Below are 72,089 nucleotides of genomic sequence, written 5' to 3'. Positions count from 1 at the left end.
ATTCAGCCTGAAAAGTTGTACTACACAATCAGGGTTGGGCCTCTCATCAGGTCATGCCCTACGGAAGTCAGTAAGATGTTTAGTTCTCTGTTCCCACCTTTATCTTTACAGAGTGCACATTCGGGCCAGCTGCCAATGCGTCCTTATCAAATTGGCTTCGAAGAGGGTAGAGAGGATAGAGAGTGTGGGTATCAGAGGCAATCTGCCCATGTCAGGTGACACTGTGTAACCCTGGACAAGTTGCTAACTTGCATTTCCTGCTTTATGATGGTCCATGAAAAATCAGCTCCACAGCCTGGCTGGCTTACTTATTTGAGGAGTTCAATAGGTTAGTTTGATTATTTTATATAAATATATGTTCATATATATTGTAAAGTATATGCATACCCGCACACATATAATTACTTGCAACAACTGAATACCACTCTCTCTTCAGGATAGCATAAGTAGCTGTTGTTGACAGCTCTTCCCATTAACCAAACTTATTTTGCTTATACATTAATTGCCACCAACACTAGATTTCCATTTTATATAAAGAGAAACTTGTAGTTTTTATTTCATAAAGGGATATGCATTTGTCATTTTCTGTGATAGGAACTTTTATTATTCCTTACTTGATCTTCCTAAAGTTCATTTGACTGTGTGGAATGTTTTTTTTTTTCAGTAGCATATCTGAATTCTTAGATGATTTAGTGCATTTGATCTTTTCTATTGGCTAAGTTGTTTCTCTCCACTCTGTACAATAGAAAAACAAGCCCAAAGTTTAAGATGACTAACTACAATGGAATATACTGCAACATATGTACTATAGAACCACACCCACCTGAAGTAGTTTGTCTTCTTGTAATAACCTAACTGCTATCTGAGCAAATGGTACTAACATGTATTTAACAAGTTCAAGCCAGAATTTTTCTCCTTGTCCTTCTCTCCTCGGTCCCTCCCTTCCTCTTCTTCTTTTCTTTCCTCTCTCCTCTTCTCTTTCCTCCCCTCCCTGTTCCCTCTGTTCTGTCCTCCCTCCTTCTTTTTTCTCTGTAGCCATCTGAAAATATGATTAATGGTTAACACTGTTTTCCATTTATTTTATAGCATCTATAGACTAGACCCTATTTCCTTCTCTGTAAAATGAGGATAAAACAAAACGATCAACTAGAGCAGTTGTGAGAATTAAATGAATTATCACCTAAAATAGTTACATGAGTCATATAAAATATTTAACTCATGGATGTTTTATTTTTATTTATTTAGTTAGTTTTTGGTCATGGGTCTTGAACTCTAAGCCTGGGCGCTGTCTCTCAGCTCTTCAGCTCAACGTGAGCGCTCTGCCACTTGAGCCACAGCGCCACTTCCAGTTTTCTGGTGGTTTATTGGAGATAAGAGTCTCATGGACTTTGTTGCCTGGGCTGGCTTTGAACAGCGATCTTCAGATCTCAGCCTCCTGAGTAGCTAGGATTACAGGCATGAGCCACCGGTGCCTGACTATATTTTGACTCTTAAATGTTTCCTAAATGAATGTGTTCAGTGGCTTGGTCCCTAGACCATAGCATTATTGGGAGTTGGTTCCATGGGGGGAAGTTAGATCCTGGGGAACATGCTGTGAAAAGGATACAGGACCTAAAGATCCTCCTTCCCTCCCTCTCTTTCTCTCTCCCTCCCCCTCTTTCTCTTTCCCTCCCTCTCCCTCTCCTCCTCCCCCTTCCTCTCACCTACTCCCTCCCTTCCCCTCCCTCCACTTCCCTCCCTCCCTCCCTCCCTCCCTCTCTCTCTCTCTCTCTCTCTCTCTCTCTCTCTCTCTCTCTCTCTCTCTCTCTCTCTCTTTCTCTCTCCCTCTCTCTCAGCTTCCTACTCTCATGGGTGGGGCAGCATGCTGTGACAAACTGGCAGTAGACTGAGGCCACTAAATCTGTGAGTCAAAATAAATTCTTTTCTCTAATCAAATTGACTTATCTTACACCTTTAATTACAGGATGGAAAAAGCGACTGAAATATACTCAGGGCTTGATAATACATCTATCTCTATTTTATTACTGCCATTCTGCTAACATTTTCAGGACTCAAAGTCCACAACATTGTAGACTTGACAGTGGAATGGACTCATATTTATATAACTGCATTGTGTACACATAGGATACATCATTAAATATATTAAAGTTCCTTTTATGTAGCTTTAGTACTGGCATGCAGTACTTACATTAACAGATTACTATTATTATATTATTCATTATATTATTTAGTTGATTTCCTGTGTCTTAAGCTTTTTATTATGTATAAGGATCTAAACTCAGGTCCCTGTGTTTGTTAGGCAGGTGCTCTACTACTTGAGTCATGTCTTCAGCCTGTTTTTTTTGCTCTAGTTAAATCTTAGATAGGAGCTATTGTTTTTGCCCGGGGCCGGCCTCAGATCAACATCATACATTAGTCACAGTACACTGTGTCATCTTGGTTGTTTATTCTCCTGACTGCTCAGTACTGCTCCATCTATTGCTAGCTTGGGAGAAAATTGAAATTTAAAATTTGCAGCCCAGTTACAACTGGATGCATATCAATTTCCCACCATTGTAAAGAAAAAAACAGTTGTAACTTAAATCATCCTAAATTGAAGACTCTCTGTACTTCAGAGTTTACAAAGTGTGTCACCATTCTGAATGCAAGTAAGTAGTACATGGGAGAAATCATGTTATAAAATTTTAAGATAGTGGTTTTATTTGACATTGTGCATATCTTTGCTGCCAAATATTGCAGAAATATACAAGCCTTAGATATTATATTGATCTTGCATTCTTCAACGAACCATAATCTTCAGGCTATGCATTCTTGAAGCATTTATCTCAAATATTCAATAAATATCCTTGGAAGAAATGAAGTGATTTGGTTTATAATTAATTGAATATCACAGGATGTATTTTTTCTTATACATTTATCTATATATTCATATATATATTCATCTATTCAGCCAGGCATAAAGGCATGTGTTGGGGTTTTTGCAAGGCTGGTAGTTATGTTTTCAACAAGCCTTTTCTGGACATCAGATATATGCAATTTTAGACCAGATGTGCCAAGGACCAACAAGGTTGGGTTCATGCAGTCATGGTTATTATCTAGTGGTAATTCTCTAGATATAAAATAAAGTATTAACAGACTGATATTTCCTAGGCATGTAGGTTTTCATGGTTGATAACTCTTATTCAACATAATTTGGAAGAACTTTGATATATGATTTGAGACAAGAATTTCTGCAAACTATTTTATATTTTTACATGGAAATTCTTTCTTGATTGAAATTTCAGAATTTGAGTTTCAGTACTACTATTTAACATTACTTAGGTTTTCAGTATTAAAGTATTTGTCTTGATATCCTTTTCATTCTCATTTTGATAAATATTTAACTATATATAGTTTCCCTATTATTAAATCATGTATGAGCTAACAACTCCTTCCTTTCACTAAAGTACAGTATTTACTTTACAGTTTGATTTATGTGTGTGTTTGTGTATGTGTTCTCTCAGTGTGTGTTGTGATTTGAATGTAAAATATCTTCTACAGGCTTAGGTCTTGAGAGGTTATTCCTAGATGGGTGTGTTATTTGAGAAAGTCTGAAAGCATTAGCAGGTGGGGTTTAGAACACAAAAGTATGTTATTGAAGATTGTCCTTAGAGGTTATACCTTTTCCCTAGTCTGTCTGTCTGTCTGTCTGTCTGTCTGTCTGTCTGTCTGTCTGTCTGTCTGTCTGTCTGTCCTTCCTTTCCCCATGAGGCAAGGCGCAACTTCATCCACCATGCATCTCATCATCTCAGGCTTAAGGCATTCACTTGATATTGAACTGAAATCAATAGATATATGAACCAAAATAAATCTCAGCTCATTTTGTTTCAGCAACCAAAAGTTGGCCACAATAGGCACACACACACACACACACCACACACACACACACACACACACACACACGCACACACGCAATACACACACACACCCCAACCTCATAGATAATACTGTATATACTTTAACATCAAACACAAAACTATCTTTGTACGTAAGATAAAGTGGGATACACAAAGATGACTAAGAGAGACAGAGATATTAGAATCTGGGGCTCTAAAATTGTAGCAAATTGCACAGCTTAGAAGCCATGAACTTGATTCCAACTTACACACCATTCCTTTCATTTATCAGAATCTTCATTCTGAATCTTCCTTAGTAATGCGATATTCAGCTGCTGAGATCCTAAATACATCCACTCAATAGGAAGAAATAGGAAAGAAAGGAAGACAAAGAATAAAAATTCAGTCATTAAAATTCTGAAAGTGCAGACATCTGGGATTGGTAAAAAAAAATCAAATGCTTTATAAGTCACCATGGCTTTATTTTATAATACAATGCAAGAATTCATATTCAAAATAGCCATGTCTATCATCAAAATGTTTTCTTACTTGATATGTTCCTTTGAATGACTGAGTATAATTAGGGTTATAAAATTGTCTTTCAAAAATAACTAATACTGCTTAAGAATTTGTTCACTCTAAGAAAAGTTCCATTAGTCTAGGCACCTTTCTGTGAAATGCTTTATTTCCTAATAACTTTGGGCAAATAAGGAAGCCATTTATTTTTGCTAGGATCTAATTACACACATTTGTTTCTTGGTGGATTGTCCATTAAATTTGCCTCCTCTTGGTAACAAAATTTCTCTTGAAGTGCAATTTTCAGTATCAATTAACAGAAAGATGACATAGTGGGGTACTAATTTAAGTTTGTCATATTTTGTCATCTGTAGTAACAAAGTTCTTAGACATTTTTCTTTTTACCAAAACATAGTATTTTCAATGTCACTCCACAGTTCATAAGTCGAATTCATCATAATTGTCTATTTTTAGTGTGTAATTGTATTTATTTACCTGCAGACTTTATTCTAAGGTACCTAGTTTCTCTGAATGACTAATATTTCTTGTGATTGGTCTCATCAGCTCTTTTGGAATCCTGAAATTTAAAAGTGTAAGTCTTCTTTTAAAAAAAATCTACCATCTGTTTTTCATCTATTTTAATTCTTTCAGTAAGCACCAAGTTTTATAATGATTGAGTTTTCAGTTTAGATTTGTTGGTTTATTGCTTACTATTTTAATTTTCACTTTTTTCTTTGTACTTATTTCTGGTTTTCTTTCCTATTATTCACATTCCTTTTTCCTTCTGTTAACCTAAATTTTCTTTCTTTGCAAAATGCTGTCGTGGGAAATCAGAGTTTTTTTTTTAAGGTTTTCTAAACTAGGAGGTTTCTAAAGCTCCAAATGGAGGTTAAATTAGAACACATGAGTCACACAGAAATACAAGGAAGTTCTAGACTTTATACTATCCAGCGGAGAAAGAAGTGCTTAAGGTAGGTTTTATTCCTTTATGTGCTAAATTAAAGTGATTACCTTTACTATGAGTTTTTCTTTTTTTTCTCCTACTGAAAATGGCTTCTATATTGTCAAAAGTATTATATCTGTGACAGTTTCATCAGCTTTATGGTATTTAATCCTGGATACACAATTACTCCCATCATTTATATACTATATTTTGAAAAAGAAATATGATTGGCCTTATACTTCTATTACATTCCCTTTTATGAACCAATCACATTGGTTAGGAAAAATAGCCTGGAGCATGTCTCTGCCCATGGAGGGAGAGTATCCAAACAACCTGTGTGTGTGTGTGTGTGTGTGTGTGTGTGTGTGTGTGTGTGTGTGTGTGTGTGTGTATAAACTTAATTGCAACCATAGGAAGCAACAACTAAAACAACAGAACTCTGTTCCTTGTGGGGAGGGCTATAGAATACTCCCCTTTTAGTGCTGATCTAGCACAAATTTGTGATATTAAGAAAATAAATTCTACTTTTAAAATGCTTTCTTGTGCTGAACGCCCACTGCACAGACATGTTTCTTTGTACTCTATTGTCTTCTCTAAATGGAACATGATAAATTGTCACCTTGAATATCGATTGCCTTTTGTTAAAAAAATTAAGTTGATAGTGCCTAACAATGACAAGTAACAGCACATAAACAAGGAACATGGAAATCGAGATTGCATAAGGGCAGAATCATGTTCACAGTAGTGAAATCTATTTTAAATCCATTAGAAAAGCTTCAATAGGTACCAGTAATGAGTTTTAAAGCACTCAGGTCACAAACACCACACAGGAGCCATTAATCATTTCTGGTACCTGCAAAACTGGTCTCTTGAAATGGACCAGAGGTACAATGAAGGAAATGCTGATGCCCCAATCTTTCAGACAGGAGGACTGCACAGATGTTAACTGCCACTGATAGCTTTGATACTGAAGGTTGTTGATAATGAGCAGAAGAAAAAAATTAGGAAAGATGACTTAGAATGTTCTGGCCCAGCACATGTTTCTCCATTTATGGTAATAAGCAAAATTGCCCACATGTTCAGTACAAAATTGCACTAGAAACTCCCTCTTGTGCCCTCTCAACCTGATGTGTGGAGTCACTCATATCTTCAGCACTTGGTTGGCTCAGTGGTGGTGTTCAATGGTGCGGTGTTCAATGGCTCTGACATCTATGTTCCACTTGTATGCTCCATCTATCATCCATTCATGTGTGTGCTAGTCACAGTGCTGGTACCCAAACTCCCTTCTGCCACTTGACTTATTACTGTAATAAAATAATTAAATATTAATAAACGAAGGTAACATTTATCATGAAAAAGTAGATGGTTTCTGAGAAATTTAAATTGAATCCATTATTTAAAAAATCTCAACTAATATAATTTCTATCAACAAGTTAAAGTATCGGGTGAATGCACATCTTTTAGAAGATTCTTAGTCTGGTGGTTCTTTTAGGTGTTATTTCAGAGACTTTTCTCTCCGTCTTAAGCGTTGAAGTTCTTCTAATCTGCCCTTCACACACAACATCTTCCATTCTCATGCTCTTTGCTCAAGGGGCTATATTAGAACGATGTATTCATCAAGTTTCCCTTGGTGATGTGGCTTCTGCTTGCTTTGGCTAATGAGATCAAGGAAAGGGAAGCTTTGAGTATTTATTACCCTAATCCTTTCCTTTGGAGTCACTTGGGCTGCTACAACCTGGAGCAAAGAGCACATTTTCTCAGGGGGACCCTTCTTTCTCTGGCTTTTGGGGACCACTCCTCTGTCTTTATCTTTTAGGCTTAATGGAGTAGTAATGGCAGTCCATTTTCACCAGACTCAGTGAACTCCAATATTTCCTTGTGCCCCATTCTTTGTCGTTGGTTTTGTTAACCATCTATTTTAAATATTTACCTTGACTTACATATTTGGAAAGTATTGACTGTTTTCTCCCAGTGTTTTGATCAAGATGGTGAAATGTAAAACTGTGTAAATTTTGCATGAGATAGTACTAGGTGCAGATTTTGACTCTATTGTGTCCTATGCTAAGTAATGAAAATAGAGTGCATAGGCACCTTTCAAACTCTTTTTATCCATAAGACTGTGGATAATAGTAATACATTCTTTCCCACCAGCACACAGTCTGCTCCTACTGCCATAAAAGAATCAATTATTTCTAGTTTTTCTATTCAGTTCTGCATCTGGCACAAACGAAGTGCTTGTTAAATTTTGGTAAAACAATGTATTAGCTTGTGAAGAAAAGACAATATGTTATCCAAATGTACTCTCTGATAAATTTGGTAGTCATTGGTCAGACAATTCCTTTATTGTATTTATTAAAATATTCTTAGATGAGAATCAGAGAGGCTCATATGATAAAGAACTTTCTTTAAGGTCACTTTCCATTGACTAAGCATCCAATGCAAAGTAAATTATGCAAAATTTAAATAAGCTAAGATAAAATGTGAAAAATTCATTCAGGAAAATTGGTATTATTTTGACTTAGAATTACATGGACATAGACATAGATAGAGATATAGATAAAGATATATAGCTATATCTGACTTTCTAGTTAAACAAATTTAATAGAAAATAGCACACTTTAAATTTTCTGGTGTTTTCTGTATTGGTATTTCAACACTTCTCTATGTGACATTCTTATAGCAAACTTCTTTTATTGTATGTGTATTTGTGTACACATACATACATAATACATATATATACATATATAGAAATGTGTACAGACACAGTAAGATATACATGTACATATATATGTATATGAATGCCATATAATGTACTAATATCTATTTTGTTGTTTTCATCTTTTTTTTGTCAGTCATGGGTTTTGAACTCTGGGCCTGGGCACTGTATCTTAGCTCTTCAGCCCAAGGCTAGTGCTCTACCACTTTGAGCTGCAGCACCACATCCAGTTTTCTGGTAGTTAATTGGAGATAAGAGTCTCACAGACTCTCCTGCCTGGGCTGGCTTTGAACCACAATCCTCAGATTTCAGCCTCCTGAGTAGCTAGGATTACAGGTGTGAGCCATCAGCACCTGCTGTTATTTCCTTTTTTTTTTTTTTAAAGAAAGGATGCCAAATCACAGTGGTTAAGTAAAGTAATCTGATTAAAGTTCCATCACGTGAGAAGGTTTACAAGCTTTAGAAGCTTACAACTGTCTGTAGCCAGTGAATGTTATATGTTCACTACATTTTCTCTTCCAGAGACCACAGGAGGCTGTGTTTCCTGGAAAAGGAACTACTTGTTTGCCATTTTATTTTAATTCATTTAAATTTTATTTTAGATTGTATGCCAAATCAACCAGAAGGGATCCTAATGAAAGTTTTCTATATGGGCTCAATTTGGTTCTCACCTAAGGAATACTTTGCCAGCTGAATTCTGGTCAGTGGATTGTAACAAGGGTAATGCCATTTATCTTCCAGGCCCAACCTTTATAATCATCCTGTGCAGCCTTTCAAATATCTGTTCCTAGGGCAATCTAGGAAACCAGGGGTTCTACATTGGATCCCTTAATAGATGGGGCGGGGGGAAAGCATATGACCTGTTTTCAACTCTAAAGTGAATCAGAAATTAACATTTATTTTGTCATTTATTTAGACATAACCCAGGGTGTATTTCTTTAGACCTATCCCAGCATACCCTCACTATAAAAAAGGTAATTTGAATCAGTAAAGCAATAATTTTCCATTGGCTTCCTCCATAGGCAACAGGGGGTCCAATATCAGAGCTAGGCTATATGAGAAGCTAGCTTTTCATTTTATTTTAAAAAGAGCATTTAGAAAACTTGCCAGCAGTAACCTGGGAGGCAGAACAGGTATCTTCTGCTTAAAATTTTCAGGGAAATGGCTGAATAGAACAAGAGCATTAGTGTGTATTGGCTATAATTGGCTGCCTTTTGTTAGGTTATTATAGATACGTATCTCAGAAAAGAATTGGACAGTATGGAAACATAATTGTGTGGAAATAGAGAGAGCATAGAATTAGGGGTTTTGCTATGTGAACAGATGTCAAATTGTTAAAAAACATAGAGGTCTAATAAAAATTCTCAAGTTGGTTAGTGTTTTGAGGCTGAGATATAATAAAAAAAATGTGGACTTTGCACCCATAGTTACAGAGAGCTATAAAGAAGTAGCTGTTGATTTGAGAGAGAGGAGAAAAGAATGGTGAGGAAGGCAGTAGGTGCTGAACAAGGAAGTAGAGAAATGCATGATGAACCTTCTGATCAAATAACTTGGCATGTGGTTGCTGATATAAAATGGAACCAAAATCAAGCAGATCAGAAGCCTATCAATTTTTGAATTGTTTATATTGGTAAACAAAACAAAATAACTCTGGTCTAAAAGAGCTTTTAATTTTATAAGATCTAGAATGAATCTGAGGTCCTCAAACTTCTGAAGGAAAGGAGCTAGGTTACAAAGAGTGTTGCAACCCCAGTGAGCATCATGGTGTCCAATAGGCACATCCAATGTGTCTATTTGAGAAGGATGGGCACCCATGCAGTAAGTGAGAGTGGCAGAGCACAGTGGTCAAAGCTATTCCTCCCAAAGATCAAAGCAGGGATGATGGATCAGCAGAATGAAAGACCACAGTGCATTTACTCTGGTACCCTGAACAATTTCATGTTCTCACATTATTTGATGGGCTGTCAAACCACCAGCTCTAACATGTCACTTTAACATCAATATGTGATATTGAATTATAGAAACAAATATTTTTCACCTCAGAAAAGTGTCAGCTTGGTAAAACCACAAATTGACAAGAAGATCACCATAGGTGTCACAACAGTTTGAACTTGTCTCTTGGAGGACTCCAATTGCTAGTTCCCCACTTAAGAAGACTGAAGGGGGAAGAGGAGAGAATGCAGGCAAGAATTAATTATTTATACCATAGAATTGAGAAATATAAGGGAAGGGAAGAGGATGAAGATGTTGGAGCAAAGACAGAGATCAAGATGCATTGTACACAAAACTACTTTGTTAAATGTCAAAAATTCAATACACAACCTAAAATTAAGAAAAGTGAGGGAAGGGGTAGGTTGGGAAGGGTGAGAAATTGACAGGGGTCACATTGATCAAGATGCACTTTATTCATAAAGTGCTTTGGTTAATGGCAACTCCTGGGTACAACTCATTAATGATAATCAAAATATTCAAAAAGAGAGAAACTTCCAATAACTGTCAAAACACTCAGGGTAATGTACATTTCAATGAATACAAAAGTAATTGTGATACAGTAAGATTTATTCCACTCTTGAGCATTTGTCCAGCATAACTCAAATAAGACCATACCAAAGCTACCAGTACAACCATGATCACTGAAGCATTGTTTACCATAGCCAATATATGGAGTAAGCCCAGATGCCCCTCAGTGGGCAAATGGATCAAGAAAATGTGGTATGTAAGAAACAATAGCAATAAAGAAAAACCATTTGAGTCCTTATCTTGGGGTTCATTTTGCCTAACATCATGTATGTCCCTCCCCCATGGTATAACTCCTGTTTTCACTGTATTTGATGTTGGTATAATTTGTGGAGAGGAAGGGAAAAATAAATTGTTTAAATAGGGATACAGGTGGACCCATTGCAACAATGAGATGTACAAGACTTTTTGTTGAAAAATGAACTTTATAACCTTGGCGGGGGATAGGGAGAGAAGGGAGAGGGCAGGGATGGTAAAGGGAAACAAATGAGGAGGCAACAATGCTTGATAAGAAATGTACTCATTACCTTGCTCATGTAATTGTAACCCTTCTGTCTGGTATTTTCACAATTAAAAATCTTATTACTTAAAAAAAAAGATCACTAATCACTAGGAAAGTGTAAGTCAATGTAGAAAATTACCACTTCATATGAAATAGGGTAACTACAAAAAATAAAGTAACAATATTGACAAAAAAGAAAATGTGGTATGTATACACAATGGAATTCTACTCATCCATCAGAAAGAATGATATTTTACTATTCATAAGGAAAAGGAAAGATGGAAAAATTTATATTAAGTGAAGTAAGCCAGACCCAGAGAAACATAGGTTGCCTGTTTTCCTTCATTTGTGGTACCTAGAGTGTGCCTATAAATCTACAAGTAAACACACTGGATGATTAAAATACAAGGGACATAATAAATTATGTATGTTTCTAGACATTCATACAGAGTGAGACCAGAGTAGGATTCTTAGGAGAACACAAAGGCATAACACCTATGTGCATGTGGTCATATATAAAATAATCTTTATCAAAATGAACTTCAGGAAATGGGAGCAAGAGTTTTTTCTTTGTTGCTGTTTTTCTTTTAATTTTGTCTTGTTTGTGTATTTATCTGTTTTTGGGAGGGCAACAGGAGCACAGAAATGGTGGGACAAAGGGTGAACTAATGTAGCAGTGATACTCACAGTGGGTGCTCACTGGTGGTACTAACTTGTGGGTGGGGTGGAGGGAAAAACTATAACCCCTCTGTCCATCATCTTTAAAATAACAATAAAAATACAGAAAATGTCAATGCTCGACTGCACTTATGTCCATGTTTGGTTTCTGTGTGACACAGAAAGCATAGTTTTGCTGTGTGGATTGAGCTTCAAAGTAGTGTTGCAAAGAAGGGCAAAGCAAAGGAAAATATAGCTCATCCCTCTTTACTACCAGCTTATTTTATTATTTTCTATGAAAACAAAGATGTGCTGTGCTGTGGAATAGACTGCAGCATTTGGAAGAATTTCTAAGATGAGATATAGAATTGCAAACAAATTAATTGTTGCTGCAGTCACATGCATCAGCTTCCTAGGGCTGAATCATTTGGCAGGAGCAAGTTTGCATGCCAAAGTTAACTGAGAAACTGGGAGGTGAGAGGAACAGAAGGGAAGGAGCAGCGTAGGAGGCAATTTACAATTTAACACGATGAGTAGTGATGCCTCATGGTACTTATATATAAAATCTCACTGATATTAAGACACCAAGTAGACCAACAATATTTTAAGCTAGAATTTTTAAGGTGAAGCACTCTAGGTAATCATGATGGTAGAATTATGGCATGCCTATTGCATATTAACCCTTTCTACTTATTTCAGTCCTTAAGTTCAATTCAAATCACTATAACTAAAAATAACATATTAGTACTTCATTGAAGACCTATCTACCTCTGAGTAGATATATGTCAGATGATAGATAGGTAGATAGATAGGTAGATAGATAGATAGGTAGATAGATAGATAGATAGATAGATAGATAGATAGATAGATAGATAGATAGATAGATAGATAGATAGATAGCAATTGTGTTAAAAGGCACACTGAATTTTCCCTGGAACTGATAAAGTGATAGAGTCTTGCCTTTCCTCTAGCTATAGTATGATGAAAAATCATTTTTATTATTTTTATCATCTTTAAGCACAGAGGAGTTGCCATTCAGCAAAGTAGTTTATGAGTACAACACATCTTCATCAATGTCACCTCTTTTAACATTCTCACCCATCCTTTCCAACCCACCCCTTCCTTCTCTTTTCTTAAATTTTTAGGATATACATTGAATGTTGATTGCATTTACTTCACTTCTTCTCTTCTCTTTGTCTTGATAAAAGAGATTGTGTCAAACTTAATGTTTCTGCCTGGCAAAGGATATAGCCAATAAACTAAAAAAGACATCCTAAAAAAATGGGAGAAAAATTTTGTCAGCTGCATATCCAGCTGGCCCATTATCCAGAATACAAAGAGAGCTTAAAAAGTTAAACCCTGAAAGAACCAACAACCAAATTAATGAATGGGTTAATAAGCTAAAGATAGACTTCTCAGAAGAAGTGGAAACAATGACCAACAGATGCAAGCAGAAATGCTCACTATCTCAGGTAAGATTCCATCTCACTCCAGTTAGCATGGCCATCATCAAGAATACATGTGGCAGGGATGTGGGAACTCTAATACACTGTTGGTGGGAATGCATTCTTGTTCAACAACTCTGGAATGCAGTATGGAGGTTCTGGAGGGGAAGGGGAAAAGCAAGTCGTTTAAATAAGGATACAGGTGGACCTGTTGCAACAATGAGAAGTACAAGTTGTCATGTCGAAAACGAACTTTACAACTTTGGTGGGTGGGGGGGAGGTTTAGGTGGGGGGTGGGGAGAGGCTGGGAAGGGATGGGAAGGGGAAACAAAGGAGGAGGCTACAATGCTTGACAAGAAATGTATTCATTATCTTGCCCATGTAATTGTAACCCCTTTGTACAGTATTTTCACAATAAAAAAATAAAAAAAACTAAATATAGAACTACCCTGTGATCCAGCAATTCCACTCCTGAGAATTTATCCAAAGTATTACAAACAAGTATACAGTAAAGCCACCAGCACAACCATACTCATAGCATCTCTATTCACCATAGCCAAGGCATGGAACCAGCCCAGATGCACCTCAATGGAGAATGGTTCAAGAAAACATGGTATGTATTCACAATGGAATTTTATTTATCCATTAGAAAGAATGGTATTGCATCATTTTGCAAAGAAATGACAGTACCTAAGAAGATTGTATTGTTAGTCAAACCCAGAGAAATGAAGGTTGCACATTTTTTTCTCATAAATAGAAGCTACAATTAGTTTATAAATATGTAAGCACTTTGAGTGGTATATGAATGTATACAAATGTGTTAACTAAAACAGTTGACTCGGGGGAAAATCAAACAGTTCAATTCCTTAGAAAGGCAAAGTCATAGCTCAATAAAATAAATACTAGGAAATGGGTACTTGAAAAATCTTCAGCAACTACTAAGAGAATCCACAAAAGGCAGAATAATTTTAGACCTTGATCCAGTTGTGCTACAATTCAGCTATATTGTGTTTTCCAGTTCCTTTCTCAGCTTTCTTTAGTTTGACTTTGGGTTCTGTCTATTGTCATTGACAGATTCTGAGTTGAAACAGTGTTATAGGATAGCTGGAAACTGAGAGCTGGTATTATACAAGGAAGAAAGAAAACTGTTTCCAAAGTAACCATTATTTATGGAAATAATTCTTTTTCTTTATTGAAGTGTTAGTGATCCAGATCAAAATTTTAGGTCATGCTCAATGTGTGGGTGATTAACACTTAAGTAAAACACACTATCCAGTTTGATAATTTTAAAAATTTTCATAAAAATGATTTGCACATATATATTTATGTATTCCTTTTGTAAGCATGGTGCCTATAGTATCAAAGACTATTAAGGGTTCTGTTATGTAATTAATGTTAAGGTCCTTATTAAAGAGACTACAGGCTGGCTCAGTGGTAGAGTGCTTGCCTTGCATGCATGAGGCCCTGGGTTCAATTCCTCAACACCACATAAGCAGAAAAAGCTGAAAGCGGTGCTGTGGCTCAAGTGGTAGAGCACTAGCCTTGAGCTGAAGAGCTGAGGGACAGGGCCCAGGCCCAGAGTTCAGACCCCACAAGCAGAAAAAAAATAATAAAGAGACTAGAAAAATCTCCCCCTATCTTACTGCTTGCACCACATGGAAGCATAATGAAAAGTCAACAATCTAAGAACCAAGAAGGCATCTCTCATCGGACATGGAGTCTGTGGACACCTTGACCTTGGATTTTCAAGCCTCCAGAACTTCAGGAATTCAATTTCTGTTGTTTACAATAACCTGCACAAATAAAGACAGCAGACAATGATGATACACAAACTAAAGAAATGAACTGATGGTGAAAAATGCTAGTATATAGATATACAAGTTTAGAAGTGTGCACCTAGGAGATAATAGGAACTGACAGGAAAGGAAATTTTGGCTGATTACATATTACAAAGAATGTGTATTCATTAAACAAACAGTAAGCTACAAATTTGTGGCTTTATTCTGTGGGGTTATAACAGTAAAAGACTTAAGACTCTTAAGGTAAGACTTCTGGGCTTATGCAACTGGCTGTAAAATTGAGAAAATTATTACCATCATGGATAGATGAATTGCCTTTTCATTTGAAAAATCATAACCATATGCTGCTACATACATCATAGCAAGAAGAGAGGAAGATAGAAGAGTCATTTAGTCTCATTAGTTTCTTTGTGTAAAATATTTCCACAGCACAGGGTCCTAGATGCTTCTAGAATCCCCCCACAAGGACCTAATGTTCTCACAACTATATACCCACAAGACCATTTCCCTTCACTCTTTAAGAAGACCCTGTACCCTTTGCCTTTCCATCACACTTCATCTTGGGGTTTCATTGCTTCAGGACAGAGTACCCCAATATTTATCATTTTTCCTGCTGTCTGTCAGAGTAGTTGCTTCTCAAGTTCTTTTCCGGAACTTTATCATGTCTGACTTTAAGTGTTTTCAACTAGATCCCCGTGGAACACTCTATCTCTATTAGAATCATTTCTTTGATGTAAGGCTGTATATTTTCCTTGCCTTCTGAGGGACAGAATTCTGGAAATATCTATTTGTTTCTTTTGAGGAATGGATGAAATGTTCCAAGGTTTCAAGCTTATTCATGGTGGATGGAAATGTAATGAAATAGCAATATCTTTATACAGTTTTTTTTCTTCCCCATAAATTTATGAATAGATGAGTTGTACATGCAAATAACAAACTGAGAAAAGTTAGGTTGAGCTGGGCATGGTGATTCATCTTAGTCAGACCAGCTAATTGAGAGGTAGAAATTGGCTAATGGGCCAATTAAAGCAGAAGATCCCTATTGGAAAATAGCCATATCAAGTTGTAGGTACCTGCTTAGATTACATAAACGCTGAGATTAAACCCTGGTAGCCCCAAGAAAAGGAAAAGGAAAAGTTGAGTTACAGAAGCCACATAAATGTAAGTAGCAAAACCATTAGCACACATTCTAAACTTTCCAAATAAGCCATTATCACATGGTATGGAGGAACTATGGCATGATCAAACTTACAAGCTGGGTTGAGCTTCTGCATTGAAATCTCACCAAGAGGACCTTAAGGATATGACTTAGTCTCTGTGACTCAATTTCCTCCCCAATTAAATAGAGATGATCATAGTATGTGTCACAGGGAGTTGATTTGGGGCTTAAATTAAAAATCATTCAAAAGTAGTTAGCATGACGTTCAAGTTATAAAAAGTTATCACCCCAGTTCCCTCTTCATCTGTACCTTCCCTTTCTGTCATTTCAGCCATCTGGGACTGATTGTGTTTCAACAACTGTAAATGAAAAAAAATCCTAGAAATAAATAATTCTAAATAAATAAATGAATCCTAGAAATAATAAATAAATAAATAAATAAACTTGAAGTCTCCTGCCATTCAGATTAGTATGATGAAATCTTGTGTATTCTCATTTGATACCACCCAGGGCATGGATAATTCCTTCATCTTTTGTGTTCACCCTGTATGCACTGCCTATCTAGTAGTTATTGGGCAGCCCTGTTGGTTAGCAGGTCAACTGTTAATGGCATTCCACTGCTTGTGTTCACATCACCCTTACATTACTGATAATGATTCTAAAGCCCAAGCTTAGTGATAGTGGCCCTTCATATATGACAAAGAGAAGCAATAAGAAACTTCCTTTAAGTAAAAAAAGGGGACATTCTACACATAATAACAAAAAAAATACACTGCATTCTAAGATTACTAAGATCTGTGATTTAAATGAATCTTCCATCTGTAAAATTGTGGAAAAAGAAACAGCAATCTGGGGCATTTTCTGTCACACAGCAAAGTGTAAAAGTTATGGTGACTGTGTGTGATAAGTGCATGGAGAAGGCATTGCGTTTGGGAAAGTGAGTGAAGATTTAGAATACAGAAGATTTGGAGCTTTAGGTCGGGGAATGTAACCTTCTTCACAGCTAAGAGGCCACTTCACTCCTTTCAGATTGACATGTCCAGCTATCATTCTTGATCTTGTTAATTGCTTCTTTATAGACATGCCTCCTGCCAACATTTCCCATACACACACTCTCTACTTAGTCACCATTATGCAATCAACTCGATTTGGTCTTCTGTTTTTATCATGTGGTAGCAAACTTGATATGTTCTAATCACTGCTTTTCTTATGTATTCGCTTCCTAACTCTTGCCAGAAACATAGGCTCCATTGTTTCCCTCATACTAATAATTAGTATGTGTCTACATAGTCCTAGCAGATGATCACAATAACTCAAAATGATGTTAATTGAAATGAACTCCAAGATAAGGAAACAAGAGGTCTTTCTTTGTATTTTTTAAAAATGTACTATGTGAAGTTATTTCTTTTTTCTGTCATTGTTTTCCTTTGGTTTATCCTCCTGTTGTCACTATTTTTGATTTTGGCGCCCTGTGTCTTTTATATACATTTATCTAATTTGGGGAAAGGAAGGGGAATAACAAAATGATGAGAAAAAGGATGAAGGGTGAATAATACAACAACGATACAAGACACTAAGTTGGAATTGAACTTTACAACTTGGGGGAGTCAGGAGGAAGGAAAGTGGGAGAAAATGAGGGAGGGGTAACACTGACAAGAAATGTACTCTATCTTACTTATGTAACCCCTTTGTACATTACTTTGACAATACAATAAAATAAATGCTGTCTTTTCAGCTTTTAAGTATTAGACTAACTTAGATCTTACAGATACCTACTTTCCTCATTCAACAACCTTACTTTAAGCAATCTAACTTATTTCTTGTCCAATTCCAGTCCTACGTTCATGGCTGCTATGGTACTCTCTAGCCAGAACTGCTGGCCATGGAAAGTGCCTGAAAGAATATAAATAGCAGACTCGTGTAACACAAGGCTGCCAACTTGTTGGCAAAGAAGAATGTTAAGGCCTGGAAATTAGTCTGTAGGTGTCTATGATAGGTTTTCTGAGTAAAGAATTATTATATGGTAGCCTAAGTTGTTTCTCATTAGGTCTTTTAAAGAAGAAAAAATTGATTGTGCAGGGATTCTCCAACATTACATGCTTTTCATCTCTTTGGGGCTTTGAAACAAGCACAACTGTCTTGAATCAACCCTAATGAGAAACAGAAGGATAATACCTCAGATGTATAACTTTGTTGATAAAACTTTTGATTAATCAACTATGAGTTTTATGTCTTTAGTCCTTGAAATAATTTCTGGTTTTCTTTGACTTAAGGGTAAGACATTTTCAGCATATGAGAGATTAAGGTTGAAAAAAATAATCGAACAGCCTATGCAAGAAGAAAGGAAACAAAGCTAATACAGTAGAGACACATGTCAGAGTGGGCAAAGCCTGAGGGTCTGTGATGCTAGAGAAATCAGACTCACTGGGCACATCTCAAGACAAGAGGACAGAGGGGAATTTATATTGAAGTGTATGAAAAAAAGTGGATTACTAACTGATACCTCTTCACTGACCTAGAATGGATCAATAAAGAGGCAGTACACTTAGAAAGGAAAATCCAAAGCCATGTTTTCCACAAGTGGATCCGTTAAATAAAAGGGAAGTATTATGAAATTGTTGCATACCCAGTGATAAGGTCATGATCCCAAAAAGCAACACCCATCAGTCATCTGCAAGATCTAGGTGACCCAAGATGAATTTGCTGAGCAAATCCCTAAAAGAGGTGGGATAGAAGAAATGATCAAATATGACAAAGACACAGGTTTAATCCCCTGAGATTTCTGAAGTTCCACAGTGCCCGAGTACCCCTGGTGTCAATCACTGACTGAATAGAGTATGTGCCGTGTTACAAATCACTGTAGTCTCAGCCTGGGTCATCCAGTAGGAGTTTGATGAGATATCTGAGAAGGAAGTTAAAAGGACTCACTCAAAGCATCAATTTATCCAGTCTGGGTGATTTGAGGAAGATTTTATTAAGCGTTAGGAGAACTTGAAGCACTTAGTTCAAAGGTTTGACTAATAATCCCTTTGAATAAGGAGTGATGGACCTTACTGGCTCATTCTTGTAACTCTAGCTACTTGAGAGGCTGAAACTAAGTGGAACATGGTTCTAGGACACATCAAGGAGAAAAGTTATTGAGAACAAAATGCATAGATATGCCACAGTGATGCACACCTGTCACCCCAAACTATGTAGGAGAATAAGATTGGGAGGACTGCAGTTCCAGGCCAGTCTGGAAAGAAAAAACTGTGAGATCCTCTTTCCCCTCCTCAGCAATAAGGAAGCTGTACATGGGAGGTAATCATGTGATTCTAGCTGTGATGGGCAGCCCACAGTAGGAGGATTGTAATGCAACTCCTGAGCAGGTGGGAAATGAGACACTAACCTAAATATAATCACTGAAAAACAAGGGCTGGAAACAGAGCTCAACTCCAGTGTTGCCCCACCCCAAACCAAACAAAACCAAGCCCACTAAAATAAAACAAACAAACAAAAGTGGAAGAAGGAATGGTATAATAAACCCAAAGAAGGAGGATTAACTTAGCACCCACTTATTATGGCGCATGTCTTTTACTCTTAGCCTCTGGGTCATGAGGTATCATAGAATTTACTGGACAAGAATTCTTTTTTTTTTTTTTTTTGTTCCAGTCGTGGGGCCTGAGCTCTGGGCCTGGGTGCTGTCCCTCAGCTCTTCAGCTCAAGGCTAGCGCTCTACCACTTGAACCACAGCACCACTTCCGGCTTTTTTCTTTTTGCTTATGTGGTGCTGAGGAATGGAACCCAGGGCCTCAGGCACGCAAGGCAAGCGCTCTACCACTGAGCCACCTTCCCAGCCCAAAGAATTCTTGTCCAGTAAAAGAATTAATGTTTTATAATCCCAAAACTATGTGTTAATTACTATAAAGGGTAAAGAAAACTATGTAGCCAGTAATATGCAAGAACTAATGCCCAAGAAATATGTTAAATGCAAGAATATTTCAGTATATATACACAATGGAATTCTATGCCTCCATCAGAAAGAATGACATTTCCCCATTTGTTAGGAAATGGAAAGGCTTGGAAAAATTATATTAAGTGAAGTAAGCCAAGCCCAAAGAAACATAGGTCCCATAGTTTCCCTTATTTGCAATATCTAGTATATGTATGAGTCAAGCAGGAAAGGTCAGATAATGTGATGTTAGGAAAATGAACCCTTAGATATGTATTTAAATGTTTTTTTCTTTCATGCATTTGTTTCTAACTCATTTATAAGATTATTTCTTTGTAGCTTTGTATGTCTCTCCCCCACAGTATAACCCCTGCTTTCACTATATTTGATGTCGGTATAATTTGTGGAGGAGATGGGGAAAAACAAGTCGTTTAAGGATACAGGTGGACCCGATGCAACTATGAGAAGTACAAGTTGTCATGTCAAAAACGAACTTTACAACTTTGGTGGGGGGGGGGCGGGGGGGATTGGGTGGAGGGGCGGGGGGGGGGGGAGGCTGGGAAGTGATGTGAAGGGTAAACAAAGGAGGAGGCTGCAATGCTTGATAAGAAATGTACTCATTATCCTGCCCATGTAATTGTAACCCCTCAGTACAGTATGTTTACAAAAAATAAAAATAATAAAAAAAATTAAAAAACAAAACAAAACCAGTTGGGGCAGATAAAAAAAGAATATTTCAGAATCCCAGATAAGTAAATTATTTATGAATACAAACCATTTGATGGTAGAGACTCCAGAAGGTTTGCATACATACCAGACCCCAAATCAGTTCTGTCCATTTGGAACTGAGGGCTGTTGATGGTTATCAAAGATATGCATCCTTTGAAATGCATGTGTAATTTCACCCTGCAAGGATCATCTTTATAATTCATAGCTCCTGAATCAGTGAAACCAAAACACTAGTGCATATCAAGTGAGTAGATTTTCTGAAATGTAAGGATGAGAAAAAAACTTACTACTACTTACTTACCTATTTCTCAAGAGAACAAAATTGGAAATGGCTTCTTGTGTTTGTTAATTCTGTTCTTTCTGTGTTTGTTATTTCTGTTCTTTAAGCTTTAGCCATCTGTAAGACAAGGACAATATCTCTTTGGTGATGGAAGGGTGAGTAGAATTATCCCTCACTGATGTTAGAGTCAGAATCCCTGAAAAGCCATAAGGTCAGTAAGATAAAAAGTAAGATTTGAAGAAAATATGTTTTAACATAAACATTTCCAGAAAGTATCAGCCCCACTTCCCAAAGCTATCAACAAGATTTCCAAAAGAATGATGATTATTGACTAAGATGTTTATGATTTCCCTTTATACTGAAGGGATATATATCTTTAAAGTTGCATGGACACCCATGAATATGTATTATCTCCTAAATTCAGTTGTTAAGATGAGGATGTATTTGGTATCGCAAAACACACAGTTGAATAAACTTTAACAGATTTGACACATTTCTACTTTCTCCTTCTCTAACCTCCCCTCCCTCTCCCTTTACTTCTTCATCAAAATAGCCTATAACAACCACAGTCTGAATATTAGCTATAGATCACCAGGGATACAATAAGGCACAGAAGGCACTTGTCACTCATCACTGTTCATTCAGGCACAACCAAAGTTGTGAGGAAACAGTGGGCGAATGCACGCATCTGTGTGGGATCTTGGTGTTCGCATCCTAACGAGTAAGCCCACATAGGCTTGTTAATGTACTCAAACAGATGTGCCAAGGTTGCTCTTCCAAGTGGGTGATGGAAGTACTCCTCCAAAAAATCATTTTGCCCAACTTATTTTCGTATGTCTTTGGAGTTACATTACCACATATCTTAGATATAAAAATAGCATACATTTATATAACCCTGAAATGCATTGACACTTGAGGCTCAATGTCATCATGGTGATATACGATGAAGCCAATGGAATGTGAAGTGCTCCCTATAAGCCATAGATCTGACCTGCCTTCTCCCCTTTGTCTTTTCCCTTTATCAGGCTGTCCACTCACACACATTAGATACTCTGTAACTATTTTTAATGAGTCAAGGAAATCAGACTTTCTAACTGGGCTCCATGCATAATTCCATGGCTCTGATTTAGAAATCATTCTCCCTATCTTGTGAAAACTCTCAGTGGGGCCTTACCAGCCATGCACATAATCACAGCCTCCTCTCCAGGAGTTTGAATCGTGGCCACCATGTTTTCTTTCCTAATACACAGCTCATGGTTGAGACATCTCATTTGACTTTATTACTATTACTACTCTACATCTGTACCTTCTCTATATCTTATCCTCACAATTCATTTCATCCAAAAAATTCAAATGCATCGAAGGTGTGCTGCACCTCAGTAAGGCTTTGAGTAAGGTGTAGTACTGGATATGCACCTGATGATGCATGCCTACCAAAGGTAGTTCTTCCTACTCCCATTTGTCCTTCCCTTCAGAGTTTCTCAGCACCAGACTTCTCAGAGGTATGAACAGGAAAAGGACAATGAGTGAAAATTACAGTGAAATATATTTTAGTTCGCTGTAAAGAAAAACGTTCCAATAGGCTTATCAATTTACCAAAAAACATTTAAATACAGACTGTATGACCATCTGTTAAGGAAACAGCAAAATAAAGTCCTATATTCACAAAAAAGATTCATGTGTACAATATCCATGGCAAATGGTTCCTTTCTTTCAATGCTTATTGGAAAGAACATAATAAATGTTTCCCTCCTCAACAATGAAAGAATTCAGCTATTATATAGAAGGTGTATAACTCTAAGGTAACACAAATCAATAGTTTCCCTTTTAAATTGAATATTTAGTTACCTTTATGTGGCAAACCTAGGTTCAGGTGAACTGCATCCTTGACAAAGCATAGCTGGCTTCAGAATAAGTCATGCCTAATTGTGAAGCTCAGCTCTAAATCAGTACACAGTGCAATTTCTGATAAATTTATTCACTGCCTTGAAGCCAAAAGTTCATCTACATGTAAGGATAAAATAGATTATCTTGCTGTTTATACACACAAAAATCTAGTATATGTATATATATATATGTTGTGCATATAGTATATATACTGTACAAATGGGATACATATATTCACTTAATTTTTACACAAATATATACTTCATTCCTTTTCAACAGGAAGCTTGTAGTATAAGCAGCTATCAGTAATGTTTAATTACAGCCATATAACAGGTCTAGATAGTCATTTCTATATATTTCATTACATTGTCTCTAATTGTCATAGTACTCTATGAAGTTTGGGCATTAAAAATACCTCCCTAATCCTCTGGGTGCTGGTGGCTCATGCCTGCAACCCTAGCTACTCAGTAGCCTGAGATCTAAAGATCGTGGTGTGAAGTCAGCAGGGGCAGAAAAGTCCATGGGACTATTTTTGCTAATTAACCAGCAAAAAGCTGGAGCTAGAGGTATGGCTCAAGTGGTAGAGCACCAGTCTTGAGTAGAAAAAAAAAACAAATGAGAATGTGAGGCTTTGAGTTCAAGTTCCAGTACCAGAACACACCCTTAGTAGCAAGGCTACTATGGGCCACAGTCACATTAGCATGAAGGTAGTTGTGTTTCTGTGCATGGAATTGCACTGCTACTTTCTTTTCAGTGATGACACCTACAAGAACTTAGTCTTAACCTATTGATGATGCTATGAGTGATAGCATCTATTTTTCTTTCCTGTTACACATATACCTTGTTGTCTCAAAGTATAAAATTCAGGGAGCTGAAAATTACAAATAACAGAACAATCCATATTTGTGTAACAGATCTAAGCAGGGCAAAATAACATTTTAAACTTGAGTGGTTTCTACAGATGAGTTGTACACCGTTCAATCAAGGTTTGTTGTACATCTCTCTACCCAAGCTATACACCTTTCTTCTGTGTTTGGACAATGCTGTAGATAGAAGGTATTTTTTCCTGGTTAAAAGATGTATTACTTTGAAGGCTGAGTTGTGAGGATTCCTCAGTTCTCTTCCCTTGTGACTTTAGGTAGTCTTTGAGAGTGACTCAAACATGTTGTTGAAAAAGTTTAGTGTAAATTAGCCTTTGAAGAGTAAAATTAATTTTAAATGCTAATTCTTTAAGGGATTTTTTTTCATTTCCTTTTTTTCCCTGTGCTGGTCTTGGATTAAATTCAGGGCCTGTCCCTGAGTTTCTTGCTCAAGGCTACCACTCTACCACTTGAGCCACAGCTCCACTTCGGAGTTTTTGGTTGGAGATGAGACTCTCAGAGAATTTCCTGCCTGGCCTAGCATTCGATTTTGCCATATGTGTATGTTTAAGATTGTATTGGGGTTATTCTAAGTCACCCCCACAATACCACTGCCATATATAGATATTAGTGAATCCAAAACTCAACAAGAAAATTTATAAGTTGAGTTTCTGAATCTTCCACAGCTCTGTTAGCTATCTCTCATCTTTCACTTTGGAATGTAGTAGAGATAGATTATTTGAACTTTTGCTATTACAAAGTACTAGGGATGAACTTCCATTGAATATAAGAGCAATGGAGAGGTTGGAAAGAACACTGGATGGGCAGTTTCCATCAGTGGGAGGAAGGGCTAACTTGGTTGTCAGTGAGTTGACCATGTTAACTCTTTGCTTATTTAGAAAATGGCAGGAAATGTCATTCTGATGGAGGCATAGAATTCCATATCACATTTTCTTGATCCATTCATTTACTGAAGGGCATCAGAATTGGTTCCATATCTTAGCTATGGTAAATAATGTTGGGATAAGTATGGTTGTCCTGGTAGCCTTGGTATGACCTTGTAATCGTTTGGGTAAATAAATGCCCCAAAGTGGGATTGCTGGGTCATTAGGGAGCTCTGTGTGGAGTCTTTTGAGGAACCTCCATACTGCTTTCCAGAGTGGTTGAACAAGTTTATACTCCCACCAACAATGCAGTAGGGTTTTTTTTTTGACCACATTCCCTCCAGTATCTGTTGTTACTAGATTTCTTGATTATATCCATTCTAACTGGGGTGAGGTGGAATCTCAATGTTGTCTTGATTTGCATTTCTTTTATGGCTGGAGAAGTTGAGCATTTCTTCATGTGTCTATTGGCCATTCTTATTTACTCTTCAGAGAAGTTTCTCTTTAAGTCTTTATTAAACAGGCAGTTGTTTCTTTGAGGATTTGTTATTGGGGGATTTAGTTTTTTGAGTTCTAAGTGTATTTTAGATATGACTCTTGTCTGTTGTATGGCTAGTGAAGATTTTCTCCCAATCTGTGGGCTTTCTATTGATCTTGCTAGCTATGTCCTTTGATTTGCAGAAGCTCTGCAGTTTCTTGTAATCCCATTTGTCCAACCTTTCTTTGATGTGTTGTGTTTCTGGGTCTCTATCAAGAAAATTTCAGCCTGTGCCAAGGAACCTTAGAGTTTTCTCCTATTCCTTCTTGTAATGTTTTCAGGGATTAGGAAATAGAAAGACTTGGAAAAAATTATATTAAGTGAAGTAAACCAGAAACATAGGTCCCATGGTTTCCCTTATTTGCAATGACTAGTATTTGTCTAAGACAAGCAGTGTAGGTTAAAGGCTATGTACATATGACCACATGAGACAATGTTAAGCAAAATGTACCTCAAGACAGGAACACAAGTGGTTTTTTTCTTTCTTGCTATTGTTTTTAATGTATTTATAATGCACGGTGTGATTTTTTTGTTTCTTTTGTATGTTCTTCCTCCATGGAATAACTCCTGTTTTCACTGTATTTGATTCCGGTGTTCTGCATCTTCTATATACATTTTGGCAATTTGGAGAGGGGAAAGGGTATAGCGGAATGCTTAAATGGGGATGCAGGTTGACCCATTGTGATGATGAGATGTAAAGGAGACTATGTTGAAAAAGAACTTTACAATCCCGGGGTCAGGGGGTGGTGGGCAGGAGTTGTTGGGGAGATGGGGAGGGGGAGGTGATGATTGAGGGAAAACAAAGGAGGAGGTAACAACGCTCACTATGGAATGTGCTCATTACCTTGCTCATATAACTGTAAACCCTCTGTACAGTATTTTTACAATAAAAATATACAAAAGATCACAAATAAAATTAAATTAAATTAAAAATAAAAAAAATAAAAATAAAAAAAATAATTAAAAAAATATACAAAAGAAAGTGTCTCTCATACTTCAAAGACTTTATCAGGATCAAATGAGAAATGACATGCAAAGGCATTTTATGAAACATAAATACTTCATTTTATGATAAGCAAATGTATTTTATAAAACAAAAACACTAAATTTGCACAGTAATTTTAATTAAATGTAGAGTGCCTTCAAAATTTCTCCCAAGCATTTTTTTAATCCAAAGACTCAACTTAAATAAAGTACTCCTTTTGTTGTCCTACGAAATTCACTGTAGTCAATTCTGATGTGGTAAATACATTGTGGTTTTGTAGTGTTGGATTTTTGTTAATGAAGAAATTTAGAGGGCTAGGAAGGTGGCTCAGTGGTAGAGTGCTTGCATTGCATGCATGAGGCCCTGGGTTCGATTCCTCAGCACCACATAAGCAAAAAGAAAAAAGCCTGAAGTGGCGTTGTGGCTCAAGTGGTAGAGCACTAGTCTTGAGCTGAGTTGCTGAGGGACAGCACCCAGGCCAAAGTTCAGGCCCCACAACCGGACCTCCCGCCCCCCCCAAAAGAAATTTAGAGTTTAGTTGGATTTCAAGGCAATGCTATCACAATATATCATTATCTCATTCAAGCTAACCCTACAAGGCCTGTCTCTTTTAATCTTCCATTAACTTGATTAATATAAGCCTCACAAAAGTAAGTGCCAATAAACAATATTCTGAAGAAACAACATTTAAAATTATTGTTTGGTGAAATAAGTTTGAGAAAATTGTGTTACAATTATCTATTCTTTCTTGGTGATTCAAAACAATCATTAGCATGCTGGAATCCTGATTACTTATTACAATAAAGAGACATACTCTGTTTACTCACTAATACCAAAAGCCAATAACTATGGAATTCAGTTATTTTGGAAAAAAAACATTTTTAAAACTTGGAAAATTCAAGCTTGGGTAATTCTGATATTGATAGGGGTCGCAATATCCTCAAGTTCTTAAAAAGTTATGTTTCTATGTAACAACTTTAAGTATAATGCAAAGGACTTAAGAGGACTGATAATAGATGATGTGAAGAATATGAATATTACTTAGTGCTCATTTGTCATTTATGAAATCATAGTACATTTAACAATGCAAATAAATAATGGCAAGTAATTCATACAGCTGGATATTGACATTAAAAAAGCTATAATTAAAAAAAAATTCTTCCAAGCAACGTTCCATGATACATTTCATCTTTTGAAGCTTGGTAGTATTCTCTCAGAAGTATCCACAGCAAAGATGAGTGATTGAGAGAACCCACCATTAATATAATATTCATAGCATACATGGTAGCAAGTTGAAATATTCTCAAAACATATTCAGACTTTAGTGAACTTAGGATTGGTAGGAATATAGATCCTAAAGGGAGGCCACTCTAGACAATGGTGGCTGCCTCTTCCCTCTCTCCTCTTTGATCCTTTACTTTCCCTTCATGTTTCTTCTCATGATCTTGACTGACATTCTGAAGGATATTGACTCTGAACTTGGTGTCTTGTTTTATCATTAAACTGCCAGCTTTCCAAATATCCTATGCTATATTCTCAAAAGAGAGACTAAGCCACTTGTTCAATAACCTGATAAATGTTAAACATTTAACAAGTTTCTATTATTTAGCTGAGTTGATTAAGGTATTCATGGGAGGCCTTGATTTTGATGTTATCATATGCTAATGACAATCTATATGATTAGAAGTTCACAACTTTTCCCCAGAGGTCAAAAAATGGAAAGCTCATAATTTTGGCTAATAGAATTTTATATGACTCAAAATTTTAAAAAAATGATCAATATTTAGCATTTAAAAATATACAGTGTTCCAGTTTTCTGACTTCTGCTGAAGTGTCAGACACATAGCAACACCAGCTCCTTCATAGAAACAAAGCAGCAGCTGAGAAACCATTATCTCCTTCAGAAGGACAGCTGTGTTCAGTATAGTAAGACCCTCACTTGTTTTACTATATTTAGATACATCATTTGACTCCTTCACGATCTGAAATTTTGACTCATGTTGAACCCACAGAACTAACCTCATTAAAATCAATCTCAAAACCATTTAGTCATGTGAACTATTACCCCTGGATGGTTTAAGGAGAGCATACATTGTTGATCTATTTCTCTTATTAACATTTTTTCCAGCACTTTAAACAGGCTAATCATATGTCACAAACCACAGCTGAAACATTAGTTCATAAGGAGATACTGTAGTCTTTCATTGAATTGTTTTATTGAATGCAAAATAAAAGCATTATTGAGGTGGATTCTGCCGTTCAGGGCAGAATTCTACTGATTCAGTACATGTAGATTCTACTAATGTTCCAAACTCCAAATAGTTTGGAACATTTCTGTGATATGTCAAAGTGGCAGAAAGGATATCACTAGTATGCAGTTTATAAAATATAAATATATGAGGAGTACAGGGAATTTCATGAGTGCTCACCATGAGTGACATGATACAAACAAGGAGGAGGGGCCTGGAGGCTTAACTAGAGTAGCAACTTGAAGCCTACAGAATTTCATGAAGGCTCTACAACCTCCTTTACCTCATTCTCCATGCTCTAAGAGAGGAAAGTCTATATGAATAAACTCATGATAATGAAAAATAGAGCCAAGTGACTAGCGAGGGACAGATAGCATGAAGGTGACAAAATATTCTGTATAGGCACAAATGTCTTTTTCTTTTTTCCCATTTTGATTTTGAGAATTCCGTTTGACTTAAGTCACAGCAGTACTGTTAAGGGATCTGAGTTGAAGTTTGGGGCCCAAAGAAAATGGCTGCATGTTAAGCAGAAGCTATAAAGACAGACTTTGGGATCCACGTGATTTAGAGCACGCTCCTAACTTACTCTAAGGTCACTCGAAGGTCTAGGGTTGAGATGTTCTTATATGAAATGGGGAACTTTCAAGGATGGTTACTGTCATAATGTGTGATGGGCCAAACAATCAAGTTCCAAGATAGCTAATACTTGGTCTGTCCTCACAGGAGGCCTTCCTATTTATGTCTGACTTCTGAGCAACAGCCACCAACCAACAGCCATCAACACCACCAACCAACTGTGCAAGTATCCATAAGGCTCCACGTAGAACTGGTAGAGCCAGTGAAACCAGAACATTCCGTGTGAGATGTAGACAGAGATTCATTCATTCATTTCATTCATTCATTCATCCAAACTCCCTTCCTCTGGACCTGGTGTGCTGTGGGGGTCAGTGATATGTATAAGAACATCAACTGTGTCAATGCATTGCATGGTGATGGAAAATGCAAAGCTCAGCTTCAAGTTTTTTGGGTGCTTTTCATCAGAACAAACAGTGTAATTGGAAAGACGGATGGATAAAAATAAAGGTGGTGGTAAGTCACAGAGAAAGACGAAATTATGTAGGCAGTAAAGGAACTTATTTTTTCTTCTTGACAAACTCACAGACAAAGTACATGGTGAGATGACATCCGGTGTCATTCCACCTGCCCGAGCTGAGCATCTCCACACAGTCCTCGTGACCGTATGGGTCGCTAGGCTCCCCGTCCTTCCAGTTGCTGTAGTTCTGCAATGGAGTGTTGTCAGTGAACACAAACTGTCCTTCCCTCTCAAGATCATTAACCCCAATGAATACCCGGAAGAAGCCGCTCTTGGAGACATAGTCAGCGATGAGGTTGTTGACCGTTTCATCCTTGGGCATGGCTAGCATCCCACCTCGGATCCTGCAGTGGGTCAGGGATTCCCTGTAGTTCTTTTCCTCCTGCACAATGTAGTAGAATTTCTCCTCAGTTTCCCTGATCCCGGCTATGACTGCAGGGAGGAGAAGAATAGCATTATGCATCTAGAAAAGAGAAAAGGCATTGGCATCCATAATGTCAGCAGATTTAAATTTCTTTATTTAGGATTCAGGAATTCATTTTGCGAGATCCTGTTGTGAAGTCGTCACTCATTTGATTGCTTCTTTGTTTTTGTAATCATCATGTTTATTCTATTTGTCCATATTCTCCCCAAACCAGGCTCTCTTTCATTTCCATCACTATGATGTCTGGAAAGTATTCTTACGACACTTTACCTGTCAGCTTTTGACTTGTCTGTTTGATCTGCGTGAACGTGGATTCTGCGCTTAGCAGTGGTGGGAACCCATCCCTGTGCCTGTGTCCCTTCATTCCCTCTCGCAGAGCACTCAGCATGCTAACTGTTTGCATTTGTGTCTCCTCTACCTACCCATGAATATGTCAAGACAATGTCCATGTCTTTGAAACTCCTCAACTTCAGTGCTTGGAACATTCCAGGAGATAGAAAGTGCTTATTGAACTGATATAAAATAATATACAGGTTAGTATGTGCCACGGTGGGGCCCTTTCCTGTATTGTGAACACGTATGTGGACTGAGATCATCCTTACTTCATCCTGGTACAACAGGAACACTGAGCTACAGACTGAGCTTCAGGTGAGAAGTAGTGACCCAGAATCATCCTGAGCTCTTATGAGGGCATGCACACTTGGACATCTATATATACATAACTTGTATTCACACAGAAATCCATAATCAGTAAAATGTGGCAAACTAACTTTTCTACATTGTACCTATGTGGTCTGGCTTATTCTTGGCAGAGTCTATATCATATCAGACATAGAAAATTCAATATGCATTATAACCAGAGCTTTAATTAAAGTGACTAAATAATATAGAGTATTTGCTATGTCTTTAACATTACAAGATGGCTATGAGCACAAGACAGTATTCCTGTGCTTGCAATAATATAATAATGTATAACATATAATATAATATAGTATATATATGAATATATATATCAGGACAACACTAAGTAAAAATATTACAAAATGAAATCACTTGTAATAGTAACTACAACAGGGCCCTTAAGAACAGTTTCAGAATAAAATACCTAAGGACTTTAATTTAATTTAAGGACTTTACTGCTCATTATTATGGAGGAAATGGACAAAGGCTAATGAAAATGGCTAAGTTGCAAAACTTAGAGAAGCCCTGGTTCATACTGATATCTGCATTATTGGTTGAAGAACAAGGACCAAATTTCTATTCCACTGTTCACTAGGTGTGTGTCTATGAACTAGGTGCTTTTTTTTCTTTAAAAAGGATCAATTTAAGCATAGTACCCTTATCATGACAATTATTGTAAATTCTCATGAGGCAGTGGTATTAGTTATAAACTATTCCAAGTACTTAACAGAGTAGTTAATGTTGTCATTACCATTTCTCCTTTTTTTCAAATAGGATCTCTATGTGACTCTTGCTATCCCTTTTTCATCCTAAGTTATAGCTCACTAAATTTGTCTCCTTTCTCCATTCCCTTCTCTTAGGAAAATACCTTTGTCTGTTTGTAGGCAATGTACACATGAATCTATGTAGAATACTTGAAAATCCTGGAGTCTGAGTGGATAATTAAGAGCCTTTAAGCTAGAGATGCTATTTCAATGGGCTTTTGCCCAACCCAGGTATTTCCATCTAGGAAAAATGCTTTTGAAAGACTAAACCGATAGATATAGAGCACAGAGCAAAAGAAAAATGTGTTTACCATTCTTGACAAACTTCATGGATTTCTTCAGCCGAGCAACACTAATATCTAGTTGTCCAACCACTTTCCGGTATCTTCCACAATCACAGATAGTACCTTGTAAATGACAAGAATGGGGAATTCATGTTGGGAGGCAGACCAGTTGGAACGAACATTTTCTCTCTTTCTAGTATCTTCTCTCTTTTTCAAGACTCACAAGATTGTTCTGGAAATGAGTCTATATTGAACATTTTTAAGTTAAGTAAGATTTCTTAATTTATTTTATGTTTTAGGAATTCAGAAAATACTTTTTTAAATGTTTGAAATAAGGTAAAAAGCATTCCAAACTAGATTTTTTTAAAAAAGGAGAATCAATATGATAAACCCACACACTTTGTAGACCATTTGTCATATTTGTTGAACACAGAACTTGTCTGTTCAACCTCAGAATAAATTTCTCTACAGCTTCCTCCAAACATGCTTGCGACCAGACTTCTGTTCTGTTACTGCATTATTCACTAGCTCACACGGCTCTCCCAAGATAGAAGAAACTTTTCGTGATTGAATCAAATGTTAATTCTGGTTACCCATATGAAGTATAGCTTGCACATTTCAAGGACTGTTAAAATCCTGTATAGAGACTGAGTTTACAATTTGAAAAGACAGAAGTCCAGTTTGTGAGTTAACTGTGACTTTAAGTAGTCATTGATTTTCTTTCCTCATCTAGCTTTCCAGCTACTCAGCACCATTAGTGTGAGAGAAAAGCAATGAGGGAACAAATGATCTAAAATTCATGGTTGGTTCATGTAAATCTCCTCTTTTCCCTCCATTAGTAATATGAAAAGTAAAAGCAAATGGTTTTTGGCCAAGGAGAAAAATAAATATGAGGTTTAACTTATACAGTGTTTTAGGTAAGTACAAAGAATGTAAAATGGTTCCTTCAATTAGTCTACACTAGATCAGGGTGAAAGTAAACAAGGGAAATGTCCCCAAATAATCTACCTTCTTTCTCCATGTAACACATTGGAAATAAGATCCTTGGACTAAGTGAGGGACTCTATCTGGTCCATGGTGAGCAGGTAGCTGTAACCAGGGGTCCTTTCTGGGTCAAGCCAGCTTGTGGGTGGGCCAACCACAGCCAGTATTTGGTTGAAATGCTAGGAAAAATGCGGTATGGGCAGGCTCTGGTGTAGACTGTCCTTGGGGTCCTGGAAAGGAGGAAGTGTTTTCTGATATGCTGGGTTTGCTTTTTACACTAAGCTTCTCAGGGATGGAGAGTGTGTCTCTTCTTCAGGATTTGGAAAGTCATCCATATGTAGAAAGGAAGGTTCTCATCATTCCTCTGTTCAAGGTAAATGTTAAATACAGAAAGGGCTTTTGCTTTTCTTTAAAAAGGATATTCATTTGGGATGATGTCAGAAGTCTAAGAAAAAAATGACTTCTTCATACCTGCTTTGCCTTTTCCGCCACGCATGCCAAGCAACCCCTTTTCTCCTTTGTCACCTGAATAAAAACAAAACAAAAGTAGCAATAGTGAAAAAGCATGCTGCAGTAAAAAAGATGAACTACATCAAATAGCTAAGGTCTTACCTATCTAAAAATGAGGGGAACGACTTTTCCAAATTTAATTTGCTGTCTAATATCCTTCAGTTCTACATAAAATTCGCTCTTAAATTGTTTGCACAGACAGAATTAATCAAAGGAGTCCTAATTTATTTGGGGGTGAATGTTGAATTCCAGCAAGGTGCTTAAGAAACATTTGAGTTTGTAATATGATGTATCCTGATTCTTAACAAGGCTAATACAATTCTTAGCATGTTTTTAATTTAAAAGATACTGTTGGTTTACAATTCCAGCTCAACTGGTTAGCAAATTTCAGTGTCTGAGTTTAGTATACACCAATTTATTCTGTGTGGTTTTTGTGCTTGGATTTAGAAACACAATATTATTCTTTTTCAATTCAACAAATATTTACTATTTACTTTGTGCAAGACATTAGGTTAGGTACCTGGAGAACATACACAGAGAGACAAGGTTAAACTCTAGGAAGGAGTTCACAATTTTCAGAAGATATGTGATATAGGCACGTATCTGTACTATAAAGTCATATCAAATATTACATTGTCATATCAAATATATTCCATTGAAATGTCAAACTTGGTGATTTTCTCTTTTGCTCTTTGCATCTGGCACTTTTCTTATCCAGTCAGAGGCATCCATAAAGCAATTCTCAAAAGAATCAGAATTCTTGGAACAGAGAGAAAAGGTATGCTACTTTGTTTGTTTTGTGCTTGAAACTCACATCAGATGCAATAATTGAAAGAAAAAACACTTCTGATTTATAAGAGAAAATGTTTGGCTTTAGGATCAAAAGAGAAGTAAACAGAGCTGTAAGCTTCAATGGAGATGTAGGAGAAGAATAAGAAAAACTTTTGAAAGGTAAACACAGGGTATAGCCCTTAGGCTAGGAGTGTGGGGTTACTCTCATAACAATTTGACACAAGTCAGGGAACTGGGCATCTGATCCAAGATGCTAAAATGAAGGAGGGGGTAAGCCAGCATGGAGGTTCTGCCTAATTTTACCCTTTCCTAGCAGTAGGAAGAACGCATAAGCCTCCCTCCAAAAACTGTATAGCATTTTGTGTCACTTATTTTGAAGGGGCCCATTAACTAGTCTTCTTAGCATCATCTGATGAGTGCTTTTCATTTGAAGTCCCTTACATATCAAAGAAGAAATGCCTGCTGTTACTCTAGGGATTTCTAGAGCCTTTCAAAACTGGCTTCTGTGGCCTTTTATTTTTCCAGTGAAGTAAGACATTCAGATGTTCCCCAAACAAGTGAAAAAGGTCCTTGGAATCCAGAATGAATTTCAGTGTGCAAAGAAGATACTTAGGTCCCAAATAAAAGAAAAAAATCATTCCACACAAATCTGAATGCATTTCAGTGGGGAAGGCAAAGTTTCAGCACTTGTACTTACATTCAACAAGACAGCAGTAAAGTCTATAATAGAATGTGATCTGTTGTGCAAGAGGCATCGAACAAAGATAACACAGAGAGTGAGCTAGAAGAGATAATGCTTCAGTTGAAAGGATGAAGGAAAATATTAATATTTGAACTTGGCTAACAAAAGCTTTAACAGTAGAAGATAGTAGAGAGGGCATGGAAAAGGTCTAGTAGGGGGTATAAGTAACTGAGAGAAAAGCATAGAAATATGACAAACACATTTCAGAGGAAGATGGATCTGCTCATATCTTAGTTATTGCCAACAAAGTCTTTATTTCCTTACATGTAAATTAGAAAAGATCAAAACAGACTTTGAGCATGGATTAGTGGAAGAAAGATAATATGTATTTACTGAATGCAAATGAGTTGCCAAGTATCATTCTGCCTAATTTACATATATTATTCTATTAAAGCCTATGAGCTAGGTACTGTGATTATCTCTAGTCTACAATTGCAGGATCTGAGGGTCAGAGAGGCAAGCAATTTGTTCAAGGGTAGCAACAATTAAGTTCCAGTGCTGATATCCAAACACAATCAGTTCTGATCCCCCGATTTACAGTGCTTTACAAATGAGTTGACCAATGACATAATTAGGGAAGGCAGAATGTTTGAAAAATATTATCAAAGTGAAAGAGCCAGGACAGATAAACAAAGACCACATGACCTCACTCTTAGGTAGAATCTAAAAGTTAGCTTCATTGAAATAGAGTGGAATAATGGAGGCTGAAGAGAGTAGGAGCAAGAAGAGTTGGGAGGGATTGGTTAAGTATGTACATTCAGAATAAGGAAGAATCAGTTCTGCATTCTATTGCACAGGCTGGTAACTATAGTCAATGGTAAGACATTGTACACTTCAAAAAAATAGCTAGATTTTGAATGTTCTCACAAAATAAATAAATGTTTAGGTCATGGATCTGCTAATTATGTAAACTGGATTGTTATATAACATATACATATATCAAAATATCACACTGTACCCATAAATATGTATAATTATGTGTCCATTAAGAATAAAATTTAAAAAACAAAAAACTGAAAAACTACCGCAGTCTTTCTCATCAAAAGCAATATGGACTTGGAGATCATAAATAGAGGTTAAATTTATTATGATTATTATTAAGTGGTTGTACAAAGAGGTTATAATTCCATACGTCAGGCTATGAGTACAGTGCATCTTGATCAGATTAAAAATTATTTTTATCATTTACATTTTCTTTGTATGTGAATTCCTTTTATTACAATATGGATTAAATATTGATTACTGTTCTGTTATGATCCGAGTTTTGCATAAGTTTGCTATCAGGCATCAGCAAAGTATAGGGAACAGAGGTCTACTCTTACCTGGAACTTTGCTTCCCATGGTTTCAGTTACCTGTGGTCAACCATGGTCCCCAAATATTAAATGGAAAAATCCAGAAATAAATAATTCACACATTTTAAATTGCATACCATCCCGAGGAGCTTTATGCCCTCCTGCTCCATCCTGCCTGGAATGGAACTCCCAATATATCCATATCACATATGCTATCCACCCAATAGTCACTTAATAGTCATCTCAGAGATCAGACAGATTGTCATAATATGACAGTGCTTGAATCTAACGAAGCCTTATGTAGCAGCATCATCCTATGACACAGCGCCTATGCCATTCACCTCACTTACCATGTGATGCAGGCATTGCATCATCTTGGAACATCACAAGAAGGATGAACACAGGGCAATAAGGACAATAAGATATTTGAGAGTGAGGGGGTAAGGACAGAGAGCTACATTCACATAACTTTCATTAGAGTCTATAGATATCATTGTTCTATTTTTGATACTGTTGTCACCCTTAACTTAAACTTTTTTTTTGTTGGTCGTGGTGCCTGAACTCTGGGCTTGGGACTGTCCCCGAGCTCTTCAGCTTAAGGCTAGCTCTCTACCACTTGAGCCACAGTGTCCTTCTGGCTTTTTCTGCTTATGTGGTGCTCTGGAATCGAACCCAGGGCCTCACGCATGCAAGACAAGCACTCTACAACTAAGCCACCTTTCCAGACCCATTTTTGTTTTTTTTTTCTAAATAAGTTTTATGGTAATGGTGATGTACAGAGGAGTTACAGTTACATAAGTTTTGAGTACATTTCTTTTTGAACAGTGTCACTCCTCCCTCATTTTCTCCCAGTTCTTTCCCTCCCAACCCTTCTTTCATTTTAACATAGTGTCTAGTGAATATCAATGTTGAATTAGTTCAGTCTTTGTCCCACCATTCTGTGTTTCCCCTTCTTTGCCTCAAATAAGATAAATTTACATACAAGACAAAAGGTACAAAAATCAAAAAACAATGACAAAAGGGAAGCAACAGGAAAGAAAGAACTGCAAACAGTACAATTAAAAAAAACACCTCTGTTTCCATTTCTTGGAGTTCATTTCAATAAGCATTTTATATGATCCTATGCACATAGACATTGAGCCCTTGTGATCCTCTCCTAAGAATATCCTCCTTTGTTCTCACTGTGTGAATATTTAGAGTCCTGTTTAATTTATCATGCCTAAGTATAATTCTTTTGTCTTTTACTATCCATTGGGTTTACTTGTAGATTTCTAGGCACATTCAAATTATTATGAATGAGGGAGAACATGCAACCTTTATTTCTTTAGGTCTGGCTTACATCACTTAATAAATTTTATTCTACATGTGTATATATAGGAAAAAGCATAGTATAATTAGTTTCAGGAATCACTGAAAGTCTTGGATGTTTTCCAGTGGGAAAAGAGACTATAGTATTTGCTTTGGAAGGCTCATATGCTTTTAAGGAAATAAAAACACACAGACAAGAACAAAAAGTTTGGCACTGTCATGTGTTAATAGAGTGAACTCGACTACAAGCCTTTGAGGTAGTCAGAAAAGAAAAAGAGGCCTGAATTACATTAAAACAGGGGCACTTGGGGCTGGGAAGGTGGCTCATTGGTAGAGCACTTGCCTTACATGCATGAGGCCCGGGGTTCGATTCCTCAGCACCACATAAGCAAAAAAGAAAAAAGCTGGAAGTGGCATTGTGGCTCAAGTGGTAGAGCGCTAGCCTTGAGCTGAAGAGCTGAGGGACAGCGCCCAGGCCCAGAGTTCAGGCCCCATGACCAGACCCTAAACAAACAAACAAACAAACAAACAAATAAAACAGGGGCACTCAACCTAATCTAAGAAATGGGGTAAAGAGCTTTTGAATTAGTATGCATTTTCTTCTTTTTCTCTCCCCCTAAGAAGATGGAAAGACTGACTACTTCTAGTATTTTGATATGAATTTTTTTGCCTTTCTGACAAATTGGAACATCAAACCAATCTGGGTAGTAGAGTGAAAGATCATGGAAGCCTCAAAATATAGACTTGACATTCTGCCTCTGTCACTTGATAGCTAACTGCAGACAGAGTATTTAATTTCCCTAGCTCTCCATCCCTTCATCTTTTAAATGCAAATAATGCTACCTCAGATGATAAGATCATTATGAGACTATGTTAGACTATTTTACAATGAGGTCAGTATTGGACTTGACTCAGAAGATGCTTAGCCAACATTAGCATTGGTTCCCCAGCTCTGAGCTTGGGTAACGGATGGAATGCCATGCATTTAGCTAGTTCACAGAGGGTTTGGGCTTTGCTGACCCATTTCTGCAAAGCTAATCATAGGGTAAAGTCATCCACAGAAACTTATTTTGGCCCATGGATGGGAATATGTCTGTAATAACTGTCTTAAGTTTGAAGAATTAGAGATCACATTCAAACAAACAAACCAAAAACCCCATCGTAATGCTTACAGTGTAAAAGGATTATGGACCTTAAGTCAAACATTTATTTTGCTATGGGACTGAATTTACCCATATTAAATCATTCTTATTTCTTACTCTTGAGATGAACTATTGACATCCAGAAAGCTACCTTATCCATGCAAGCAACAACAGTAAGGTCAGCCTAGAAAGTTGAGATTAATCTGAGTCAAGTGAAAAACTTCGAAGGACCACAGTCAGAATGAACACAATAAATTTTGAAGTACAGATTAAAAATGGAATTAATCCCAGTGAGCCAGAGCACTGTATCTCATTTTTTAAAAAAAATTTCAAGACAAGCTCATAAATTTCTATGGCAGGTGTCTGGAGGAGAAGGAAATCTCAGTAGCCATTGCTAGAAATTGATGTTAAAGGAAAAGTGGTATTCATAGGAAGAAGAAGTAGAAAAGAAATTCTCAGTTTTAGAAATATGTTTTCTTCATTTTAAAAAATACTTATTTGTTTTTACAGTTCTAGGAATAAACCCTAGGACTCTGTGCTGACTAAGCAGACATGCTACCAGAGAGCTATATTCCTACCTCTTTTGTTGTTGCTGTTGGTGGTGGTGGTGGTGGTTGTGGGGCTTGAACTCAGGGCCTGGATGCTGTCCTTGAGCTTTTTCACTTAAGTCCAGCACTCTACCACTTTGAGCCTCAGAACCACTTCAAGGTTTTCTGGTGGTTAATTGGAGATAAGAGTCTCACCGACTTTCCTGCTTTGGCTGGCTTTAAACTGCCATCCTCAGATCTGAGTCTCCTGAGAAGCTAGGATGACAGGCATGAGCCACTGGTTCCTGGGTCCTACCTCATTTTTTTGCACACTCAATACCACAAATATTTAGAAAGTTTCTAATATATAATAGGCATGAAGACAAAATTAGAATTTCAAAGGAAGACATATATTTTTTAAGCAAACAGACCCAGTAATTCTTCTAATTGATAAAAATTCACAAACAATATGGGAAACATACAAACTAATTCCCCAGGACAGTGGCAGAGGTATATACTAGCTATTAGGGACCTGAGCCTTGAAGGAAGAATTAACCTGAAAGAGACTATTTTAGTTAACCATATCATTTCTGGATGGTTTCTTTCTTAAAAGAGTTTAGCTACTTGCATGCCTAGCTATTCATACCATGCTGATTTCTGTAATCTATTATTCCACTATCATTTTATCTTATGAGAGGATTAAAACTTAGCTGAAGATCAAAAACCCCAACTCTTTTACTTGGAGACAAAATTTCACATCCAAATCTAGGAAAAGGCTGTAATATCCGGTGACTCAGTGAGATATGAAGTTCTTAAGTTCTGGAAAGCTTTATGGCAGTGGTGTAGCCATCTCTCCTGATCTGTTTAAATGTAAATCTTTTACTGGATACCCATGAATCTTGTAACCCTTTCTGTGATTTCTTGTTCATTCTCAGAGAGGTGGTTTTACTGGATGGAAAGTCTTTTATTAGATTCGCATTAGTTAGTTTCTGTGTTGGTTATTGTGTCTTACCCTTGGATCAAAATACAGACTTAAAATTGGATGCTGGTGGCTCACATTCACAATTCTAATTACTCAGGAGGCTGAGATCTGAGGAATGAGGTTGGAAACCATCCCAGGCAGAAAAGTCCTTGAAACTCCCATCTCCAATAAATTACTCAGAAAAAGCTGGACGTGGTACTGTGGCTCAAATGGTAAAGCATTAGCTTTAGGAACAAATGCTCAGGGATAGAGCCCGGGCCCTGAATTCAAGCCCCAGGTTCAGCATGCACAACCACATCCACACCCCCTCCACTCTCCCACTGTGTAATTAACTTCTAGAAGCATTATTGGTTTATCTTTCAATTTCATGTCTACAAAGGTTTATATGTATAGCCACTGGCTTTTAGAGTGCTACCTAAGTGGTCAAATTCCTATTTTTAACATGAAGATACTGATAACACAGGACCTTCACAATAGGTTTATCATTCCCCATTGCAGAACAAACTCAACCTGTATAAGTCAAGTTTGGCAGTGTTTCTGCTTCTATCAATTTCTTTTGCCTTATTTGTCTATCACAGCATTATCTTAATGGTTTGCTTTCATAATAAATGTTCAACTTCAGTAATTTATGTTTTCCACCTTTGTTTTCACTTTTCAAGTCTATCTTGGGTATTCTTAATCTCTTTCATTTACACATAAATTTTGAATTGGCTTATCAATTTCCAAAATAATATTTCTGGGATTTTGATTGAAATGGTATTGAATCTATCGATCAATTTGAGATGCCTAAGTACATTAATATTATTCAATCTTACAGCCCATAACATAGATTTACCTCCCTTTTCTTAGAAATACTTTATTTTGTTATCATTTTCTTGGGCCTATTGTGGAGGCATTATGCAAGTTAGTAGGTTTGATAATTTGACAATATGATAAATGTTTTGTTTTAATTTGTTGCTTGAATTATTTCTAACAAACTTATTGTCTAACAAACTTCTCTATTACAAATAGTTTACCAGGGGATTATTTTGAATTTTCTAGGCATGGAATAAGTTATCTTCTGTTTTTCAACTATTGAATAAATGTATTACTTTTTCTCATATTTTTTGCTCTGTCTAGAATCTCATTGCCAAATGTTGATTAGAATTTGTGCTAGAAAACTGTATATACAAGATGCAGGACACTGGAATCAAATACAGTGACAACAGGGGTTCTGCCATGGGGGAAGTACAAAGAAACAAAAAAATCACATAGTGCATTATAAGTACATTAAAAAGAACAGCAACAAAAATAAAACCTCTTATGTTCCTATCTGGGGGTTCATCTTGTTTAACATCATCTTATATGGTCATATGTACATAGCTTTTGACCTCTTCTGCTTGTCCTAGACATATACTAGTTATTGCAGATAAGTGAAACCATGGGATCTATGTTTTTTTAAGTCTGGCTTACTTCACTTAAGATAATTTTTTCCATGGGGCAGTGTCATCCTTTCTGATGGACGCACAGAATTCCATTATATGTGTGTGTGTGTGTGTGTGTGTGTGTGTGTGTGTGTGTGTGTGTGTGTGTGTGTGTGTGTGTGTGTGTGTGTGTGTGTGTGTGTGTGTGTGCACCACATTTTCTTGATCTGTTCATCTACTGAGGGGCATCTGGGTTGGTTCCATATCTTAGCTATGGTGAATAATGCTGTGATAAACATAGTTGTGCTGGTAGCTTTGGTATGACCTTGTTTGTGATCGTTCGGGTAAATGCCTAAAAGTGAGAAATAACAAAATGCTGAAAAAAGGATACAGGATGACACATTGTAACAATGAGATGTACAAGACAGTATGTTGAAAAAGAAGTTTACAACTTTGCGGGGGGGCGGGGGGAGGGTTGGGAGTGGGGAAGGAGGAATTGGGGAGGTGGCTAGGAAAGGGATGGTAAGGGAAAAATAAAGGCTGGTGTAACAATGCTAGATAGTAAATGGACTTGCTCATGTAACTGTAACCCCTCTGTACAGTATCTTTACAATAAAAATATATATAGTGAGGAAAAAAGAATTTGTGATAGAAGGCTGTGCTAACTTCATTCCCACTCTTAGTATTTTACTACTGAATATAATTTTAAATAGATTTTTGTTATTTCTGATATTCCTTTTCATGATTAAGTATATTTTCTTCTATTTCTGTTATTTCTGTTTTGCTACATTTCTTTTTTTCAGTCATGGGGCTTAAGCTCAGGGCCTGGGTGCTGTCCCTGATCTCTTTTTGCTCAAGGTTAGCGCTCTACCACAGCAACAGTTCTGCTTCCAGTTTTCTGGTGGTGAAATAGAGATGTACAAGTCGTTATGTCGAAAAAGGAACTTTACAACTTTGGCGCAAAGGGGAGGGGGAGATGCGAAGGGATGGGAAGGGGAAACAAAGGAGGAGGCTACAATGCTTGATAAGAAATGTACTCATTACCTTGCCTATGTAATTGTAACCCCTCTGTACAGTATTTTCACAATAAAAATAAATAAATAATAATAAATAATAATAAATTTAAAAAAAAGAGTCTCACCAACTTCCCTGCCCCAGTTGAATTGCAATCCTCAGCTCTCAGCCTCCTGAACAGCTAGGATTAAAGGTGGGAGTCACCAGTGCCCAGCTTTTGCTACACTTTTAACAACATGAAAAGGTATGTTATTAATTAAAGCTTTTCAAGTTTTCTGAAGTTTTTATTAAAAATACAGGACATATTCCTGGACTACTACTCTCAGCAAGCCTCAAATATCAACTCTACTGGAGTCTCTTAGCCTCTTATTACTATTCTACTTATAAATGTATGTGTATTTTGTGGCAAATGGAGTGTAGAACACATAGCTTAGTTTAGGGGGATCCTCTTCTGTTCCAGAGCATGACTCCTAAAGTCCTATTAATTTGGAACATCCCCTATTCCTTCAAATATGATTTGATTTGAGGGAGAGCAGCTAGTCCTAGTTATCAGAATGATTAACCCAAGTAGGCCAGTTTCCTGTAAAAACTGTAACAGAAGACTGGACTTCATCTCCATCACTAAACATCACAATTATTCTCACTTTTGAAGCTTAGTATTGATGTGTAAATTAAGAATACAGTCAAATCTCAGAAGAAAGCCCTACAATTTTCAAGATTGGCTTCTATTTTTACGACTGCATTTCTTGTTCTGCAGGTCCCAGAACTCTGGCTTAGTATGTTTGTATCATGGCTTATACAGATCTGTACAGTAAGTGGTAGTATTCTTGTAGATGATTACTTTGGACTTGTTATCAATAACTTAACTGTGCATGGAAGTAACCTCACACTACATAAATATATCTCATTCAGTCTAAAATATTTCACCATATAAGCTCATCTGACATAGCTCCTAAAACACTCATAAATATTTGTATCTGCTTCAAACCACTCAGTATTAGAAAGATGATGGAAGGAAGCTGGTGGAAAAGAAGATGGCAGTCTTAACTCATGCTTGGTGGTAGGTAATATTACCTCAAAGATGCAATGTTAGTTGGTTTTATGTGTGTATGTGTTTTTAAAAGTATGTAAAGCATAAATATTTTATATCTACATACATAAGTGATTAAAATATATAGATAATGACAAATTATCATGGGGAGAAGTAATTAGGAAAGATATCTCTAGATAGTCTATTTTAGAAGGGAATTCATAAAAAGGTGGAAAGTCACTATTTTTAATTAGTTGGGGATAAAATGTTTTACTTTACAAATTTTACCAAGACATATGGCTAGGTGAATCTACTGCTAAGGGTTCTCCTATGTTTTGATAAAAATCCAAGCGATGAAGGAATAAGCTTTGGCTTAGCTTTCCTAGCTTCATGATAAAACCACTGGACATAGTCTGTAGCAGGATATGTGGCTTCTGTAACTCTTCTTTTTTTATATGTATGTGCCAGTCCTGAGGGCCTAGGCACTGTTGTCCCTGAAATTAACATAGAACTACTTATCTATGATCCAGCCATTCAACTCTTGGGCATTTATCCAATAGATTACAAAGCCACTAGCACAGCCACATTTATTGCAGCACTGTTCACCTTAGCCAAGGTATGAAAACAGCTCAGATGCCCCTCAATGGATAAATAGATCAGCAAGATGCGGTATATATACACAATGGAAGTTTACTATCCATGAGAAAGAATAGTATTGTATCATTTGTAAAGAAATGGAAAGACTTAGAAAACATTATATTAAGTGAAGTACCACAGGCCCAGAGAGACAGAGAATCCACGTTTTCCCCTTGTATGAGGAAGCTAGATTTAGCTTGCAAACTCATAAACAAATACATTGGGTTGTATGAACATGTATACAAATGCATTGACTAAGGTATGGTAGAGTCAAGGGAGATCTCAAATTGTGTAATTCCTTAGGAAGACCAAATCAAGGCTGAGCAAAATAAAATACCAGGAAGTAGATACTCAAAAGGGTGGGCAAGGTAAAAGGAGATAGATAAATAAAGACAAGAGAGGGAAATGCAGTCAAGAATTCAATGTATATCCTACAAAATTAAGACGAGTGAGAGAAGGAGTGGAAGGGGGAGGATTTGATGAGAATGTTGAAAGAGGTGAATTGATCAAGACATATTCATAAAGTGCTCTGTTAAATGGCAACTCCTTTATACAACTACTTAAAGATAATAATAAAATATTATTTTAAAAACAACAAAGTATTGTTTTCATGACACAAAAGGCTTAAAAGTATGTGATGTGCACAATTTTGTTTCATTTGCTACTGGAAAATAGTAAAGACAATTTACCCTTCTGGCCCATCGGCCCAGACTTGCCAATACTGCCCTGATCACCTCTATCTCCGAGTTCTCCTTTGAGTCCTAGAAAGCAAAGTGTGACATCTTTATATCATAAGATTTTAGGAAACAGCAAAAAGCATATTTTTCAATTTGTGATAGCCAATATATGAACCCTCTGTTATATTATCTACTTTCAAAGTTATAATTTATATATTAAAATGTCAGGGATGATGATAATCTAGACATGATGATACGTTAATGCGTACTGATGCAGTATTTCTAGAATGACCATATCAGAGAATGCTCATCAGAGAATGCTTAATCTAAAGGTCAGAAATGGGGATGAGTGGAAATGTTTTTTACTCTGTTCTGGAACTATTCATTTCTAGATTCATTTTGGTTTTGCCCTGTGATTCTTTGTTTTCTCTTTTGACAGCCTTAGTCACTTTAAAATGGGAGAAGAGAGTACGTGTACAGTCATGATACTTAGTGAACAGAGAGATCAGAGAACATCAAGTTACTTCACTCAACATAATATTTTTCTAGGTCTCTCCATTTCCTTGCAAATGGCATATTATTTTTCCTGGTAGATGAATAAAATTCCATCATATGCATATATCCACACACATATGATATATATATATATATATATATATCATATGCAAGTGTATACATATGCATGGATCTCTCTATATACATACATACATGTGCATATATATGTCACATTTTCTTGATCTATTTGTTCATCGTGTAGAGATTGGGCATAAAATTGCTGAGTTTTTAATACAAAACTTATTTCCTGGCACCACTAAGCTCTTCTAAAATTTCTACTTATTTTGTTTTTCTTTTTAATGAAAATCTTACAATATGTACCAGCTTTGTTTTGTAAGAATAATTCTGAGTTTGACACAGACATTTATATACTGAATTGAATCAGTATTTCTCAACATGACACTTTAGGGGCCAGCAGGTCTTTATATCCTTTTAAAGAATTCTTCAGCTATACAAACAATGAGATTGTGTTCTCTGCAGGAAAATGGATGGAAGCAGAAATGTTCATGATAAACTTAGATTCAGAAAGACAACCATCACACATTTTTCTCCCATGTGCAGAATCTAGGCTGAAAAAATATGACATAAACACAAAAATGGGATTCTTGGAGCAAGAAACCAATGGGAGGGGGCTAGGAGAAAGGAGAGGGTGATGGGAGGGAAATAGGACTGAAGTACTTTATCAGCATAAAAACCACTAAAATAGCTTGATTAAAAAGAGAGGGAGAAGGATATTAAGAAAAAATATTAAAGGGGGCAAATTTGAGTAAGGAACATTGTATGCCTATATGGGCATATCACAATGAAACCCTTTTGGACAATCATTACAAGCTAATAAAAATAAATAGTTCAAGATTTTAACGTAAGTGGTCCAGGCAAACCATACAAGTAGCGGTTGGCAGAGAATCAAGTGCTCAGAACATAACCCAGAGCAATGTGCAAGTAAGACTTACCGCTGGCTTTACAGTAAATATATCCTTTAATAGTTTTCATAGTCTTTTGATATGTTTTGCTTCTACTTCCTCCATAACCCTCCATTTCTCCCCATTATGCTATTTAGTTCTACAAAGAAGGAGGTCTTAAATAAAGAGATCTTGGGCAAAGATGAATGGATCAATGTACCAGATAGTTCTGTCTGCCACTTTTTGTAGCTCCCTCCTTAAACTCTAGGCCAGCCAGAGATCCTAGCTTGGTTGCAGCTTCTAACAGGAGACCCAGCCATCAACCCAGAGATGTTTCTTAAAACTCATCATTTCTTACATATTCCCAAAGAATACTTCAGTGGGTTCATAGAATTCCCTAATCTTTGCAGTCCTAATGATGCCATTTGCAGAATAGGTCTTATTTCTATTGACAGGAAAGCTCAGAACTTCTGCGATGGTGAATGATTTAAAGGTGTCCTCAGGGCACTATCAAACTGCTGATTTCCAACACCAGGTCCAGGAAAGAGAACATTTCTATATTATAGTGTCAGTTTTACCTACCTTTTGGCCCTTTGCGTCCCACTTTACCATCCTTTCCCTCTTCTCCTGGATCTCCTTTTTCCCCATCATCTCCTTTAAAACAAATAGAAAATGAGAAAGAATTGAAGAACTCAAATGTAATCCCATGCAAGTTCTCCCCGAGGGAAGGTGACCATCATTAGAATACACCTAGAAACTCAGATGTGACAATGAACCTAGGTCACATGAATTGGATACTCACACAACACTTGTATCTCCAACTTTTCTCCGCATTTGCTCCGTGTTTGAAAACTCTAAAATTATAAGTATGGATCAGGTAGCAAAAGCACAGGCGGTTGGGGCTAGGGAACAAGTACAACGCAGTTGTGTGAGAATTGTGACGGTCTTAGTCATCGTGAGCATAGCTTCAGTGCCTGAACAATGAAAACAGACTGAATAAATTACTCAAGGAAAGGTATGATGGATTATGAGTCAGAAGTTTCTGATTTTAAGGGCATATTAGTCACAAATATGGAACAAATCTTTGGTAAACTGGTGATTGGGCTTATTGACGTTGGAATATAGACTTGAGTCCCAGCTCCCCCCAAGACTTTCTGGAAGAAGTTGAACATATACTATTCTTCTCAGCATCTTATTTTCATTCCTTATATAGCTACTAAAGTAGGTTACATTCTAGAAGTTGAAGCCAGGTAATACACATAGGAGACCTGGGACATGATTTTGGTTTTTCAGTGTTCTTGTGTTCTGTATTCTGCAGTTTCACATTCTTTATGTGGGATGTTACCTGTCCTCCCTGCCTTGCCCAGTTGTTTTAGGATCAAGAAGGTAAGCATATGAATGTGCTTTGAACATACAGAGTACAACATTCATAATATTATACTGACATTATCATCATCACCATCTCGGGACATGAGGTGCTTCTGTTCATCACTGGAGGGAAAAAAATGGAGACATTTCTAAAGATAAAAAGGTAAAGTTCCTGGGACTAGATAGTTCAGAGGAGAGAAAAAAAGATGAGGTGTTCACTGATTTCTCCAGAAAAGAAAAATATACATAGGAGCTGTCTTTATTTTCTGAGAGCAGAATGTGAAAAGTTGAAGTGGATGGTGAGTTGGATTTGCAGATGTTAAGATGGGCCAAGCATAGAGTGTTTCACAAGAAGCTCCTTCTGGGAAAGGCTTTCAAAAACGATGCACAGAAGACTTCTGTTGTGAGCCCAGAGGGGTGAAGGGTTGAACCACAGGACACTTTGCTAGCCAAAGTCACCAATGAATGTGTATTGAGCAATTATAATGTGTTCTGGGCACTAAGCTAAAGACTTGGCATGAAATCATCATGGCAGTTCTAGGAGATGGATACTGTTATTATTCAATTTAATACACAGAAAAAAACCTTAAGATCCTATGTTCCTAGAGCTTGTTAGTGGTTCAGTGGGATTCAGTACTTAAGTTTCTGCCTCTCCAGATCCTAATAGTGACACTTGGCCCTTCCAGACAGGCTCTGTGACACTTAGCCGATGGTAGATTTTAGAGAATTAGGAGCTTGGTCAAGTTTTCAGGGAGAAAAGGGGAGATACAGAAAATAATAACACTGTTCTGTAGCCTTTTAAACAAGAAAGATTGTGGTGAGGGGGAAAAAAAGGAAAAAAAAAACAACTTAGCTCATTGGCTCAATGATTTACATCATAGGAATGATTTACATCATCTCCAGTGGGTATGAGCTTTCAGGCCTGGCTCTGTTGCTATCAGATCGAAGGATCTTGGCAAGACCCTTATTTTTTCAGAGCCTGTTTTACTCATTTGTAGAATGAACAAATGAACATTTTTTTATTGTGAAAATACCGTACAGAGGGGTTACAATTACATGGGCAAGATAACAAGTTCATTTCTTATCAAGCACTGTTGCCTCCTCTTTGTTTCCCCTTCCCAGCCCTTCCCATACTCCCCTATCCTCCCCCTACTCAATCCTCCCCCCCCCCCATGAACATTTTTCCCCTCCAGAAATGATTTTTTCCCTTTTCCTACCAAACTGTAAGCTGAGTGATGCTCTTCTTCTAGTTACCTTTGTTGGTTAACCTATCACTTCAATCTGAGTTATGTAATTGTAACCCCTCTGTACATCACCTCTGCAATAACAATAAAATATATTTTAAAAAAACCAGATGCCACTTCCAACTCTATGGGTCAGTTTATCCTTCACAATCTCCCATAATCCAAGGGACGGTTAGTGCCCTAATAATTTCTCCTAGCACGTCCAGCATATAGGCACAATCATGGAGTATGATGCTCAATACATGTGGCACAGTTGGATATATTTTGTGCGAACCATGAACCATTCTACAAATGTAATAATGGTATGACAGAGGATGTTGAGTTCAATATGTTCTTAGTATTAGACATGCACTCTATCACTTCATTTCCTTCTACAACCTTTGAGATGGATGGTCTTCCATTATTTGAAGGAGGAAATTGGGTCAAGGTAAGGAGACTTAATTGATGTATAAATGGTAAAGCAGGATTTAAACCAAGGTATCTGTCTTAAAATCCATGTTCTGAATAACTTGTATGATTTGGAACACATTCCTACCTTACTCTTTCTGTGTGGTGATTTGGTAACAGTATACTGGGCCTAAAGGTGTATGTCCCTTCTCACCAAAGGGATCTTAACATCACATGGGTATGGATATTGGTGCCAGTATTCTTTCCCCTCCTTCTCCCTAGGAAATTTTCAAGCAAGTGTCCAACTGGAGGTGGTCAGATGAGCGACACAGGTATCTGCTGCTTCCTGTGGCTTCAGATAGAAACGTGGGCAGGGGAGCACCTAATTATTGTTCTTGTGATCCATGACCCACGTGATTACACCCAGCTTGGGGGGAGAGCAGAAGCCTGGCAGAAGTGAAGCAAACAACTTGAGTCCTTGCCTTCAGCTCAGGTCCTGGTTCATTTGATCTCTGGGACTTGCTTTAATGAGAACAGAAAGGAGACATGAAAGCGAGCTGTGGAAAGGATCCCCTAACGTGGCTCACAGTTGCCTGCTTTTATCCTTTTGGCAATATTTCATTGGATGAGTAGGGCTATTTAGACTTCCTTTCCTTCATTTAAAAATAGCCACTTACATTTGAAAATTAGATGAAAAGCTATAAAGTAAAATAAACTGATTTCAATTTCATACAAAATGATTTGTTTGGACCCTCCAGGTCACTAGCTTGCCAGCTGTGATAATCTCTCCAGAATTCCAGCAGAGCACCCAATGGACAAAATTCTCTTAGGTGGGACATTTTGCTTTCTTCTTTTTACACACGCACACACACACACACACACACACACACACACACACACACACACACACACACACACACACACACACACACACACACACAAAACCTCTTCTAAAACTATTATGCCTTTGAAAACTCAGGTCAGTGCCCTGTACTCAAAGGAAGTAATTACTAAAAATTAGTGCATTCATTTTGGAAATGCTAAAGAAAATTCACTGGAAAAGAATGGAGAGACTAGGGAAAAGTTGTTTTCAACCATTCTCTTGATCAGCCTTAGAACAGAACAAAAGAGGTGGCATGCCGTCTTTTATTATTATGTCTCAAAGATATACTTGCATCATCTTTCTAAAGATGCCAATTGCAGATTCGTTTTTTGGAAATTTCAATAGTCAGATCCACTATTGTACAGACTTCTCATGCATAATTAGATATACTAAAGGAGCATGCACTCAATAGTTTTCTTTCCATTCATTCTGATGAACTAGTTGGTCCTCCTGGGAACTTGAAGTGCTTGTCTTTTCCCCATTCACTCTGTTGCTCTCACTCACCTCCTACCTGTCCTGAGTTCTCTCATCTTAGTCATTCCCCATGGCTCTGCTGACAGCCTGGGCAGCTTTATATCAAGCTCTCTGGAATAAGGCATTTCCCTTCTTTGAGTCTCATGCTCCTTATCCATAGACTAGAGAACATGAGCCCTGACGCACAGGACTTGTCAATTAAAAGTATCTCCCTTAGTGGATGAAAAGTATTCAACACAGTTCATTTGGTAAACTTCTCTGGTTTTTGTTCTAATTAGAAGAGAAGGGGAAGTATAACAGTGATTATTCCTTTGTATTTAATCTAACCTATATCTATTATTTACTTTTTGTTTTGTTTTGTTTTGCTGCCAGGACTGGGGCTTGAACTCAGGGCCTGAGCGTTGTCCCTGAGCTTTTATGTTTAAGACTACCACTCAAGTCTTAGCTCCATTTCTGTTTTTGTTTTTGTTTTTGTTTTTGTTTTTGGTGGCTAATTGGAGATAAACGACTCACAGATTTTCCTGCCCAGGCTACCTTGGAAGTGTGATCCTCTAAACCCAGCCTCCTGAATAGCTTAGATTACAGGTGTGAGACACTGGTGCCCAGTGCTCCATTGTTTACTTTTGTATTTGACTAATTGTTTTACTCTGTACTATGAAAAAAATTTCACACTCTTATAGATGAAATTCATACGCTCATTGCTGAGATTTAACAATTAGCATGGTGTCATTACTTTTATTTGTTCTTTTTTTGCTGACTTAGAAAAAATGTCAAATCATAAACATGGCATATCTTCATTAAATACTTCAGTAAATGTCTCTAAAAGACAGAAACAATCTCCTCTGCAAACATACCACCATCATAATAATGTTACTTTTTAATGGGCTATAGCAATTTGCTAAAATTACTTTCTTAGAGTTCTGTGATGGCGTTTAACTTGAGATACCACTGCACTATATATGATCTGGTTAGTAAAAGACAAGAATTGAGCACTTAGAAAGAGATGCAGAAATCCATAGGAGTAAACTAAGTTCTCCAGAAACAAATCACGCTAAAGAATTTAATTTTCTCTTCAGAAAGAACCACTAATAGATTAAAAAATTTAAAAATAACCTCTCTTGAACAGAGTGGTTGGAGGGAGACAACTTTCCATTGGCCATTTACTGAAAGCTATAGTTCCCTGGAAGACTGAGTGATTTATTAATAAAGCCCATGGGCTGTAACCTTATATGTCCTGTCTCCACATCCTCACTATATTGCTTACCAGCTGCTGTAGACTACATGTTCAATGATTCTTAATAGCCTGGCTTGGTTCCAAATGTGGCATTATTGGGAGGTGGACCTTTAAGACACAGAGCTAAGAGGCCCTTGAGTCACTGGAGGAATGACCTTGAAGGAGATTGTGGGACACCTGGCCCTCCTCTCTCCTCCCCCTTCTTTTGCTTCGTGGCAGAAAGTTTGCTCAGGTATGCACTTTTAGCTACTGCATCCATGCCCCTATCATTGTGGTTGGCACAAAGAACAAAGAATCCCTTCCTCCTTACATGTTAATTATGTCACGTATTTTGTCACAGTAACAGAAAGCTGACTAATACACCGGGTTTGGGCATCAGCGTTAACTTCCCACAATCTCTGTTTTCATGGCCATAATTGGAAATGGCTCGAGTACCCACCTCTGCTAGAATGACCCCTGCCCAAGATGGTTTCTTCACTCGAAGAACATTCATTTTTTTGATTAGCTTCAATCATTCTGTGATGTGCACTGGTAACAGAAGAAAAACGAGTTGCATGCTTTCCTTATTTCTTCGTAACTGAAGTGACAAGTAATGTCCAGTATTACCTGTGTTGCTGCTGCTTGTTGTCTAAGAGTGGAATTTGGGTTCTCAGGAGGAGGGGAGGTGGTTAATTTAGGGCTTCATGTTTGCTAGGCAAGTACTCTACTGCTTGAGTCTTACTTTGCCTTGACTGCCCTAGCCCTGAGATCCTCCCCAAATTCAGCCTCCCGTGTAGCTGGCATAATAGAAGGGTACCACTGGCCTCAAACCTTGATTCTTCACCTCTCTGCCTCTCTGTATCTAGGATTACAGTGAAGATGGAATTCTCCAGCTGTCTAAAAGACGCTGTACCCTAGAAGCGGCATCCAGAGCTTGGTTAATGGGAGCCAGCAGGCTTCTGGAAGCACAGCTTTCTGGTCTACAGAGGTAATGGCAGCTACGCACACTCTTTCCTCATTTGACACACAAGTAGGAGTTTTCTGTATATTTAATAAAAGCAGAACAGAAGCATGATTAGTAAGTGAAGAGTGGCTGGAAGACATTATGTGTTTGCCATGGCTGTGTGGCCACTTAAGTGTGGCAGAAGAAGACCCTGACTTTGCCCAACTGCACTTCAGAACAAAAAAGAAAGAAAGAACGAAAGAGAAATACATTTCCAAGACTTACGAGATTCTCTGCTCCCATGGTTATCTCCCAGTTATCATAAATGTGCAGTGGACAAGATCATTCACATAGACCAATGAACACTTTCCCTAATGCATTTAAGGTGGCCCAGAACCATTGTTCTGTTCAAATGAATTAACTGCATCTCATTCAACAGGAAACTGTGCCTTTACGTAGGAAATTTGCCCAAAGGAGGATCTTAGAAGAGAAAGAAACTCTTTAAAAATATATAATTTGCCAAGGGATTCTACCTTTAGGAATTGTATGCAACCTAGCTCACAGGGCATTCATTCAGATTCCCTCTGTGGTATAGGACTACATTCTTTCTTTCTCTCTCTCTCTCTCTCTCTCTCTCTCTCTTTTTTCTATATATATATATATATATACATATATATGCAAACACACATAAATATATATATATATATGCAAACTTAGGTTAAAATTCTGAATTTGTCAAATAACAGCTCTTTAATCATATGCTAAATATTTTATAATTCTCTTTCAATAAATAATTGAATTTAATAAATAATTGAATTTTAATAATTTTAATAAATATCTTGTCCAATTATTTAATAAATTATTTAAAGCTTAATAAAATCTTAAACAAAACAATTAACCTACTTGCTTCAGTTTCCTATCCTGGAAAATGGGGATAATGACCTCTTGCTCATGGAGTCACTTGAAGATTAAATGAGATTATAGATGGTAAAAGTCCTAACAGAGGCCTGTCCTGAAAGTCTTGTTCTTCACAAACATTCTGTGTGTGGTGGGTATTTACTGCCTTCCTTTTTCTGCTATCCACTCCCTGCGATTCTGATGAGAGCTCCATACCTTTCTAGAAAACTATACTCACTCATTCTGACATAGTTTGGAATTTATCCACAGTAATGGCTTTAGCAGATTGAAATGAGACCCAATAAGAACCTACAAATCTCAAATTGATGATTTCAGTTATAATTTGTGTGTGTGTGTGTGTGTGTGTGTGTGTGTGTGTGTGTGTGTGTGTGTGTGTGTGTGTGTGTGTGTGTGTGTGTGTGTGTGTGCCAGTCCTGGTCTTCAATTCAGGGGCTGGGCACTGTCTCTGAGCTTTAGTGCTTAAGGCTAATGCTCTATCATTTGAGCCACAGCTCCACTTCTACTTCCTTTTCTTTTCTCTTTTCTTTTCTTTTTTCTCTTCCTCCCCCCTCCCTCCCTTCCTCCCTCCCTTCCTTCCTCCCTCCCTCCCTTCCTCCCTCTCTTCCTTCCTTCCTTCCTTCCTTCCTTCCTTCCTTCCTTCCTTCCTTCCTTCCTTCCTTCCTTCCTTCCTTCCTTTCTTTCTTCCTTCCTTCCTTCCTTTTCGTTTTTGTGGTTTATTTGTGGTAAGAGTCTCATGGACTTTCCTGCGTGGGATGGCTTTGAATGGTGATCCTCAGCCCTCAGCCTTCTGATAGCTAGGATTATAGGCATATGCCACCAGTGCCTGGCTAGAACTTTTAGAAACTAGAGAGTTGATCCATCTGCAGGTCACAGAAAGGAGTTTATCAATGAAGTGAATCTATCTTGACACAGTGAAGAAAGAACGGTTTATAATGAAGTCCTGATGGAGGAGAACACAGCCAAGTCAGGAAGACTGAAAATAGAACTCATCATCCAAGCAACAGTAGAGCTCAAAAGCCATCCCTGAGTTGGAAACTTGACCTCTCACCTCTGATTGCTAGCTTGAATAACCAGTACAAACGCAGTTTGTCCTAGATTTTTTGACTTGTGAACATAAGTTTCCTTTCTTTCTGATATAACTACTCAATCCTGATCAGGAGAATAATGTCCCTTTCCACGAGCTGAGCCAAACCTCAGGACATTCCTATACTACATGCTGAGGAAGTTTTATTGCCTATGCTGAAGGAATTTTGGGAAGTGACTACTTTCATCCTCCCGTATCCCAGACTCTTAACTTTTCTTTGACAGAGAAGAGTAAATGGGATCTTTCAGACCGAGTTCCACCAGAATAAACTTCTATCTCAAGATATGTGTAAAGAAATAGGCTAACTTAAAAAAAATCGGTTGCTATACTAGGGCAAAGCTAGTACAAAAGTATGCTGGATAAAAGCGCATGTATATTTTATCTTTTTTAAAAATTCTATGTGCTATGGACAATGTTTCTGCCTCCATCCTGCTCTTCAAAGCCGGTACTAATCTCACTCCCCAAAGTGCACACCTCCTGTTCTTCATAGCTCCCTGCCACTGAGGATGAGATGGGTCTGAGACAAAACATTGTCTCTGTATTTTAGCACTTGGCACAGAGTTTGGGATACAGTAGATTCTTGCTCAATAAATGTTCTCAAAGTAAAAAGAGTAGCATCGCTAATGACAAGATGGATAAATGTGAACTTAATGACAATTTGGTCAAATGAATCTGTAATTGATAGAAATGCCATTTTCAATAGAGAGGGATTAATGAATTGATTTCCATCTCCTGGGCTGTCTGTGAGGCTAGGCTATCATCGTGCAGCAGCCCAGGAAAAATATGCAAATCAGTCTCTACTGCTCATCTGTACCCCTGTATTTTTATTTCCTTCTCTGATTTATTTTTTGTCTCCCAATATTTTTGCCTTGCTCTAATTTCCAGGCTCAATATTCAAATCAGCTACTTCTGCTGTTAACATGGAGGGAATGTAATTTAGGGCCCTGTGAATGCTAAACAGATGCTCTACCACTAAGCTTCATCTTTGGTTCTTGGATTTTTTTTAAATTTAATTTTATTTTATTTGAGAACATACTGTACAGAGGGGCTACAATTACATGGGCAGGATAATGCATACATTTCTTACCAAGCATTGCAGCCTCCTCCTTTGTTTACCCTTCACATCCCTTCCCAGCCTCCCCCCTCCCCCCACCCAATTATACCCCCCTCCCCCCCCCCACACCGACATTGTAAAGTTGGTTTTGACATGACATTTTGTACTTCTCATTGTTGCAACAGGTCCACCTGAATCCTTAAACGACTTGTTTGTCCCCATCTCCTCCACATGTTATACTGACATCAAATATAGTGAAAGCGGGGGTTACACTGTGGGGGAGGGACATGCAGAGCAACAAAGAAATAATCTTATAAATGCGTTAGAAACACATGCATGAAAGAAACGAAAACATTAAAATACATATTTAAGGGTTCATTTTCCTAACATCACATTATCTGACCTTTTCCGCTTGACTCATACCTATACTAGATATTGCAAATAAGGGAAACCATGGGACCTATGCTTATTTGGGCCTGGCTTACTTCACTTAATATAATTTTTTCCAAACCTTTCCATAGGAAATAGAAAGGTTTGGATTTTTGAGTCAGGGCCTCATGCGAATAGCTCTGGCTGTCTTTGAACTCACTATATAGTGTCCATTCACGTGGAAGTTTCCAGTGTTCTCCCTGTACCTCTTGAGGGCTAGGGTTAAAGGTGTACACTATCACACCTGGGTTCAAAGTCAACTTTAATCATTCTTCTTTCCTCAAGTCCATCCTTTCCCTCACCTTCCTATTCCCCACTACTATTACTTTACCTCTTCCAGTCCTCATGCCCTCATCTTTGTCCCATATGGCTGATTTCCTGTGTAGTCTCATGACAATTCCATTGATAGTTTTATTAATATTCAATTTATATTGTTTCTATCCACTAAATAGCTACCAGAAAATTGGTTTCCTTGGATCTGATATTCACTTTTCCAAGCCATGTTGCAAAGTAATCTTTATAAAATCATGTTTTCATATGCTACTGCCCCTAAAATGTTTCTACCATTCTTCAGTGGACAAATCCTAACTCATTAATGTAGCATGTGAACTTTCAATTAGCATCAAGGCAACTTTCCTAGGTTAGTTTCTGGTCTTAACCAGCATTACCTTCTCTCCCCATCATAGCTTCCTGTCTGCTCACTGCTCATCAAAGGGTCTTTCAGTTCCTGCCTCCATGAAATAGCACATGCTCTTCCTTTCTATTGGAAATTTTTCCATTCAGAGAAGAATCAGAGTCATATCAGAAATTTAAAGTTTGAATAAATTGCTTTGCAAAAAAGACAATAAAATAACTGTCCAAATATTTAAACAATAAATAAAAGATAAAAAATGTGCAGCTTCAATCACTCAATTTCAGTCAAAGAAATGGGGTGTGTGTGTATGTGTGTGTGTGTGTGTGTGTGTGTGTGTGTGTGTGTGTGTGTGTGTGTGGTGTGAGGTTTACCACCAGATCTAAAGACAGTCTATATGTGCAGACTTGACTGCTTTCATTCACTGTTCTTGACAATGTAAATTACTACATTTTTAGAAAACAATCTGTTGAAAATGATTAAATAACACACAACCACAGTAAAGTTATTTTCTAGAAATAACAATAAAACACTTATCGACAAGTATATAGTACAAAAATGTAGGCAGTCTAAAATCATTGAAAGATTGACTGAAAACACAATGGTTAATGTTACATTACAACAATAAGAGTTGTATTAAAAGATAACACAATTTTATGCTCTCAATAAAAATAAGGGGCTTGCTAGGCACCAATGGTTCACACCTGTCATTCTATCTATTCAGAAGGCTGAGATCTGAGGACTGTGGTTCGAAGCCATCCTGGGCAGAAAAGTCGATGAGACTCTTATCTCCACTTGACCACCAAAAAGAAGAAATGGAGTTGTGGCTCAAGCAGTAGGGAGGCCAGCCTTGAGCACAAAAGCTCAGGAACAATGTTCACATGTGAACAATGTTCACATACTGAGCTCAAGCCCTAGGACCTAGCCCACCTTGCCCCCCTCCCCCCAAAATAAGGAAGACAAAAATAAGGGGCTAGCATAGGCTCTTTGGTCATGGAGTGAGCTCCTTTATATTATATATAGAATATCTCTCATGGAGTAACAAGTACAGAAAGATACTATTTAAAATGAAGGAAAATTAAATACGGATAAAAGTACTAATACAAGATATCAGTGAGCATTACATGGCAGAAATGGATCCAGAAATGGAAACATGATAGTGAAAAGAGAGACCACTAGCTTTCCCTAACACATCTTTGTTGTGCACATTTTTACATGCTACCAAAAATGTGAAATACTTCTTCAATTTGAAATACATATAATAATATAAATAAATAACAATAAATATAAATAACAGTAAATATAAATAAATAACTATAGCTCTTCTTTCCTAAGTCTTACCCATGATCTTATGTCATTATTTTTTTTCTCTGAATTTATTGGTAGAATTATATCCTTGTAACTCACCATCTGCTTCCTTGTTACTACTTCCTAATTGCTGCCTCCAAGTATTATTTAAATAATACATTCTTAGTTAACTTTCATATTAATGTCAACTACTTAATTAGAGTATACATTTTTTGGATGGTAAGAATGGAACACCTTGTTATGCAGTGTTGTTCAAAGCGTTGCAATTGGTTCACTTGTTCACTTACTCACTGAGAAAATATGGATTGCATTTCTCCTGGCCACCAAGCTTTGTGATGATCCTAACAATTCATCACCATCTTGAATCAGATATAACTCAATGCCTAACAGTTTGGTGGGGGAAGGGACACAGAACACGGTCTTAAAAGTGTGTAAATTACTAAAGGGAAATTGCAGTGAACTTTATTGGCATATACAAGGTAAGTCTTTGGAAAAGTCAATGGCAAAGAAGTTACAAGATTTGGCTTATACTAATCTACATTGTCTGCCCCTCTAAAGATAACCCCTTACTCCTCCCTTATAATCCTATATTCCTAAGAATAAGACAAGAAAGGTTATAAGAGAAGCAGGGACAGAAAGTACTTTGAGCTACTTGGCTCCCATTCATGAAGACCTACAGATGTACAGACACTTTGGGCAGTAGTGAAGGAAAGACACTTAAGTTTTGCCTACAATAATATGTTCAGAATGAAAATATTAGAGACTCAGGCTAGGTGTCAGTGGCTGTAATCCTAGCTACTCAGGAGGCAGAGATCTGCAGGGTCATTCTATTGTCCATTCCCAAAATAGCCTCCAAGAAAAATTAGGACTGGAGGTGTGAACATGTGGTAGTGTGGCAGCCTGCGAAGCATGGGGCCTTGAGTCCAGTAGCATATACAAAGAAAAGAAAAGAAAAGAAAAGATAGATAATCAGGAACAGAAAACAGCAGTTTCCTGTGACTCATAAGAGTCCCCTCTTTTTGGTTGTCCTGTCATTGGGTCACACAACGTACAGTCTGATGAGAGATTACATTGGGATAATTTTGTGGCAGCTGAATGAAATCCTTCTTTCAAGTTACCACTTCTCAAGCCAGGTACAAGAGCATGATTGAAGATATATTTGACTACCCCTGATATTGTCATGTTTCGCACATACACTGTTCCCTGAGTAGCATCCAATCAATGATCCTCAAATTCAAGAAGCTCTTCAAATCTAGAAGTAGTAGAAGTCTCCTCATCAAAACATTTGGTATCATCAGGGCATCAAGCCTGCTTTATTAAGAGTGATTTTCCTGAGATAACACTATCCCATCGAGCAGAGCTCAGCTCCTCTCATCAGCAGTGACTCAGGGAAGTCCAAGGATTTTTTTCTTAAAGGTTCTTGCTCGCAGCTGCAAGAGCAGTCAGTGTACCCGACTTCCCTTCCCTTCCCTTCCCTTCCCTTTCAAGGAGGGACAATGATCTCTATATGCGTTAGCAGAGTGAAAATCAAATAATAAAAATTACTTGAGTTCATGTAATTTGCCTCTAGAGGATGAGTATTGTCAAGTGTCCACAAGAGACCTAAAATGTTGCTTCTAGAACTTCCATATCAAGGACAATAATGAATTATACAAAAATATTATTTAGGTGCTACTTCAGTTGAGTGAAGTAACATATACTTACAATTATTTTCTAAAGGGGTGGGTGGGGAGGATTGGGTGAGGGGGGAGGATGGGAAGGGATGGGAAGGGGAAACAAAAGGAGGAGGCTACAATGCTTGTTAAGAAATGCACTCATTATCTTGCCCATGTAATTGTAACCCCTCTGTACAGTATTTTCACAATAAAAACGTTGAATTAAAAAATTATATTCTAAAAGAGCAGAGGAATCTATAAAATCTAATTTTATAAAATTATAAAATGTTACAGATTAAATATGTGATAGGCAGTATGCAGAAAGATGTGTGTTGGTCCAGACTATAATGAGATATATCTGGGGGAAGAAAGGGAAGGATGAATAAAACTATTCTAACAGTTACCAACTTTGCCCACATAGAATGTCATAGACCTAAACAGCATGCATCAGTGACCCAAGACCAATAGTATATGTTGCCTAAGGCACACAGAAAAGTTCTTCTTTGCATGTATGTGTTAGGTATTGAATAAAGTATATTATGTAATCTAGACTTGGTGTATATGGGGCAGATACTCCACCACTGAGCCACTACATTCACCAGCTTGCTTACTTTCTTAAAGAGAATCCAAAGAACAACAGAAAAAAATCAAGATGCTCAGTCTCCTTCTTCTTTGGGTTTTGCTAACCTATAATTAGTTCATATTTGCAAAGTCTTTGACACTGTGTTGTGTATTGATCTACGGGAGTTATCCTGCAGGGAGTAAGACTTCCAACTTGAACACAAGAGCTATGAATATTCCTGGTTATATCTGAACTTCTGTTTTTAGAAATCATAGGAAGACTTTTGGAAGCTGGAAGCATTTGGAGAAATAATTCAATTGTGTCAATTATTTGGTTACAGAGCCATGTCTAGTAACAAAGTGGAATGGCCAAACAGAAATCCATTTTCTCATGGCTAAGGATTTGCTGAGAGAAACTCCACAAATTGGTTTCCCAGAAACTAATGCTGGGCTACACAAGCCTTCTCATGGCATAGCTCCTCTTATCAAAGAGAACAGGAAACTGTGACTATCTAAGAAAACTACAAATAGAGGAGTTTGAGAAATCAGACTGAAGAGGATCTGGTAGGCCACACACATAACGTGGCATCCAAAATAAAATAAAAAGTTAGAAGAGGCCAAAATAAGGATCACAGCAAAATAGTGGTAAGTGCTAAACAAACTAATGAAGTCATGATGCTATTCACAAAGAAGGAGACATTTCATCCCTTTCTGCGTGTTTGAAGAGTCCAATGCCACCAATGGGTAGTGAGCTTGCAGTTCAACATTCTTAGGCCGCCCATCTTGTCCATATATTATCATTTTAAAAGGGATTAGAGATGTACAAGACGCTATGTCAAGTGCTCTACTCAGAGCCACAGCTCCAGCCCTCTTCTTTTTAGCTGATTCCTCAGAAAAGGTCTTATGTTGTGCCTGATGTTGGTCTCACACCACAAACCTCCTATCCATGTATCTTGAATTGCCCAACTTGTTAGTTGAGACAGACTTGCTAACTTTTCGCTCAGCTCGCCTTGGAAATGCTATCCTCCTGATCTCTGTCTCCTATGTAACTGGAACTCTAACCAGAAGCCACTACATCTGGCTCACTCTTCTTTTTATGTGTTACATAAATGGAATTATAAAATACCTGATCTTTTGCATCAAAAAAAAGACGCTATGTTGAAAAACAAACTTTACAATTTAGGCGGAGTGGGGGGGTTGGAAGATGTAGTTGTGGAGGTAGGAGGGAAGGGATGGTAGGGGAAAAACAAAGGAGGCAGCAACAATGCTTGATAGGAAATGTACTTATTACCTTGCTCATGTGATTGTAACCCCTCTGTACAGTATTTTCACAATAAAAAAAAAATTTTAAAACAGGATAAGTGGATTGTGTCTTTAAACTCTACATGTAAGTATTGGAAATCAGTAGATGTCCTGAAATGACACTGCCTTTGGAGACAAGGCTAGGGGTTAAATTTATTTCAGAAAGACTTTGGGTGCTCCATTGGGCTTCCCCGAGAATGTTCCTATTATATTTAGCTCTTGTGACTGGACAGAAGAATTGTGAAAAACAGAATAAGAAAATGTTTTCTAAATATCCGTGAAAAATTGTAACACAACCCTAATATTCCATACTAATTTTTAAATACTAAAAGTTTGTTAAAATATGTCATTGTTGTTTTCAAGTAAAACCACTAGAGGTCAGAATTTCACATAAATTGGTGAGAGAGAGGGGAGAGACAGAGAGAGAGAGAGAGAGACAGAGAGAGAGAGAGAGAGAGAGAGAGAGAGAGAGAGAATGCACAAGTGAGCGAGCAGTTGGAGGGGAGAGAGGGAAAACAGGAGAGAGGAAGAGAGGGAGAAAGAGAAGCAGAGAGAACATTTTCCTGCTAAGCAGCATAAAATAATAAATAGGCGTATAAAAAGAAAAATAATGATGCTATTGAACTTGATAACCAAAAATTGTTACTCAAAAAATGTAGGTTAGGAGATAAAGGAAATACAAACAGAATTTGTTAAATGTCCATGATATCTACTCAAGTTTATAGTGATCACCCTATATAATAATAAGAAAGTCTATAATTAAAGCCCATCTTGCAAATAAACAAACATAAGAGGTATAATAACATGCTGAACACTAGCCAGGCTAGATCTAGTACTTTACTTACCTTTCCACTGTCATGCTTAGAAAATAGTACTTTAAAAATGTTTGTATATTTGACAACAAATTCTATAACTGGATAGTATTACTGGTTTTCCATCAGAAATGGAATAATTTATTAGTTTCTTCTCTCTTAAGTGAATTTAGAGTAAATTCCTTTTATTGCATATTTCCCAGAGTATCTGGAAGATTCTAAGATCAGTGCTAAAACAAGTAGAGTAATGAAATGATTGGCCATAGAGAAAACTATAGACTGGTTTCATTGTAGGAAAAACATATTGAACAAAAACCTTGACTTAATCCTTTCAAATGGTAGCTATCAATATTTGGTGGGATTATTTTTGTTGTTGTTTTTTTTTGGAGGGAGGGAGCTAAATGTACAAATCTGTCATGTAAAAGAATGGAGAAGGTCTGTTAAGAGTATTTATAAAGAAATGAGGTAGATTGTAGATTATAGTTGGAAGTGCCATGTCTTGGATTTGGTTATATCTCTTTTATCACAGTACCCAAAGCAGAGAAAAGGTTGGTTCATGTTCATGTATAAGCAACCAGCAAAGCAAAACCAAAGCAACTGCTGTTGACTCCTGAAGTTTATGCTCCAGTGCCAAGCTTGATAAATAGATTCCTTATCGTAGCTTCAAACCCTCCTTGCCTGAAACTCTGGGGGGTGTTCAGGAAAATTGCACAATTATGGAGTCAAGAAAGGAATTTAGAATGTATTTGATTCAGAGTTCCCATGCTCCAGAAAAGGAAAGGAGGACTTAGTTCCAGAACCCAGGATTCTGGAGTACCTCTTCTTTCCTAAGTGTAGTCAAGTCTTCACCCTACCACACATGTTCCTGTAATTCTACACTGGCTCAGGAAGAGCTCAGATAAGATTTTCATAGTTTGAAATCATAACATGATTTCTAACAGGAATAGTAAAGTATGATCAGTGAAGAAATGGGGATCACAATACTCATGGTAGCTGCCTCTGGTTTTTGACAAGTAATTAATTACATATAGATTTATATAAGACAAAGTGGTCTATTTTTTTTTTAACAAAGGACACAGATTGCCTTTTTTCCACATAGAAAGATTTTTTCCGCATAGAAAGATTTTGAAACTCTTAAAAGCAAGGATTAATGATTCTGTACCGCTGACATATCTTACACATTCTCTTCATGTTTCTGCTAAACAAAGAATCTGCCCCTTTCCCATCTTTCTGAACTATGCTTATGTCTAAGTACTTTCTCAGAAAATCTGCTCTAATCTTTCCCTTCTCCTAAATTAATTATTTCTCCATTGCTCAGGACACTAATATATATTATTTAATGTACCACAGGCCTAAAATAGTGCCTGACATTAAGTATTTGTTGAGCAATAGCTGAATTGGAACAAACAGAATTGTTAGGTAACAATGCATCACAGTTTGGACATTATTTTAACAATACTCTCCATTATTCCTCTTTGAATGGATCAGTTTCTCTTCAAGGAAAATTATTCAACAGTGCTATACTCAAGTGAGTTTTCCCATCTGCACAATCAAAGAACAATTTTCAGCATTCTCCATGATACTGCGCTTTCCATATTGTAGAGAAACATCCAGTAATAGTTTTAAGTAAATACTTTATTTCTAACCAAAACTTTCTTTTCTGCCCATTTGCTCACATATTATTCATTTGTTCACCCGATAAATTATTTGGAAGCCCCAAGGTCTCCTTGTGACTCCCTGCATTTATTTTAGGGTGGTAAAGGTTAAAGCTGGGATTGCAATCTTAGAAGGAAATTAATTCACTGATTAAGAAAAATGCACTTTAAGCAATATACATTTAAATAACTGACAAGCAATCGGGCTATATATATATATATATATATATATATATATATATATATATATGAAATAACCTTTTTTCTACTTGAAATTTTAAGCAGTTGCAATTCTTCCACTCTATAGCCTGGAGAAACAGAACATGAATTACTAATATAAGAGCACCAGTCTGCAGCGCAGTGACCACTCTTAGAACAAAAGGGTAAGAGCTGAAACTAGGAAAACAGATTTTTTTATCTACTAGTTGCTTGAAGCATATTTGGACCTTGGACCTTGGCTCTACTTGAAAAAAGATTCGCAATAATTTTATCCTTCTTCAGCTGAAGGCACTTGGCCTCAAAGACTTCACTTTCACGTGAAGAAATGTTCATTTATATTCCACCTCAGTCCTTGATTTAAAATTGTTCCCACCAGAAACAAGGAGCCCATTTAATTTATGAAATAAATACTTCAGATTTATCTCTAGTTTACTGATCTTTTTTTTTTTTTTTGGCCTAAATAGCATTCTCAGAGCTAGTATGAGAGAAGAAAAAAATGGCCCAAGAATACTGCTTGAACGAAACCTCTCTTGGCCAGGTGCTAGTAGCACATGCCCGTAATCCTAGCTAATTTGGAGGCTGAGATCTGAGGATCATGGCCTAAAGCAGCCACACAGAAAAGTCAGTAAGACTCATTTCCAGCTAACTAACAAAACGCCGGAAGTAGAACTGTGGCCTAAGTGGTACAGTGAAAACGCTAAGTGAGAGAATTAGGGCCTTGGGTTCAAACCCTTTTTTTAAAAAAAGTCTTCCTAAAGACAATGCTTTGACTATCCTTCTTCCTCCAAGGAAGAGGAACGAAGAGGAAACGAGGTCGATTTGGCTGCTCTGGGTAGCTTGGATCAGAAGCCTGCCTGGAGTTCTATACTCTCTAGCTTAAGGTAAATAACAGAATACTGATTTTCAAAAATAGAAGGAAGGGAAGAAGCTGAGGGAGATGGAGAGAGCAAATTAGATGTGAAGCTGGGTGAAGACAAAGGTCACAGTTATGATATGGAATCTTAGATTTCTTGTCTCACCTTTGGGTCCTGGTGAAATCGTGGGTGTGGTACAGACCTCTGGGGTAGGCCGACTGTCAATATCCAGCCCCAAGCTCTGAATTTGCAAGAGAAATAGCAGGAGGAGGATGAATTGGTTGCTTCGAAGCAGGACTCCAAAGGCACTCATTGCTGTAGTTCCTCCCAGAAAGGGTCTCTCAGAAATGCCAAATAAACAGCTGTAAGTAAAACCTTCTGTTGTGGGGAAGGAAAAAGAAAAGATCAAGAGCCTACATTCCAGAAAGGGCTACGAAGATGAAGAAGGCAGCATAAGCTTCATGGTTTATTTTCCCAGTATCCCAAATAGAGCATATATTGTCCAGACTGTTTATTTTCAAATGACAACAGTTTACTGAACGTTATCTCTGAACTAAACATTCAAATGCGCAGGTCACTCAGAACAGCCTCAAGAGCGGAATGGAGAGACGCTGGCTGTTCTACTTGAGCTGATGATTTAGGTTGCATTGCATTTGCATACTGGCTTTCAGTAGGGTTACGGACCTGAGCTCTCTGCACATGTTTTGCAAACACTGTGCATGGCTTTGAGCTCGTTGTGATGTGAAATCCATGACCTGACACGGCACTTGATCATAGACATCCCCAACGCTTCTCAGGACAAATCACTTTCTCCTCCATACCAACAATTATCTTGCGGTGAAGCCCAAAGTGAAAGAATAATCAGTTTCTACAAAGCAATTTGGCACATAGTAGTAAGAATATTAAAAAAAAATTGCTTCTAACCTTTGGCTTAGTAATTACCCTTCTATCACACTATTTCAAGAAAATATTCTGAAATGTAGACAAAGTTCTCTCTCTTTTTTTTTTTGAAAGGAGTGGCAAAAAAAGAGAGGAGATCTAAATTGTTTCACATTATGCTGACATTTGGCAAATTATAGTAACAGAGAGATGTATGAGAGAGTATAAAATGACTTATTTAAATAGTGTTTGTAGCAAGTTTTTTGATGAACTGTGGAGAAGTGTGTACTATTATCTTTCTTAAGCAGAGTAGCTTTACACCTGGGCTATATAGCTTTGATATAGATACAGAGATGTTCTCTCTCTTTCCATTCATATTTCTATCTACTCTACCAACTCACATCTGAGTAGAATCTAGACTCAGTAAAGTAGCAGAATATTAGAACCAGTCATTTTTATTAGAAAGGCTCTTTGCCCTCTGTATTCTTGAAAATACCTGTAAACTAAGAGTTGGCTTGTTTTTGACTTGCTTTCCTTGAATTTAGAAAAGAAGGATTTTATAGATCTTGATTAAGACTTTCTTAAGGGGGGCTGGGAAGGTGGCTCAGTGGTAGAGCGCTTGCCTTGCATGCCTGAGGCCCTTGGTTTGATTCCTCAGCACCACATAAGCAAAAAGAAAAAGCCGGAAGTGGCGTTGTGGCTCAAGTGGTAGAGCGCTAGCCTTGAGCTGAAGAGCTGAGGGACAGAGCCCAGGCCCAGAGTTCAGGCCCCATGACCGGACCCCCCCCCCCAAAAAAAAAAAAGACTTTCTTAAGAGATGTCACTACAAGCAGTGGTCAGCACAAGGAATAGAGGATTTTTACTTTGTTAGTGCTGCCATAATGAGGTACCAAAAACAGAGAAGTGTAATCAATAAAAATGTCTTCTATGTTCTGAGAGATAGGATGTTAGCCACAGATCTAGGGATGCAAGATGCACAACCAAATACATTCAAGACAGGCTTCCATGAAGATTGAACAGGTCTATTCATGGGCAATACAGGGAAAAGGAAGGAAAGGAACTGGAATTGAATGGAGTCACTATGTTCAGGCTGAGGGCTTGTCTCGAATTAATTTTGTCTTATTTAAGCCTCAGAACCTCCCTGTAAAGTAGATAATTAGCCCATTTTTTCAGACAAAGTATTTGAGGCTCAGGAAAGTTAGGCAATTTGCATAAGATCATGTATTGTAGAAGTCACAAAAAAATCAAATAGAAATAATATCCCCCAAATTTCTACTCTGAAGATACCATTTGGCTCTCATAAAGGTGGTATCTCAAGCTTTGAAGATGCAAACAAAAACAATTTTCACACACACTTAAAATGCCCAAAGTGGATGAACTCACCAGATTAGCTGCCGTGAGGAAATAGTAGGAATTAATACATTGATGTTTGAAGGCTCAAATTATACATCAGCCATGGCAGGGTGTGTGGTGTGGAGAAAAATCACTCAATTGCACTTGCTACCAGGCACATAAAGTGATTTGGGGCTTGTATCTCATGTTCCTTTTGAATTGTACAATTCTTGGAAAATAGGTGTTCCTTACAATGTTTTGATCACTCTAGATCTATTTTATTCTTTATGTTTCTTTTCAAGCTTTCCCTGAACACAGTGAAGGTAGAATCATTGCATTTATATATAGAAATCTGCTGGTCACAATTTAAAGGAAATAATATTCCTTAGTGTTTTTTTTTGGCACATCCTATTTCTCTCCTAGTCTCTACTTTTATTCAGGAATACATGTAAATGTCTTTCTATCTTTATTAATAGAACAGTGTACAGGGGTCGGTAGTTCACACCTGTAATCCTAGCTATTAAGAAAGCTGAGATCTGAGGATGGTAGTTCAAAGCCAGCCTGGGCAGAAAGTCTGTGAGACCCTTATCTCTGATAAACCACCAGAAAACTGGAAGTGGCACTGTGGCTCAAGTGGTAGAGCACTTTCCTTGAGCTGAAGAGCTGAGGGACAGAGCCCAGGCCCAGAGTTCAAGCCCCATGATCAACAACAAAAGAACAATGTATCAAAATTTAAATTGCTGCAAAGTATTCATCAAATAATTTATATGTGAGATAGCATCTAGTCTGTGCCTTATTGTAAAATGAAGCAATGTTGGTTGTGTTACTATAAATAACATTGTGATGTACATTTTTATAGGTCATTCGATAATCAATCATTTTGATACTTGAGGAAATCAAATGTATATGGCTTGTTGAATAATTATAAATTAAGGGCAATGGATAAAGAGAAAATTTATTCTAGTTATGTTGTCTTTATTTCTTTAGTGTCACTGGTCTCCAGGGTTGATGTGCTTTTTCAAACTTAGCTTGCAAACTCTAGTTTCCATTCTTTCCTCCTGATTAAAAAATAGGAGATTTGTGAATAGGAGCATATTGAAAGAGGAGAATTTTCAAGGACTGTCCTACTTTTAGGCCAGGATTTACCAAGAAATACCATATGTACCATTACTTCAAGCTGCAAGCTGGATAACTCAGAAATGTATTATTTCCACATTTAGGTAAAGATGGCATGGAATTAGTTTTGAAGGGAAAGTTTAGAGGCTCATTGGGTTCAAGGAAAGAACAAGGTGGAGATTATAAGCCAAAAATTTGAAATATGAGTATAGGTGAAAGACTACAATTTTAAGTCTCAACCTAGCAGCTAGATAATAAATGAAGACAGAATATTGAGTAAGAAATTCAAGGATATAAATGTTGAGAAAGATGACATTCAAGAATCAGAAGGAAAGGGCAGCAGACCAATAGACAGGTAGCAAAAATGTAATGGAAGCTACGGGGAAGTTCAGATATCTCCCATATTCCAGCTAATATAGTGAAGCAGAAGGTAAACGCTAAGCATAAGCTATGGACTTAGGAGTCAATCATTTGTAAGTAGAACTTTATGAATGAAATAGAGCATCTAGTGGGAATATTTTAGGATTACAGATATGAGCTACCAGTGTCCAGCTGAGAAAGGAATCTCTTGATTACTAGGAAAATCATTATTAAATAGTCACAGCAATGAAAGAATTATTAATAGTAACACCTGTTGTTACTGAATGCTTGCCAGGTGACAGGCACAATGTTAATGGCTTATGAACCACTGAATAATTTAAAAATTAAAATAAATTTTAGAAGATAGTAATTATGTACACCCTGTAGATTATAAATCTTCAATTAAGAAACACATTTTAGGGCTTAATAAAGGCAGAAGTGGGTGTCTTTGAGTTAGATCCAAGTCTTATTCACTTATTTACTCTTATCATGCCTATGTGTATATATACATACACATATATGTGCATATGTATACATATTTATATATGTGTATATATATAAGCACTGTCTTTTCTTATGGTATTTAAACTAGGGTTAAACAGAAATGGGGCTAAAATTAAACAACTCATTACATGAGGCAAAATAATCTATTTAGACTAATGTTATGAAAAAAATTTCTGAAGAAACTAATATCACCAAATATTTATAGAATTCTAATTTGACTCATTTCCAGAGACAGTATATATATAGTTGATAATTATAAGCCTGGTACAAACATTTTTTTCAGGATCCTCACTATCCCAATAAATATGGGATAGCATAACTTTTTTTAAAATTTTAAGGAAGATGATAGAATAAATGAAGGTTGTCAAATTATGTTAAGTGTGTTCTCTTTAGTGTGTTAAAAAATATCCTCTGCTGGTCCAGGGAGATTTCATTTGGCATTTAAAAAGAATTTGCTTTCAGTTATCCAAGATATGATGCCACTGGGATTTTGCAGTCAACACTGTGTTTGCTTTTGAAACAGACAACAAACAAACCAAACAAATTTACAGCTGGCATAGAATTGGATGGAAGAACTGCAGTGTACATCTGAAAGAGAAAAGGATGACTCCGTGGCTGGTTGATGAAGCGGTTTCCATACCTTCCCCTTCTCCTGACTGCCTCCATCTTCTGTTTCTCATAATCCTGGCATTCCATGTCTAGTTTCATGACCCCAAAGTGAATAGCAAGTAGTGTTTTCCTGCTGTTATCATTCTGCCTATGGGTGAGTAGGCTGACACTCCACAAAATACATCCATATCCCAACATTCCCTGGAAAACTGGGAATGTGACCTTATCTGTCAAAAGGATTTTTCACAGATATATTAAAGTCTTGAGAGGAAAGCAACATCTGAACAGGCCCTAAATCAGTGGTAGGTGCCCTAATAGGAGTCTCTCAGAAGAGAGAGATGACAAGAGAAGAAAGACATGTGAAAACTGGGGCAAAGATTTGAGTTAAGCAATCACCTAGGAAAAGCGGTTGTATACCACGAGCAGCTATAAAAGGCATGAAAAGCTTTCCAGAGTGAGCTCAGCCCTGCTGGCACCTTGAGTTTGTACTTTTGGACTTTAAAACTGTGACATACAGTAATACATTTCTTTTGTTTTGATCCAAAAGAGTTTATGGTGATTTGTTACAGCAGCACTGGGAACCTAATACACCATTCTTGTGATATTTATGTACCATGACTGGAAGAAATGACACATCAAAATATTTGCTCGGTGTCTGACAGAGACCTAGAAACATCTGTTCCTGTGCGTTTTAATTATCATGCATCCAGCTTAAATGATAGCTGAAGGGAAAACAAAATCTGGGGTATGAAATGAGCATATCCTAAGGCAGAAGTGCTTTACCAGTTAAAACAGGATAGAAAACACAATAGCATTCTGATCTCCTAGAGATTTCCTGACAAATTGATATAACTCAACTTTGGACATGGCTTTGGCTCAGTCTATTCACATAAGTATCTTATTAGATTATGTTCTCTCTCGTGGGTTAAGTTAATTTGATGCAGTTTGTAAGAAATGGAAATTAGAAGAATGGCTTCTGCAACAACATATTTAGAAGGCAGCATGCAAACACATACAATTGTTTTTTTAATTTCAGATTTCATGTTTATAAAGTATATTTTGTAAACTTTAAATGGTTTAACAGGCACATGAGATAAAAACAGAAGCTTCCGGTTCTTTCCTTCTCATTTCTGAATCCTATTTCTATTTTTTTTAGAAAAACAACTATTACAATAAATTTCAGCGTTCATAGAGTTATCTCCTCTGCATTTGAAAATTATAAGCTAATATGATTTTCTTTTTAAAAATGTACATACTCATTGACTTCTTAGCATAGAAATGGGGATTTCTTTTTCATCCATATCTCTCCCGTTTATATGCATTTCCATGTTTTTTAATATTTGTAAGTTAATAATGGCATAATATTAACAATAGTGAATGCTTATTTTGTATGGCTCGCTAAGAATTACTCCCAATTGAGTCACACTGTACATTATAATTATGTTTTCTTTCTTGTACTTATTTTGTTTTCCATAAACTTAATAATTGTGTTGTTTCTTTTTCCATGGGTTTCAATGCACCAATCCCATAGAGACTGTACATTCTTTCAGATTTGTTAATTCTGTGCAAAAGCAAATGTTATTTTGATATCTTGGTATGATAGAATATTATGTATCAATTATATAAACCAGTTAATGATAAATGCAACAAGATGGATGAGATTGCCTCTTTAGATTATATTAAGTAAAATGAGATGCAAATAATCACTGTTTACTTACGATTTTCTTTTGTAAGTTTTGAACACTATTTATAAGCCAAACACTATTTATAAGACAAAAATCAGTAATCCTAGCTACTCAGGAGGCAGAGATCTGAGGATCATGGTTCAAAGCCAGCCCGGGCAGGAAAGTCTGTGAGACTCTTATCTCCAATAAACCACTAGAAAACTGGAAGTGGCACTGTGGCTCAAGCAGTAGAGCGCTCGCCTTGAGCTGAAGAGCACAGGGACAGCGCCCAAGCCCAGAGTTCAAGCCCCACGACCGACAAAAACAAGACAAAAATCAGTTTTCCTCTATTTTGGAGAGAAATACTTATAGAGTAAAGCAATTAGCAATGTTAAGATTGTAGCCAGTCTCTACGG

At 37.2% G+C, this 72,089-nt stretch overlaps 1 protein-coding gene across 2 annotated transcripts; it reads right to left on the bottom strand.

Moving 5' to 3' along the window:
• Positions 1 to 27,268: 27,268 nt before the first annotated feature.
• Colec10 (collectin subfamily member 10) lies at positions 27,269 to 65,644 on the bottom strand. Of its 2 annotated transcripts, XM_069991306.1 has the most exons (6): positions 65,375 to 65,644; positions 46,798 to 46,869; positions 44,771 to 44,842; positions 33,174 to 33,227; positions 31,746 to 31,841; positions 27,269 to 29,997 (listed from the first exon to the last, which is right to left on the bottom strand). In XM_069991306.1, exons 1-6 carry the CDS (start codon positions 65,520 to 65,522, stop codon positions 29,606 to 29,608), a joined length of 834 nt encoding a protein of 277 aa, XP_069847407.1. In that variant the 5' UTR covers positions 65,523 to 65,644; the 3' UTR covers positions 27,269 to 29,605. The 2 variants fall into 2 exon arrangements, with proteins under 2 accessions (XP_069847407.1, XP_069847408.1); XM_069991307.1 differs by lacking the exon at positions 44,771 to 44,842.
• Positions 65,645 to 72,089: the final 6,445 nt, after the last annotated feature.

Source organism: Dipodomys merriami, unplaced genomic scaffold (genome assembly GCF_024711535.1).
Source record: "Dipodomys merriami isolate MVZ:Mamm:240054 unplaced genomic scaffold, mDipMer1.0.p SCAF_4, whole genome shotgun sequence".
Classification (NCBI taxonomy): domain Eukaryota; kingdom Metazoa; phylum Chordata; class Mammalia; order Rodentia; family Heteromyidae; genus Dipodomys; species Dipodomys merriami.
The sequence above is the reverse complement of the archived record's forward strand: the minus strand, read 5'-3'. Positions and strand labels throughout refer to the sequence as shown.

What these genes read in the sequence shown, in the direction of transcription:
- Colec10 (XM_069991306.1), bottom strand. Translation starts at nt 65,522, where the DNA reads ATGAGTGCCTTTGGAGTCCTGCTTCGAAGCAACCAATTCATCCTCCTC. An exon ending in TGGGCCGATGGGCCAGAAGG is followed by an intron (nt 33,228 to 44,770) that starts GTAAATTGTCTT and finishes GTTTTTATTCAG; the next exon opens with GTGACAAAGGAGAAAAGGGG. An exon ending in CATGAAGTTTGTCAAGAATG is followed by an intron (nt 29,998 to 31,745) that starts GTAAACACATTT and finishes TCCTCCCTGCAG; the next exon opens with TCATAGCCGGGATCAGGGAA.